Source organism: Crocuta crocuta, unplaced genomic scaffold (assembly GCF_008692635.1).
Source record: "Crocuta crocuta isolate KB4526 unplaced genomic scaffold, BGI_CrCroc_1.0 scaffold124, whole genome shotgun sequence".
In the NCBI taxonomy this organism is placed as follows: Eukaryota; Metazoa; Chordata; class Mammalia; order Carnivora; family Hyaenidae; genus Crocuta; species Crocuta crocuta.
The window spans coordinates 1,497,762-1,569,850 of record NW_027551573.1 but is presented as its reverse complement, the minus strand read 5'-3'; the positions used below and the strand labels follow the sequence as shown (position 1 = coordinate 1,569,850).

The 72,089-nt window shown below is 43.7% G+C and overlaps 2 protein-coding genes across 2 annotated transcripts in view; both read right to left on the bottom strand.

The window, feature by feature from the left end:
• The window catches only part of CFAP20 (cilia and flagella associated protein 20), an 11,999-nt gene extending 5,195 nt beyond the window's left edge, over positions 1–6,804 (bottom strand). Inside the window, exon 1 of the mRNA XM_077751411.1 lies at positions 6,475–6,804. Within this exon, the coding sequence (XP_077607537.1) occupies positions 6,475–6,558 (84 nt within the window). The 5' untranslated portion in view covers positions 6,559–6,804. The remainder of the gene's footprint in view (positions 1–6,474) is intronic.
• An 8,374-nt stretch (positions 6,805–15,178) lies between these two features.
• Positions 15,179–69,032, bottom strand: CSNK2A2 (casein kinase 2 alpha 2). Its single transcript, XM_077751281.1, has 13 exons — positions 68,810–69,032; positions 53,940–54,060; positions 52,102–52,213; positions 42,817–42,918; positions 40,234–40,284; positions 31,014–31,073; positions 26,028–26,111; positions 25,175–25,285; positions 24,817–24,918; positions 24,207–24,307; positions 23,251–23,399; positions 21,596–21,689; positions 15,179–15,627 (listed from the first exon to the last, which is right to left on the bottom strand). Exons 1-12 carry the CDS (start codon positions 69,030–69,032, stop codon positions 21,613–21,615), a joined length of 1,293 nt encoding a protein of 430 aa, XP_077607407.1. The 3' UTR covers positions 15,179–15,627; positions 21,596–21,612.
• Positions 69,033–72,089: the final 3,057 nt, after the last annotated feature.

Genomic DNA, 72,089 nt, shown 5'->3' with positions numbered 1-72,089 from the left:
CAGCTGCTGTGGAATATCAGACTGACTTGCTGGTGAAGGAGGAGTCAGATGAGAAATTATTTCCAAATAATGTGATGCAGTCACGTTGCTAAGAGCTGCCAGTATTCCAACAAGATGCAAATACTAATTTGATAACGTACAGCTAATTATTCTTTGTACCTTCATTCTTTCTTTAAAGAATACATAATACAACTATCAAACACAAGGTTAACCTGAAAGGATCAATTAATTATTTCTAAAAGGCAATGTGTTGCAATTTATCCAATACTGCTTGAAAGCATGGGCTCAAATCTTACATCCCCAAACGTCTCTCAGAGCCCAGCAAGAATACTCTGTCAGCTCCAGAAAGCTTTCACAGGGAGGAAATGTTAGGGAACTTGCTTCTGCCCATCTCAAAGTTTCTAGCCGATGACTTCACTCCAGCAAATGCGACTATTCAAGCCTTTACAGAAGAAAACAATGCCTTACAAAGCACGCAGAAGCCTACAGACTGGAAGCCAAAAGAGACTTTGTGTATTCTTCCGCCTCTACCCCAGAGGCAAGCTCATTTTTAGCTAGACTTTCAAAAACTTCCTAAAGAGAAGTCTCTCTCGCAACACATCAACCACCACACTCCCGGACTTAATTCTTACATAATTAATTAATGTAGTCCATAAACCAGGAGAACTCAGGGAAAAAAAAGCAGCTTTGTCAAAGGAATGCCCACCCGTCTCTCTGGAGTTTTAAGTATTCTCCTATCACCAACTGCCAGAGCTTTGAAATCAAATTAAGTTGATTTGTTATGAATTATGATTTTTCTCCTTTATTTAAAGTTCACAGAGCTGCAAATTGAAACTCATTGGGAAAGAGGGTGGGGGTACAATTAATCAGAGAGATGAGCACTTAAAGGAAACCTCCCCAAAGAGATAGGCTCTAAAACTAGGATCAAGGGAAAAGCGGGTGGACAATTGGGGCAAGGCCTTTCAACCACCTTGGCAGTCTGGCTGTCACTGCCTTAAATTGTAAAGGTCTTGCAGGAAGCAACCCCCTCCTCAGTCCAGCTTCTGACAAACACATATAACAAGATACACGACCTCAGAAAGCATCGACTTCCTTTCCTTAGTGCCTTCCAGTTCAGAGGTCGCTAAGCAGGCCTGGCTTTGAAATGAAGATTAAATGAACTGGTCAGCATTTATTGCTTACGGTGGAAATAGGTTTTAGCTTACTTCCCTCTCTAAATGAGAAAGTGCCAATTGTTCTTGACTTTTTACTTCTTTTTTATTCCATGACACAGTCCTGCTATCAAGGTGTAGGCTACACGTGTTTTATTCCTCCAGAAAATAAACAGAGCCCGTCTTACATTTTTGTTCATGAACTCCCTATCCCCGCCCTCCTGCCACCCTCAGAGCTATGAGCTGGAGGTCCCCTGGGAGCTGCAGAACCCAGGTTGCTGGCTATTACAAATCAGAAGGGTTCTCAGCCTCTGCACACACCAGGAAAGGAACCTTCATGCTCTTCTTACAATCACTCTCCCAGGCTTTCCATGGTCGCTGGGGCAACTAATAAAGAACACTGATTTTTTTTTTTTTTTTCAGTGTAAGCTCCAGGGAGGAGGGTCAGGCTGAGGGGAAAAAAGTACTACTGGGATAGGGAGGAAGCTAGCCAATTCTCCATATTTCTTCAAGTGTTTTAAAAATAACACATGAGTTGTATGCATTCCCTACCCCCACCTTCCATTTTTCTGGCTCCACCCACTTATCCTGGCAGACAGCTGAGCCTGCAGCCATCTGGCATCCTAGTCTTAATGACACATGTTCCAATTTACATTAAGCCATTAGAGCTGTCCATATCAGCAGGAAAGTTTCGCCTGCAGCTAGGGGCTGGGATGTAAGTCAGAAAGCAGGCGGAGGGAGACCTCTGTGGGGAGAGCTGGGCATAGCTCTGTCTCCAGGCCTAGGCCTTGCAGGCTCCAATGGGTCAAAAGCTTCCCTCCCTTTGCTGCACTTAAGAGGGACTCTCCAGATTAGCACCCGGGCAGCTCTGGGCACATACAAACAACCCGTTGGTTACAGTAAAGGCAATTATAAGTGCAGTGCTAACTGGTCTCTTCCTAGCGATGTCTTGCAAGGGCAAATACAACTAAACCCATGCCTCTGCCCAATTATAGTAAAAGCTATTACTCAGAACAATATAAACATCATTAGGCTGATCCAGGGAAAGTCTGGAAAAAACAAACAGCTGTACTACCTTCACGTCCAATGCCCTTGATTCTACTACTGGGAACACAGTAGTTTAACATGTACCAGTAAAGTTTGCTAATTAAAAACGAGGGTGTGGAAACTACTTTTCTGGAGAGAGACTATTCATTTTTAAAATTAGGAAAAGGGAATGAGAAGCTAATACTATCCAGCAACAACCACAAAAAGTTCGGCTCTAATAGTTTCAGAATAGGCGAGGATCAGCAGCAGCTGAAAGATAGGTGAGAGGTGAGGAAGACAGAAATGTGTATGAATTCACACTCATCTAGTAGACTTTTAGGATATTAAACATATTTTGAAATATGAAAATTTTATGTTTTATACAGGCATAAGCGGGAACAGAACATTCTGGTATTTCCTCTACAAACCAGAAGTAATGTCTACATTAAACATACTAATCCTTTAAAAAAAAAAAATACTAATCCTTTAATAAATGTAATTTGCGGTCCCAGAAGTTAAGGCAACATTAAGAAATCCCTAATTTATCCTAAGCCGTTGGTTTGATAAACACAGAGGCCTTTATCAGGAAGACTGTAGTCTAGCAAGGAATACAGATTCTAAGAAGCTAATTTCAAAAATAAATGTCAAGAATGAGGAGTCTGATGAAAAGGAAGTAGAGGCTCTATAAGGGGGTATAAATGAACTTAACCTGGAGGGGCACGTGGATATAAACTAACTTGACCTGAGGAAGTGCCTTTGGGTTGTAACCTGGAGACTAAGAAGTGGCGGGGTGGGTCCCAGCAGAGAGACAGGTACAGCCTAAAGGTGAGAGAACACAGCAGGAGGTCACTGCTCCGAGGGGAGCCTGGCAAGGGCCAGCCTGCAGAGCTGGCGAGGCAGGCACCCCGCCCTGCGCTGTGTGGCCTTAGAATCACGTTAAGGGTTTTGGACTGGGAAAGCCATGTTACAATGGCGAAATTCTTCTAATTTCGGAAGTCTGGCTTTACTGGATTTCCTATTCCTAGGCACCAATTGTCAACTTATTTACTCCTGAGCAAATTCCTGGGTTTTCTGCCCTATTTGATACTGTCTGCCATAACTCTGTTGCCACACCTTTTATATAAACCTTCACTTAATCTCCATAATCATGGAAGGAGGTCGCATCATTACAAAATAAGAAAACTGGGCAGGTGAGTGCTTGCCCAATGTTACACAACACAGGACATAGGACAGTGCCAGGGTGCACATCCACACTGTCCCTACCCCAGCCCTCGGGTTTCAAGGTAAAATACTTTTCTTCCCCTAAAGGAATTTGTAGTCTAGTGGGAAATACACAATAAATAGGCACCTACCATACAGTGTGAAGTAGAGGACCACAGGAATACACAGGAGACCTAACTTAAGCTCCCAATGAAATGTTTAAGTTGAGATTTGAAGGAAGAGATGGGGGGCAGGAGCTCTGAACTTCAGAGAGTGTCAGATAAATGCAGGTGTTACAGATGTTAGTAAGCACACCCACAAAAATGGAGTCTGTCAATTCACTAGTATGAATATGGCATTCACTCTTCACGTTCATTAGGAGACACAGAGCCCAAACAGAAGCCAAACCTAATTTTTCCAAGATTATTCTTTACAGAAAACAAATTATAGAAATTCTTCTCCATAAGCTCAGTAAAGTTTGTGAAATCAAAATAGTAATAAAAATAGCCTTACGTACTACCAGCAGAGTTCAAGATCATTTCTAGATCAATGTGGATGGCCCATCCCTCAGACTTTACCTTTACTACAACTTTGCCTTACTTCCTGAGAGCAGGAAAAATGTCTTCTAACTTTTTATCTCCCCAAATCTACACAATGCCTGTGATTTAACTCTTGCTCAATAAATCTTTGATAAGTATATCAATTCCCAGTGTTTCCCCAACTGGGTCGGATTCCCAACACTTCCTGAGGACTTTGTAATACAGTTAAGAAAAGGCACATGTGCAACAAAGCCTATGGATCTGACCCCAAACTTGTCTTTTTCCTCCCATTCCTTCCCTTGCTCCAAGGGAAAAGATTCACCCCGAAACCCTTTTCAGTCTAAATACAAAAAGTAGGACACCTGGGTGGCTCAGTTGGTTAAGCGTCTGACTCAATTTTGGCTCAGGTCATGATCTCAAAGTTCGTGGGTTCGAGCCCCATGTAGGGAGCCATGCTGACAGAATAGTCTGCTTGGTATTCTCGGTCTCTCCTTCTCTTTCTGCCCTTCCCACACACGCTCTCTCTCTCAAAAACAAATAACCTTAAAAAAATGCAAAAAAAGTAGAAACATAATTAACTTTTACTATTATAAGAATTTTGCTTAAAATGAGGGTTATTCTCATTTTCTTTGCCAAAATGACTGTTTAATTTACTCCAAGTAACCCTGCCAGGCGTTCTAATAATGTTTTCACACACCTTATGTCATTAGGGTACCATCCACCTCTAGCGGCGTTGTTAAGGGACACAGTGCACCATGGTTACTTTGCTTTTATATTCCATATGTAAACATGTTGACTAGTTAAAAAGCTGCATTTGAAAAATAAAACACACACAAAAAGATCAAGCCTCGAGGGTTAAAATGGACAACTCTGATAAGTTTCACCTAATGGAAATGCTGAGGCCTCCCTACCGCTGCAATTCTTTCAGCGTTACTAAGGTCTGTGACCTGCTCTAGAAACGTCTCCTAGATCAAGTCCCATATTCTACCTCAAGTGCCTTATGTTGACCTTTGTGTTATAATTCCATGTCCAACGGGCACACAGCCCATCAGTGCAGCCACAGCTGGGAAGCCATCCTCACAAAGTCCCCAGGTACATTCAGGCCAGGTTCTCTTTGCACAGCTGCGGTTTCAGAGTTTTCAATGTTTATTCCAATGTGAACAGAACCACGCAACGGAGACCCTCGATGACGTAGGGAAGAAAGCTAAGGAAATGCTCTCCTGTGCAATAGTCGGTAGGAGCCTAAGCGTGTGGTCAGATGCAGTGTCAAAGAGGAGACACCGATGCTTCACGCACGCATAGGCCCAGACAGCTCCTGACATCCAGATCTCCCGACGGTCTTATAAAAGTGACATGAGGAACACACCACTCTCAGAGCTGCTTTCAAAATGCAGAACTCCCTGGTGGTGACAGGCAGAAGGCTATCGATGTCCCTACCAGTCTCTGTGTGGCCCCTGACGCATACGTGCGGATGAGGAAGACAGTTGTTCTGAGATGAGCTCCAAGGCTCTTGGCTTCCTTCCCCATAAACTGCTTACTGACACTATTCCACCTTCCTCAAACCCCATCCAACATACCACTTCTCTGCGCTCTCCCGAGGAATCACCCGTCTTCCACAAGAGTGCCTCCCTCAACTTACCCTGAAAACGGGTACAACTCACTGGGAACTGGCATGAGAAATGAAATAACAAAGTAATAAAACGTGACCAACGCACAGCGTGCTAGACACACGTGCCCCCTACTCAACATCTCCAAAACATGGCCAGGGTCACCATCTCCTGGGGTCAAAGTATTATCCAGCGGATACCTGAATAAACATAATGGGGCTTGTACCTGGCTCTGAACTTATTAATCCAAACAAAATTTTGTCACCATTTTGCAGTTTTCCTGATGTAGAAATCAAGCACAGAAGGCACAGTACAGACCCCAAGTAGCACTGAATGTGGAGCAGGTGCCAAAGGCCACCGAACGCTGCCTTGATTGAGATTCCTGGAAGGAGAGGAGCAAATGAATGAAACCCAAACATAACTGCCTTCTGGCTGTGCCTCTATCACCATGCCTGGAACAAAAGCTCTGTGTTTTGTGCCCAGCACAGTGCCTGGCACAAAACAGGGTATCAGTAAATATTTGTGACATCAGTGAACAGCAGCTTCTTTCATCTGCATGTTCCCAAAGAAACCTCAAGTAAGTGTATGCATTTCACGCTAGGACACGGGTAGGATCAATCCCACCATATAAATGGGGAGACCGAGGCTCCTGAAGAATTAATTGACTGAGCGCGTTAAGACTGCGGAGAGGGGCCACTGTCCTTACCACACCACGGCCGCTGGACACTTAAACCCCAGCCACGCCCACCCCACATGCACCCCCATCTGCTTACACGATGCCCCTACCTTGCACCTCAGTCACGCCGGCCTGGGGACAGTCACAGCAGCGCCCGCCCCGCCTCCCCTGGGCCCCCAACTCTACAGGACTACCCGCCACCCCGTCCCCAGTCCCCGGACGAGGAGGAAGCGCGGCCCCTGCACCCAGCCCAGCGGCTGTCCCCAACTCCTGACCTTTTTGTCCCAGATCTGCAGGGGTTTGCTGCCAATGCTGTAGAGGATGGAGAGGAAGCCGCTCTGGAACGTGTTTTTGAACATCTCGCCCGCGGCCTTCTCAGCCGCGCGGGAGCCGACCTAGATATGGGCACCAAGTGGTGAAGGGAAAACAAGGGCCGAGCCTGGTCGGAGGAAGAGACGCTGAGCTCCCGACCGCCTGATCTGTAGTCACTCGCGGGTAAAGTTGGTCGCAAGACACTACGTCCGCGAGTCTCAGCTGCCAAAAGACATAAGCAACTCCAACCGGGAAACCACAGCAACTGCCGCCCGCGCTCCTCTCCCCGCCTTAAATGGAGTCCGCCGTGTAAAATGGATCCCTCCGCCCACATGACCCGCCTCCTCAGCGCGCGGGACCCAATCCCACCACAAGACTCACGGACTTCCTGTCCCTTCCGCTCTTAAGCCCCGCCTCCTTGTGGAAGGAAGATTGTTGTCAAGGGACTATTTTTCTCATCCTAGTTCCAGAGCCTCTTTTAGAAAGCGGAAGGAGACAGGATTATAGACTGTGGAGCACGCACGCGCTGTCAAGGGAACGTGGCGGGGGTGGGGTCAGGGGCGTGAATATCTGGCCCCGCCCCGTGACGGGCTGGGAGGAGTTACACGAAAGGCGCAGAAGGTGGGTTTGCTAAGCAACTGCTTACCAATGTCAAACAGACTGGCCTCAGTGTGCAGGATAAGGTTAAAGCAGCCAGCCATTACTGAGCACTGCGCCAAGCTCCTTATATGCATCATTGCTTCAATTATTAACAGGGTCACTATGAATACACTGCATATCTTGTGCGATGCAAAGCAGTGCTCTCAAGAAAATGTACCACCTTGAATGCGCTAGCAAACAAAAAAGCCTGAACATTAAGATAAAAGCAGAAATTAATAAAATTATACAAAATAAAGTTGAGTGGGTTGAGTTATAGCAATAGCTGTTTTTTAAAAAATCAATTAATATTTAGAACGTTTTTTTTTTTAAAATTTTTTTCTAAGAGAGAGAGAGAGACACAGTGTGAAGAGGGGGGGGTGAGAGAGAGGGAGTGACAGACTCTGAAACAGGCTCCAGGCCCTGAGCTGGCAGCCAACACAGAGCCCGACGCGGGGCTCGAACCCACGAACCGCGAGATCATGACCTAAGCGAAAGTCGGACGCTTAGCCGACTAAGCCACCCAAGCGCCCCTAGAACGTTTTTAAAAAGACACAAAATAAGCTATGATATTTCAAGTGTGGAAGGAATCTCAAATGTTGGAGACCAGTCACTCACTGAGTATCTACCTAAATATTATACTCTGTGCCCAGGCCTGTGCTGGGTATCGTGACTGACAGAAAAGGAGTTTGCAGTTAACATCATCAACACGGCTACAAACGGCTAACGTCAGTTGAGCATTTTTTAGGTGTCAGGTACTATACCAAGAGCTTAGCCTTTACTAAATCATTTAATCCTCACAGCAACCCTGTGAGGAATCTAGCCAGAATTTCCAGACATGGCAGGGGGTGGGGGTGGGAGGATATGTGGATCTTATTAGACTAGAAAGTAAAAGAAGTTTTTTTCTATGAAATTGTTATCTTTGGATAACTTTTGGGGACTGTGCTTTAGGCCAGTGAACAATTTATCCCTTGATTGTTACTAAAGTGTTCAGGGACCCTCCTTGTCTCCTCCAGCTCCCGACGCCCATGTGGTCCTAGACTTGTGACAATCTCTGCCGCCATCTCGGCATACATCTCTTCTGTGTCCTCTCCTCTCATGAGCACACCAGTCATGGATTTAGTGCCCACCTTGAATCCAGCATGATATCTTCTTGAGACCTTCAACTAATTGCAGCCACAAAGGCACTCTTTCCGAATAAGTGCCCATTTCTGAGGTTCTGGGTGGACATGCATTTTGAGGGGACACTATTCAACTCACGACACTACCTCCTCAGAGAGGGCATTTCTGACAACCAGCCTGAAATGGCACCTTCCACCCCAACTTCTTGTCCTCCTCTCCATTTTATTATTTCTTTCCATAGTACTTATCACCACTTCAGAGTCTATATGGTTACTTATTGCTGTCTCCTTTCTCCTGATTTTGAGCTTCCAGGAGAAGGAATTTGTATTCTAGTACCCAAAGTGCTTGCATAAAGTGGGAATGCAGCAAGCATGTGTTGAATCAGTGAATCAGAGTCATGGACCTGGGGTCCTGGTCACTGCAGGCCCAGCACAGATTCTGTCTCTCCTGGTAACAGAGACCCATCCAACCAATAGAGATCTTCTTCTCTGAACTGGGGCTCACCGAGTCCATTTGTCTGCTCACATTTCTCTCATTAACCACGCACTCTCCTCAATTAAAATGAAACACCTGGGCACCTGGGTGGCTCAGTTGCTTAACCAAGTGTCAGACTTAAGCTCAGGTCATGATCTCAAGGTTCATGAATTCGAGTCCCACATCAGGCTCTGCACTAATGGTGTGGAGCCTGTTTGGGATTCTCTCTCTCTCTCTCTCTCTCTCTCAAAAATATGGAACACCTTGAGCAAGTATGGGCTTAAGTGCCTTGGATAGCCAATCAATGAGCAAGCTGACGGAGAAAATGAAAGTGTTTGCTTCTAACTACCCATTCTCAGTAAGTATGTGCCTAATTGTGTTCAGTTCTTTCTTATGTTGGGGTTCATAGTTTATTGTGATCATGGCCTTGGCTACATCAAAGATGATTTTTTAAAAATTTATTCTGAGAGAGTGCGTGTGCATGCACGTAAGGGAGGGTCAGAGAGACGGAGGGATAGAGAGAGAGAGAGAGAGAGAGAGAGAGAATCCCAAGTAGGTTCCACACTGTCAGCGTAGAGCCCAATGTGGGCTTGAACCCAGGAACTATGAGATCATAACCTGAGTTGAACTCAGGCACTTAACTGACTGAGCCACCCAGGCACCCCTACAATACAGATGATTTGATTGAAGGTTTAGAGAACAGGAATTAGTGAGTTGCCTCCACAGTAGACTTAATTTTGGCATGCTTTTTTCAGGTGCAGACTGTCTTCTGTGCGTGTATCCCAGCACCTATACAGAGCCACCATCATGGCAGGCATGTGATGAATGAACGAGTAGATTAGAGTCGAATGATCACCTCTGACATTTACTTTCATTTCAAAGGTAATGTGGACCAAATTAACCTAAAACCACAGATGTCTCTCACAGAAAAATGCATGACACACTGTCATTCTTTAAGATTGTTTTCCCTTCATCAACCTGAATCCTTTAGTGATTTCTATAGTTAGAATGAGGTGGATGAGTCAGTTTAAAAAAGAAATAAGAAGGGAGCAGAATTTATGGAGGCAGTGAAGTGATTCCAATCTGGGTGGTGGGTGCAGAAGCTTAACTGATGCATCGGGCCATTTAAAGTTTCAGAACAGGTAACAAAACCCCGACCCTCACTGAGTGAGGTGTAATGTAGGGGTGGTCTTGAAAATCCCATTACTACTTGCAAGGGGCTTAGTTTGTTACCCAGAAATTTGGGCAAAACCACTGCATAAGTAGCAACCTGTACTTGGCCAGCTCCAGAATCTCTGACCACGAATGTATCATAGTCCTGAGATCAGACAGAATGTCACCTTGGTAGGATGTCACACAGACTCTGGCAAGTAAATCAAAACCATGACCCCAGTCTTGTCAAATGGAGGAAAACGTTTCTGATTATTGTGATATTTTGTTATTTAAGATACTTTAATGTATTAGAGAATCTGATACTTTGAATTTAATTTGTAATGCTTGAAGGAATGTGAAATTAGATCTGTGATTTTAATTTTAAAATGTCTATGAAATTTCAAGTGTGTAAACACTTAATGTTTAAGACTTTGAGTTATTAAATTTTAAGATGTATTAAATATTAAAAGATTTTATTTATTAGATCTATGATTGAGACTTAAATATGTTAGTATTTGAATGCTTTGGAAAATTTCATCTGATTTTAGGTCTTTCATATTGGAAGTGTTTGTACAAATCAAACAGATTAAATATGTGGTTGCCTTTAAATGTCTAAGACAACTAGATTAGGCATATAAGCCGTATTTACAGTTTAACCCATTAAGTTTTGAACTGATGGAGCATCAATCAAGGGTTCAGCAAAAGTGTTTATATATAAAACCAACTATTTTGTAGTTAAGTTGATGTTAAGAAAACAAGAGAAATTAGATTTTAAATGTACAGCTTTAATAACTAAGATATTATTGGGGCATCTGGATGGCTCCGGCAGTTGAGCTGCAACTTCAGCTTAGGTCATGATGTCACAGCTCATGGGTTCAAGCCCTGTGCTGGGCTCTGTGATGACAGCTCAGAGCCTGGAGCCTGCTTTGGATTCTCTGTCTCCCTCTCTCTCTGATCTTCCCCACTCGTGTTCTCCCTCTCTCTCTCTCAAAATTAACAAACATTAAAAAAATAAACTAAGATATTATTTGAAACACCAGTAACCATAAGCATCCCTTCAGTGTGTAAAGGCTCTGATAGATACCAAAACCCAGGGGACGGTATTTGCTCATGTCCGTCAAAGCCCAGAAACTCAGAACACCTGGCCTCCGAGACACACGAGGGACTTGCCACACACCACAAGGCAGAGGTTATGCCCCAGCCCTCTTTGCTGATCGAGATGGGAAGGGGCATAATGAGGTGAGGAGTTGTACCTGGAGAATCACCCCTTAGCCAGGGAGCAAAGATAAAGAGTGCCTTGAAATTGGGTGTTCAGCTGGTAGATGGTGGACCACTGCGTCTCGGCCCCAGGGGTTATACTCAGCCCTGACGACAGCAGTGAAAGAGCCAGTGGCGGGCAGACAAGGCTGCTGCTCACCTGAGAGTGAAGTTCAAATGGGACTCTGTTGGGTCCTTGCACATTATTGCTATTTTAAAAAATTTTTTAAATTCATATACATATGTAAATTCACATACATATGTGTGTGCGCGGATGTGTGTGTGTGTATGTGTGTGTGTGTGTATATATATATATATATTTGGTGTACAGTTTTGACAAAAGCACCAAGTCATATAACCATCACCACATTTAAGATACAGAAGTTTCATCAATCCCCAAATTGCCTCATGTTATCACCTCCTTATGCTTAAACCCTGGCACCCAGATTTATCTGTTCTCCATTTCCTACATTTTGCCTTTTCCAGAATGTCATATAAATGGATCCTTTTGAGACTGACTTCTTCACTTTACAATGCGTCTGAGATGCACATTTTAACAGCTTGTTTGATATTCCTCAAAGTGCTGCTCGTCCTTCCTACACCCGCCCTCCCCCCTCCCCCAACCCCTTGCATGCTTCCTTTTGAAGGCTTCCCCACAACACTTCAAACACAGCAGCCAGAGGAGCCATTTTTCATATTTAAGGGAAGCTTTTTCCTGTAATTTTTGAAAAGATCTTTAAAAACTGCTTTTGAAATTATTTGATTTTGTGATTGTGACTTCACTAATTATCATGAGCATATATATTTTTTCAAAGTTAAGTTTTTTTTCTCTAAGTTTATTTATTTGTTTTGTGAGAGACAGAGACAGTGCCAGTTGCGGAGGGGCAGAGAGAGGGAGAAAGAAAGAGACTCCCAAGGACTAGCAGTGCAGAGCCCAATGCAGGGCTCAAACCCATGGAACCATGAGATCATGACCTGAGCCGAAACCAAGAGTTGGACACTCAACCTACTGAAACACCCAGGCACCCCGATAAAAAATAAATACATTAAATTTTTTTTTCATGTTTATTCAGTTTTGAGAGACATGGAAAGACAGCGTGAGCAGGGGAGGGGCAGAGAGAGAGGGAGATACAGACTCTGAAGCAGGCTCCAGGCTCTCTGTCAACACTGAGCCTGTTGCAGAGCTCGAACTCATGAACCATGAGATCCTGACCCAAGCCAAAGTTGGCCACTTAACCAACTGAGCCACCCAGGTGCCCCCAAAAAAATATTTTTAATTTTTTTTAAATTAAAAAGTACGAGAGAACACAAGCTGGGGAGAGGGGCAGAAGGAGAGAGAGAATCCACACTGAGCGTGGAGCCTGATGCCATGGTGGGCTTGATTCCACGACCCTGGGATCATGATTTGAGCCGAAAGCAAGAGTAGGATGCTCAACTGACTGAGCCACCCAGGCGCCCCAAGAAAACTCTCTCTTAAAGCAAAGAACAATGAAGCTCATGGGATTGGAAAGACATATAATTACATTTATTAGTTTTTTATTTCATAACTTTCTTACGTTAGCACCAACACCTTTTCTTTTTTTCAGGCCTCAAACATTCCTGTTTCCCTGGAAAGCTCAGACTCTGAGCACCATGTCCCAAGTGCCTAACAGAGCCTGATAAGAATTCCATGACTAAAGGCATCACGGTTCCAACCTAAGCCAGTGAGAGAAGGGAAGGAAAGTCTGCTTTCTCTGAATCATAGCAATGCCCTTTCTAAAACAAAACATATGACACAGTGCTTCCTTTTTAAGATCTTATCTCACAAACACACATACTGTATAAAAATGTATGTGCAGATTTGCTCACTGCAGCAATACTGGTAACAATACCGGTAAAAGTCTATCACCAGGAAGGGACTGCTTCAACTGTGGTACGTCACACAATGGAACGCCATGCAGCCACAAAAAGGGGTGAGGTAGGTCTATACAGGTTAACAGTAAAAATGCCACAACTAAGTGAAAGCACAAGTTGCAAAAAAAAAAAAAAAAAGAATGTGAAGTTTGGTTACATTTCTGTAAAAAAATAAAAATCCTTATGATTTTTAAATGTTAGTAAATGCAAAGGAAAAAAATCACAAGATATACACCAAATTTAACCATGGTTACCTCCAAGGGAGGAAAGAGTGTGTGTGTGTGTGTGTGTGTGTGTATGTGTGTGTGTATGTTTGTGTATGCACATGTACGCACATGCTGGGACAAGGGTTTCAGAATTCCTTACCATGAACACATAATTACTTTGGTAATCAGAAAACTCAAACATTACTTTAAACAACCTAAACACAAGCAGGGCCCTTGAAAGATGTGAACTGATGTTCTGAATTTCCAAGCACCTTGTGGATGAGCGTTATAAGACTGGTTTTGAGTATGCAGGTCCATTGTCCCCTTCTCTCAAGGTCAAAAAAGCCTAAGCAAAAACTCCTCCTTTCCCTTCATTCTACAACTTCTCTCCCACCCAATAGTAATCATCCACAAAAAAGAAACTTTTCGGATACGCTTGAGAGGTTTCTGGAAAACAAGACTTTCCCACTGGGAAGTTAGAGAGCGCCTTGGCTGGGAAGGTAAATGGGGAGCGAACATTCGAGTTCTGCATGGCATCTAAGAATTCCCAAGTCAATCAACTGTATCTCCTCCGAAGAGACCCTTCTGGTCCGGGAAGGCTCTCAGATGCCAGCGGGTCACCACGGAGGTAACGTGCGATGTAGATAAACACGTACGCACAAAGCACCACGTCTTCAGGATCTTTGGGGACGGGCTCGTTATAATGAGGTACTGAGGTGCCGTCCCAGAGACCTGGGAGACCAAGAGAAATCCGCAGAGCCTTGAGTCAAAAGGGCGGCAGCGTGAGAGTGCCTGCTTGAGAAAACCAGGCCAGTGATGGTGCTGGAAAGTCCCAAGTCCATCCACTCGGTGTCCTGTCGGCCTTACAGTCTGCCGGTGGTGGGCCTGCGGGCCCTCCTCGCTGGTGTCCGGGGGCGGGGGGGCAGGCACTGTCTCGGGCTCCCACACCTGTGGAACTGCTCGGATACGACAGAAGCTGCTCCAGGGGCCACTGTGACGCCGTGGTGACCCCGAGGGGCCTCTTTGCTTTCCCCCCACAATTGCTCCAGAAACTGTGAGTGTCCACACCTGCGTTCCCACAGTCACCTGTGCAGGACAAGCAGCAAAGACAGAAGAAGGAATGTTGTGGGAACAAGTGGCTTGTGCGGAGAATAGTGGGCGCCCCTGAGCCACCTGGGCGTCTGGGTCTGCCCGTCGCCTCTGCTCTCTACAGGCTGTGGGAGGACGCGGGCTGCAGCCAGAGGCCAAGCTGGCCGGCCACTGGGTTATGGCTGCCTTCACCTCCCCATGGCACAGCTGTCCTCGGAGGGCAGGCCCGAGGGCGCCAGGGAAGGCTCATTTGTAAAGCAGGTTTCCTCTGTTTCACTCAACAGCTACAACCGGTGCTTGCACGGCACCGTCTCTCACAGCGGAGCGGGCACTTTTCCTTCCAGCTCACGGGAGCTTCCGAACGCCACCCGAAGCAGACCCCTTCCCTGCGGGAGGACAGCAGACTCCACCAGCCTCCAAGCTAACATGCTTTTTCAGAAGGGGCCACGGGGCAGAGGGGCAAGATGGGGAAGTGGAATAAACTACGGGGACACCAGCAAAACAAAAGCATAGAAGGGGCTAAGGCATCTTCCGGAGGTCACTGGAGATGATGTTTGTCTACCGCCTGATCACTGGGTTAGAAGGGTCAAGGCGAAACATGGCTTTCCTGGCTCACCCAGTCTACTGGTCACCTGAGGTTTGCCCCATTCCCACGATTAGTTCACATACCTGTTCAACTCCCCATCCCTGGTCAAGAGCATCCCTACCACCGGCCCTCCTCACCTCTGGGACTCCCCCTGCTTTCCTCTGGCTAGAACCTGCTCTTCCATTTCACTCGGTCCTCTGTGGCCACGGGTCTTGGTTAACGGCCCCTTCCACACTGAAAACTCTCCATACATTTCTTTTAAAACCTTTTATTCAATAATATATACTTTTAAAATTATAATATGTAACTGCCCGTCATGCCGTATATTGCCCCGCTCCCCACTGTGGAGTCTGTGGTCGGCCAGTTAACGTGGTCTGCTGGAAAAACAGGCGGCCACAGGCCGAGTCAAGGGGCGCGGGGGAGCAACAGTAACCAACAACCATTTTGCATACCCTTCACATTTCCCATGCTTTCTGGGTCAGGAGGAAGTCAACAGGAAGCCAAAGGCGTGTGAACCTTTTACATTCGGAAGTGAGGTTTGAAATACGGTGGTGGGCTGCCCTTCGGTTGGTCTGGTTCGTGCTCGCCAAACCTGCCACCATTTTGTGTCTGCTCACGGAACGTGATCGCTCTACACACGTTAAGACGTTTGATTTGGTTCTTGTTCTGCTTATGGAAAAGTGGGAGGAACCGCAACAGACCTGGGGAAAGAGATGGGAGGAGGGGAAAGACGGCATTAATCAATCTGACCCGGAGGGAGGACAGGCCTCCACTTGCCTGTGGCTTCCTTCTCTCGAAGAGCACTGGGAACAGGGTGCAAGCTTGACTGTCCCACGCCACTGTGTGGAAAACCTCGTAAGAACTAACTTTACGGTCTTGGGTTTCGAGTAATACCCTCTTCCTTCCTCTTGTGATCACCACTAGCAGAGGCGGTCTCAGGCGCGGCCTTCCAGGAGGGTGAGGGGAAAGCTCTGGACACGCGCCCGAGTCTCCTCCTGCCTCTTGGGTCCCAAATGTGGATTTAGAAGCACTGAGGCTTCTCGACCATTCTGAGCAAGCTGAGCGATAGGATCAATAGTCCAACTCTGCATCCCCATCAGCCCTGGCCCCACCTACCGAGGATGTCTCAGGACTCATAATCAGGGGGCTGTATTTACACAAGGAGAGTACCTAGTCCACTAATCAAGAGCAAGAAGGGAGCTCAAATATTTTTAACTCTCCCCTGGGAGCAGCTGTGTGGCATGGCCTGAAAACCCCATTTTCCCTTCCACGTCCAACACAATGAAGTGGGTGGTAAGATGCCGGCAGAATTCTAGAAGCAGTGTCTCAGAGATCGGCACTACAGCGACGAGACAAAGGACTGTGCCCCGGAGAAGCTGTCACAGAAACATCACTTGATGAGAACTTTCTCTGGGTAAAGGAAGGGTTCTACGTTTTTGAAAAAGGCCGCGAGGTGTGTGAGGTTCAAGAAAGGACTATTTGCCTTTAAGCACCGCAGTGACTGATTTGCAAGCGTCCACCCCCACCGAGGATCCCATCAATGAGAAGCGCACTAATCAGACACCACCACCTGATAAATGCAGACACACAATAGCGTGTGCCTGCTCTTGACGCAAGGACAGGGGATGGGGGGGTGTTCATAGATGCACAACGCTCAGCCACAAAGGTTAGAGCTGTGCACTACAGCGGGCCAATCCCGGAAGCAGGTGCCTGAGGAGGGTGATTCCGGAGCAAGTACCAAGAAACAGCACAAGCCCCACATGACACCACTCCAGTCCCATCTCTCTTGATAAAGGACAGCTCCACACGAAGGTGGTGATTAACTGCAACCCCCGTAACACGCATCGTTCCAGTTCAAGGTCTGCCCCTCCTCTCCCCCAAGAGACAGGAAATACAAGTTTAAGGGCCTCATAGCAGTGGCTTGTCTCCCGCTTGAGAAGCTGGTGGTTATCAACGTTTTTATTATGAAAACGAGATTTAACATGGCACTTGTCTTTCCTCTAAGGGCAGCAGCACATCAATCAGACATTGGTCATCCAGTGATACAAAGAGGTAGCCAAGTGTGTCTGAAGTGGTCATTTGCAAGGAATCACAACCCAGGCAGTCTTGCTCTTCTGCATACAGAAGGAAATGGTTGGCTCCACGGTTCTTGAAGATTTATCCAAGCTTTCCACCGGGGTGTCCAGATGTCTGTCCCAACCTCTTAGTCACCATTTACAGCAAGAAAAGCCAGCAAGTGCAAAACTGTTAATTTATTGATTCAATGAAAGTTTTTTTTTCCAAACAATCCCCAATACATGCAGTCCAGGATTACGTATCACATCTGTAGCACATTGTTGAGTGTCTACACAAAAGTACTCATGGCATCAGCTGTGTAACCCATCCCGTCACGTCCCCCAGCCTCCACAACACCTGCCTGTTGTCGTTTCCATGAACACACCCATAGAGCTCAAAAGTGTCATGTTATTAACGGTTTTCTCAGCCAGATGTTTTGCCGCCACCTCCCCTCCCCCACTCCCACCCTGGGGTTAATTTTTAAAAGCAGGACATTATGCCATCTTAGACTTAAGCTCGTTGAAAAACTCTGGCTTCTCGTGTGCTCCTGTGCACCCTGCTTCTGCTTTTGGAAGGGTTTCTGTTTCAATGAACTCAATTAACTCTGATCGACCCCAATTCATCTGTAGGAGGGAAGTCTGCTTTCTCCTGCGGGTGCTCATGCAGGAATGCAGGTTTCTAAACCAATTGCTCAGTCTGAACTGGCATTAAGGGAAACTGCTAAGTGGGCTTTGAACCACTTCAATGCATATATAAAAATTCTTCCAGTTGCTGCCTGTGTTCCAAAACAGTTTTGCTTCCATCCTCAATGCAGCACCTGGGAGAACCTAAGTCATTTCCCTGAGTGGGTGCGGACCGAGGCCACGGCCGCCAGCTCTCTCTGGGACTCGGCAGCTGCCTGAGGGAACCACCCTCCAGCCACGCTGGACCACTCCAGGGGGCAGTGCCCATCACAGGGCACATCCCACCCCATGAAGGTGGTGCCCCCTGACACTCTCAAGAGGTCGCGTTCCCTCCTCAAGACCTACCCCTTGACTGTTCTTCTTACTGGTTCCCTTTCCTTTGACCACCTCCTCCCTGAGCCCCTAAGGATTACAAGCTCTTCTGTCTCCTCCATCCAAGCAGTCTGAGTCCCTTCCTTCTCCGCAAGGGAATGCACTAGCTTTGAGCCCTGTGAGCGGCAATGTGCTAGAGAATGTCTGTTAGACCTGGCACAGCGGCCAGTATTTAGGCGCCTCTGAGAGCCGCCAATGGCACCACTCTAGCTGGTGAGACGACCCGAGGAGTGCTGGTCTGCAGTGTCCACTTGGCTTCTCCCACCTAGTCACCTCCCACAGGGACAGGACGAGAGCAGGCAGCTGATATGATCCAGGGGAGAGCAAACTGCAGATGAAAATATCACTTGGTGTTTCAGTTCTGCTCTCGCCATGGGACTTGTCAGCTGAAGCAAAGCCTCGCGCTTATGCTCACTTGTGGCCAATCGGCACTGACAGACCGATCGGTGTTTGGCATAGGAACTTTCTCTTCTCACCACACCAGGCCTATGTTGTCGAACACAGGCAGTACCTGAGATGATAGTGTAACACTACCCTGTTCCCCACGTTTTTTGCTTTTCTTTAGGAAATAACTAAGTCCTTATCATAGGCACTTTAACCTGTTATAAGGTAACAAAGCGAACAAGATGCCTAATAAAAAGTACTGAGATGAATTTAAGAAATAACATGCTGATCAAAAAGGATAGCGGGTGGGCAAATCTACCTTGGCTTAGTCTAAACATAAGAATAGACTTCTATTTGCGCGCGCGCGCGCACACACACACACACACTCTCTCTCTCTCTCTCTCTCTCTCTCTCTCTCTCTCTCTCTCTCTCTCTCTCTCTCTCTCTCTCTCTCTCTCTCTCTCTCTCTCTCTCTCTCTCTCTCTCTCTCTCTCTCTCTCTCTCTCTCTCTCTCTCTCTCTCTCTCTCTCTCTCTCTCTCTCTCTCTCTCTCTCTCTCTCTCTCTCTCTCTCTCTCTCTCTCTCTCTCTCTCTCTCTCTCTCTCTCTCCCCCTCTCTCTCTCTCTCTCCTGCCATCCCTGGCCCCCTGCCCTGAACTCTCCATGACCATCTCCTAACCCAGGTAAGCACTCTGAAATCTTGGGGGAGCTAGGTATGTCAGGACACAGATTGGCTCTGGAGATGGGCAAGAAGAGAAAAGGTCTGGACTGGACTCACTTCAGTTTAGGAAAGAACCACCTAAAGTCAGCCAGCCAGCCCACTAAATGTCAAGACCAGACTCAGGGGCAGGCATTTGAAACTCAGCAATGCTAAGGCAGGAAGAGAAGAGCATAGGTGGTGGAAAAGTAGAGTGGCCATGAGAAGGAAGAATGGTTCTGGTGTTGGAACTGCTGGGCAGGCAGGTTAGCGATGTTTGCACCTACTAAGTCATCATCAACAGAGAGAGGCTGGGGCACATCCCTGACTATACACCTCCAGAGGCTTTCACTGGCTCAAGGGAACTCCAGGGGAAGAACAGGTTGCTACTTCACCAAGACCCTCCACTACGCTCTCCGTGCCTGGTCCAAACAGGCAACTTAAAAAAAAAAAACAAAAGGTGGGAGGGGAAAGAATGGGTGACAAAGGGGGGGACAAGAGGTAGGGGGCAAAAAAGACACAGAGTGGTACATCTATCTCCCTGATAATCACCAGCAGTGCTGCCTCAAGGGGCACATCAGAAGGCTTCTGCTGCCTACCGCGTCAACACAGGTTGAGCCGAGAGCTCACGCCTCGGCTTGGCTTTTCAGGTAGAACAGATGCACACGTCAGTATACAGAAGGCGCAGTATCGGCATGTGAAACTTAACTGAACGCACTTCCTGCCTTTGGGGTCTTTTAAGTTTTAATCTGTGAGCTCAACTCTAGTAAGAGTTTTATTTGCATTTTAAATCCCCACCGACCAAACAATAAGAACAGAATCTACATGTAGAGATAGGACCTGCTATCAATACCAATATGATTTTATTGGAATATGGAATGTAAACAGATGTCTTCAAACACACAATCTAACCTTATAAAAATGTATGGCATTATTAAATAGTTAGTAAAGAAATCCTAAAGTATGACGTGGGTAGACACCCCCAGTTCTGGCCTAGCTGTCAAGTCCCCACAGCTGTGGCATGGCTCTGCAGCCGGGGTGAGGGGGGACTGCCTGCAAACCAGGCTGGTGACAAGTCCCCAAGATGAAATCAGCCCTATTTTTTTTTTTTTTTTTAACTTCTGAAAGCAGAATCTAGCTTCCTTTGCTAACATGAAGGCTAGCGCCACGGATCCCAAGCGTCGACACTTGCTCTACAAGCTCCAGCTTCCTCCCCAGACCCCTTGCGTGATGCTCTGCTCAGTCCCCGGGAGCAGGCTGGCCCTGCACACAACCTGGCCCTGCGCATGAGGAAGACTCAGCTTGGCCGTTCACATTCACGTGGTACCTCTCGGAGCTCAGAAACGCAGGTCACCCTGATTACAGAGGCAAACTGCTTCTCATGGGGATAAAAAAAAAAAAAAAAAAAAAAGGCCAAAAGGTGGGTGGGGGAAGTATCTTTTTCTCACCCAACAGGTCTTTCCTAAATACATTTTAACAGGATGCTTCTCTCCCTCCCCAGCCTGCCTGAAGACTGACTTTCCAGGTTTCACTATGGTTGTGACCAAAAAGTCTGTTTCAGAGAGGTGCATTAAAATAGGCACGCACACACACGGATGTATGTGCTGGGAAATGGGGAGGCTTTCCTTACAAGGCTGCAAAAGGAAAAAAAAAGGCTACACGGAAAAAAAGCAATAAGATTTTATGGTTAGGCAAATCAACAAAGGTTACAGTGAGCTCCAAGTTATGCACTTTGCATCGAACTTCTGAGGAGACAGACAGCCCTGGACACAGCGTCACAAGGTTTAAAGTGATGCCTTCTGACAGCAAAGGGGACCCTTGTGAGAGTGACTGCGGTTTGCTCCCAAATGAAGACACTTAGAAGAAAACGGCAGGGATGAGGTACATTTCCTAGAGAGCTCATGTCATAAAAAAATACATAAAACATGAATTTGTAAAAGAGCTTAAAAAAAAAAATACTGTCACTGTTTTAATATCTCCTTTACGTAAATGAGGCTGGTGCGTCAGTATAGATTGCTGACATTTTGCTAAAACTTGAGCCTGAATCTCACCAAAGGAAACCCAGACCACAGTGGAATAGATAGGAAGTCAGATATTCAGAGCTTGTTGACTGAATGGGTTAATTCAACAGTGGTCTCCTGTTAAATAAAGGTAAATGTACAACAACTCCGAGTCTCTCATCTCCCATGCATTCCAAAGGGAGCGTCCCCTCAGGTCCTGAACTATGTGCATCATCACACTATCAGAACGGCGGCTCCCTGCAGTAACTAGGACTGGGGAATTTTTGTTTTTTTTTTTTTTTTTTTTTTTTTTTTTNATTTTTTTTTTTTTTTTTTTTTTTTTTTTTTTTGACATTTAGGTCTTTACTCTTCTTTGCATTTAGAAGGAATGACTAGAACTTCTTTTTATCACATTGTAGTTTCCTTCAAGATTTGTGTTTGCTTGGTTGGTTTTATTGGCAAGCATCAATGCCGCATTACCCGTCGCCTCCCAGTCTTCACCGGGCTGCCGTGAGGCCACTGGAAAGCACAGCGTTGTCCGCACAAGGCTGGGACTGCTCCTTCACCACGGGGTCTGCAAGGAAACAGGACGCAAGTCAGCTCAATCAGGCCTGCTACATGTGGGACACACCATCATGACAGACCCCCTTCCACAGGGAGACAGAGAGACAGACTGGTGGGAAAGACAGAGTCAGAAGGGCAACAGAAATCACAGAGCTAGGGGAGCGTGGGTGGCTCAGATGGTTAAGCCTCTGACTCTCGGTTTCAGCTCAGGTCATGATCTCACAGTTTCGTTGAGTTTGAGCCCCGTGTTGGGCACTGCACTGACAGTGTGGAGCCTGCTTAGGATTCTCTCTCCCCCCTCCCGGTGTCTCTCCCTCCACTCACACTAATAAATTTCTTTAAAAAATTAAAATATGAAAACAAATGACAGAACAAAGGTTATAGAAAAATCAGACCTCGAAAAATGATCAGGGGAATTTGCTCCTATAGTGAACTCTCAGACTTCCCTCAAAAGGCAAGTTCAATCTCTGAGGCCCATGGAAAAAAGACGCCCAGAAACACTAACTTCCCACTGTTCAAAATTACTACTGATTTTCTTGTGTGTTCTTTTCCTTGAATACTGTCATATCCAACCCCCAATTTCTTCAAATCATGTGCACTAATGAGCACTTTGGAGCAGCAGGAGAATGAAAAGAGCCATTAGAAAACCTATTAATTTCAAGCAACAGTTATTTGAAACACTTTTTTTTTTTAACCGAGCTGTGTATTCAGAAAAGTAGATGAATCATGAATTACTTACTATAAAACACTGGAATTCTTAGTTTGATCTAACTCAAAAGGGTAAAAACAGCTTGCTGTGCCAGAAACTGGAAAAGAGGACATCTGAGATGCACTTGTCTGAGGTCTAGAAGACTGAAGGATAGAACCTTTGGGCGGTGGAGGGGATGAGGGAAGATAGCATACTGGCCAAGCAACAGGCTGAAGGTCTTCTCGATTCAGCGTCAACAGAGATGGGTACCGTAACCTTTAACTCCAGTCTCCTATGTGCCCTGGACTAAATCATCTCACGTTGCCACCAAGAAAGGGGAGAGGGGTGNGGGAGGACTATACGTACACAGACAGTAAGCGACCACATGCAGTGAATACATACACACACATATTTTGAACTGAGACCTAAAAATTCTTTAATGCAGGTGGGATTTTAGTGAGGTCCTTGCATACCTGCTTTCCTTTCCTCAAATTCCTTTTATTTATTTAACTCACTTCCTTCTTTGCAAATATACTAGAGTCACCTTCTCACTTTTAACTAACTACTTGGTTTTTTGAGGGGAAGAATACCTCTGGTTAGGTTTCCATACAAATATCTACACTTGAAAACAAATTTTAGATACCTGTGATCTGTAAGGGATCGGTCTGCAGTCGGCACTCAAGGGAGCTAAGGCAGTGAACAAGCAAACCTCTCTGCAGTTCAACTGCAAAGGTGTCTCAACAGTCTAGAACTAATGAGGCCAAATTCTAAGGACGATTCAATACAAGTACCTACAATTCTCTTGACTGATCTCAAAGATAAAGAGAGGAAGTATTTTTCCTTCAGTAAGTTATGCCCCTGAAAACAGTCCCTGGAGACTCACAGAAGTACGGGTGCTCCATTGCCTCTTTGGCAGTCAGTCTCTGTTGATGGTCGTATCGCAGAAGTTTGTCCAGAAGATCTAGGGCCTCGGGGCTGACGAGATGTCTGTTCTCACTATGGATAAAGTTTTCCCAGCGTTTCCGTGAATGTCTGAGAAGAAAAGGGAAGCAACAGCATTCTGAACTTAAGCATGGACCCTGATGTATTAGGGCTAAAGGCAACAACATCTTAGACTAATGCACTGATTCCAAGCTCGAGAAACCTCACTCACTGGTACCTGCCCCCCACCCCCCCAACAGGTACACTCGCAGTATACTGAAATAAAAACTGTGCTCTGTGACTGATAAATAAAATTAGCTCTAATTTCTACATCTGATTTAGTGTTTGTGGCACCTTTCTAGATCGTTTTTTATGCCTCAAGCTTTTAGTCAATTCTGGTGAGGCAGAGATGACAGTTATTTTTTGTTGTTCAGGAGAAATATTTAGAGAGGTAGCCTCAGAAACAGAGAGGTTCCAACAAACACTGTTTGAAAACTGTCAGTACATTTACTTTTCAACGCTACTGCACTGTACCTGAAAATAGGCTTTCAAATTTGCTATCTTATAGAAAATCCATTATACCGAGTAAGAAAAAATTATAACTCTCTCACTTATAGAAGAATCACAGCTATCTAAAATAAGCATATGCTGTACCAGAAAGCGGGTTTCTGTAATAGGATTTTGCCTTCAATTTTTTACTGATTGACACACTATCTCTTGGAGAAGTACGACGATCAAAAGACACATGTAAACAATGCCCAAAGAGCACTCAAAAGACAAGTTAAAAAAATACACATGGGAATAAATAAATATATTTCAGTTTTGCTATGATTAGCCAGAGGTTTCAGTGAACATTCCCACTTCTGAAATGGGGTAAGTTAAAACCCTCATTGTTCTCTCTCCCTCTCTCTTACTTACTGTCCCAGGATATCGTTGAAGTGCGGGTCTAGGTCTATGTGATACTTCTTCAGGTACCCATACAGCTCATCTGTACCCAGAACCTTGGCAATGCGAACAAGCTGAAACACAAAACAAACTGACCAAATCACTGAGCACAGGGCTCACTGCAAGCCAGCGAGGTGCTATCCCAAGGAACCAGGGGACTTCCACGTCACTACATCTCCAGGGGCCAGACACAGACTGGAGCCTGGGGCTGACAGGCGGCAGACCCAAGGACACAATGTTCACAGAAAGCATATTTCCAAACTGCCTTTAAAATGACACCTTATGACAATAGCCTAGAAGCTGACGATTATGAGGGCATCATCTAAGGACTGGAATCTAGTTTTATTAAGACAAGGAGTGTCTGCTCCACAGACTCACTTGGGAAGCTGGGTGTAATATTGCTTCATCTGTATGTTTGGGGACCAATAACCACAGACAGCATTTCATGAAACTCTTTACCCTGAAGGAAAACTTATGCGCAGACATTCAACGATACTTGGTGGCTTAAGGGTAGCATCCCTGTCAAAGGACTCGATTTTCTCGGCACCTGCTCCCACACAGGGAGGGGCTAGTGTTTGCTCACCTGGTCGTAGTTGTCCTGTCCGTGGAAGAAGGGTTCCTTTCGAAAGATCATGCTTGCTAACATACAGCCCAAACTCCACATGTCCAAGCTGTAATCATACATCTGAGGAAAGTAAGGTTGGCCTGTCAGTGAAGGGTGTTACTAACGCATTTTTCAGATCTGAATTTCTAGTCTTCAGGTTGACCTTTGCACATATTTTACAAGTCAAAGTGAAAAAAAAAATCATTGAGAAAAATCTGAAATTATCACTTCAGGATGGGGTTTTGACTGTATCCCAACTGACTCAATAAACAGCAAATGAGGAGAAGCACTAAGGCAACACACCCTGAATGCACAGGTGCGTGGCTAACAGTTTTACCTGATAGTCCACGAGCAGCTCCGGGCCCTTGAAGTACCTCGAGGCTACACGGACGTTGTACTCCTGAGCAGGGTGGTAGAACTCTGCCAGGCCCCAGTCTATCAGTCGCAGCTACAAACATGACAGAAATTGAACGTATAAAGCAGCGGAGTTCTAGACGCCTGTGCCTTAGAACAAGGCCACATCATACTGGCTAACGATTACGTGGGCCACGTGAAAAATGTCAGCAAGCACGATGGCAAAAATTACACTTTGGGCAGCTGTGGGAGAGGTCATTTCTAGAGCAGAGCACTCAGAATCTTATGTGCTTTTTCTTTTTGAAAGTATAAATTATCCTGGACTTCTCATTCTCTTTAGATGAATAAAGATTAAGCTTTTCTTTCTGCCTCCACAGCGCTTGCACGTGTAACACATTCCCCCATCATTAATAGCTTCCGTTGTAAGCTCTAACCACAACGGAAAGGTCAGGGATGTACACCCCAGTCCAGGATCGATGCATTGCTCCAGGTTTTCGTTAATCTAAGTAACTGGTTCATTTACTCACCAATCAGGGACAACCAGAACTGTACTTTTAAGGCTAGGCAGATTGGTCTGAGGGTCATTAAAAGAAGGAGAAACCATGAGCTGTAGTTTGTGAGGCCCTCCAGAAAACCATGACCAAAATAAACAAGGGACTATAGTTAGATTCAGCTGTCTACTTTCCTCGTGTACTATACTTCTGCCTGGAGACTCAGAAGTAATGGTAACACAAGGAAACAGCATGGGTCTCCAGTACCACCTCAGTACTGGCTGGCTTTCTGGTGTGCCCTAAGCCTTCCAAGGAAAGACTTGTTGCTGTTGGCCGCGATGGTACCTTTTTCTGTTGGTGATCTATCATGACATTGTGAGGTTTCACATCCCTGTGCATGATTCCCTTGCTGTGGCAGTAATCCAGAGCCTATTAGATAAGAAAGCACAGAGAAGAGTAAGCAAGCCGTCTACCAACCCCTGATGCAAGCATATTTGTATTTGTGATAGTATGACTTGAGTATCTCCCAAAGTGCAGCTTGTGGTCTGTAACGAGAATGAACGTGGTCAGAAGGCATCCCTTGCTCTCTGCCCACTATGCTGGCAGCTGGTGGAGAGGGGGTTATGTTAAAGAGGAGACAGAGACGCTCTGGACACTCCTCCTACTGGTATTTGGTAACACTTCACCAGCCACCTAGATTTAGAAATCATACATCAGTCTGTTGGTCTAGTTCAACAGGTTTAAAACCAGATCTGGGAAACCCACTAGAGTCACTTCTCAAAGGGGGTTCAAATGCCACATAAGAGTCACTGTGGATAGGAAGAAGAATATCTAAACATACTGTTCGATGTGGCTTGTATTTTAGACAAGTGTCCCATGTGGACTTTTAAGATTAACAAGTATTCTAGTATTAGTATTTTCCTTTAAAAATAATCCCCGAGGGGTGCCTAGGGGGCTCAGTCGGTTAAGTGTTGACTTCTCTTCTGTTCAGGTCATTCAGGTCATGATCACACAGTTCGTGGGTTTGAGCCCCGCATCGGGCTCTGTGCTGACAGCTCCGAGCCTGGAGCCCGCTTTGAGTTGTCTCCTCTTTCTGCCCCTCCCCTGTTTGCTCATTCGCACACACTCTCTCTCAAAAATAAACATCAAAAAATAATTTAAAAGCAATCCCTGAGCCTGTTGGCCTTTAAGAGTTATATACTGGGAGTGCCTGGGTTAATCAGGTTAAGCATCCGACTTTGACTCAGATCATGATCTGATGGTGTGTGAAGCATTTTAAAAATTTGAAAAAGAAACATTATGTTTTTACTATAAGGGAGGTATACTGCTTCCTAAAAGATCAAGGATATGCAGGCAAGATTTTTAAGTGTACAATACTTTTTTTTTTTTTAGCACCTTTATAGGGTCGTACAACCATTTACCATAATCCAGTCTTTACTGTCTTCCTAAGACTTTCCCTTTAGCTTGCCTGTGATCAAGCCACATTCCCATTTACCTCCTACCTCAGCCTTAAGCACAAACCTCTGTTTACTACAGATTTGTCTTTTCTGGACATGAAGCAAAAAATACAACATTCAGCACTCTGTCCATCTTCTTTTGCTCGGCATGTTGCTGAGATTCTTCCATTACTTTCTTCTTGTTGAGTGGTATTCCACTCGATGGGCGCACGAGTTGGACACCAGAGCTATTTCCAATTGTCAGCTATTATGAACACTCACACACAGGTCTCTGAGCAAAGGCTTTTATTCCTTTCACGTAGATTCCTGGGGGTGGAAGTGCTGAGCTGTATGGTAGTTTATATCAAACTTTTTAAGAATCTCCCGAATGTCTTTCCAAATGCCCGCTCCATTTTACATTCCCATCAATAATGTACGAAGGCTCCAGTTTCTCCACATCCTTGCCAGCGCTGGTCATTGGTTAATCTTTGTAATTACCACCATTCTGACAGGTTTGAAGGGGGATCTCATCGTGGATTTGAATTGTATTCTCTTAGTAATCCAAGTTGAACATTTTTTCAGGTGTTACTGGTCATTCTCTATTTTCTCTGGACAAATGTTGATTCAAATCTTTTGCCTATTTTTTCTTCAAGCAGTTTGTTTTTTGGGTTCAATAATGCAAAAATTTGCTTCTAAATCTCCTTTTCTAACATAGTGACTATTTTCATAAATTTCAAATTAGGCACTTTGGCTTGTCTCAAAAAGCACTGTAGCCTACTCGAGCGTTACTCCCTGAGTAACAATAATCGCAGCAATCCATCATCTTGTGGTACCTACTACGTGCTTGACACTGAGTGCTTTTGGTAGCATTTTCCATGGGACACGATTAGGGTTTCTCAATCTCAGCACCGCTGACGTGTTGGACCAGGGATTCCTGGTCGCAGGGAGCTGTCCTGTGCAGAGCAGAATGTTTATGAGACTTCTCGGGCTCTTCTGACCAGATGCCAGCAGCACTCCTCCAAACTGTGACAACCAAAAATGGTTCCACATATTGCCAAACTGACCTGGTTGTGAAGCACCGGATTAGGCATTTTTACATGGGAGAGAATGTGTAAGTCAGAAAATGATCCCTAGGATCCATATGCTGGGAACAAGCAAATCCTGCTTTCCCCAGACACAGAGGATGTTTTTTTAAATGAAGGTTAAAAACAGGCAAAACTAAACTTGGTGGTAGAAGTGAGGACATTATCTTCAGAGGAGGGGATCCTGAAGAGAAGGGGCATATGAGAGCCTTTTCACTTACGTATAATATTCTTGACCTGCCCTAACAGAACTTTCTGCAGTGACAGAAGTATTCTAGATATCTGCACAGCCCAACATGGCAACTACCAGCCACATGAGGCCACTGAATACATGAAATGTGGCTACCGTGATTAAGCAATGGAACTATGAATTTTAATTAAAATTTAAGTAGCTACCTGTGGGCAAAAGCTACTATATACTGAACAGCATAGTAGCATGTATGGTGAAGGTTTTTACTTACAGGAAATCCAAAAACCTGTACACTTAAGATTTGTTCATTTATGGAAGTTCTACTTCAATTTAATTTTTTCCTTTGTTTCGTTTCACAACAGTTGTTGCAAGATTCCACAGTGGCTTTGTGGCGATGTCTTATGAAACCAGGGCTCCTGAGGACAGACTTCCCTGGATCTGAACCAGGGGACCAGACTGTGTACCCAGCAACCATTCAATAGCCCTCCACCTCAGTTTCTTCCATTTTCAGTAGAAGCTAAATATTTCCCCTACTTCCTCCCCATTTCTTCCCCCAAAGACAAAATTTAGCAAGTGCTGATTCTGTTATTTTGCCTAGTCTTCGCCCAAAGGAATGAACTAATTAGGACCATAATACTTGGGATGTGAAGAAATATCTGAGGAAAGCCAAGGATGAACAAGTACAGTAAAAGAATTAATTCTTTAGCCAAGTTCACTAGTCAGATTCTCTGTGGAGTTACGGATATACTTTTAAATTCCTTGGGGGAGTTATTTCAGTTTTAAAATCTGGTATTATCTGACCATTAAGCATGAAAGACATTTTTCAAGCTTCATCTGGGGTTCTGTGCCTCATTAGCAGAAAGCAAGCCCTTACTGCCTAGCTACCTCCAGAAAGCAGAAGGGACATCTGACACAGGGTACCATCTGAGTCACCAGGCTGCGAAGACCGTGTCATCAGGACGTCTTTACCCGATCTAAGGACAACTGTGCTGGGTTCTAAGTCTTCACCTTTGGTGTGCACTAAGTGAAAACCACAAAATCTTAACACCTTACTTAAAAAAATAACCAAGTGACAGATCTGGATCATAGCTCTCATTGAGGGACTGCATGGGGTTCTCTGGAAAGAGCCTCCGGGAAAGGAGCTAGCCTGGAAGCTCACAAGACCACAGCACTGCAAACCGCTTCCTCACCAAGGCCTTCAGTTCTGGTCTGCAGAGGACACGGACAACTGTGTGGTACACCAAGCTCTACCCTCACGTGTTTCTGATCTTCCTGACAAAAGAAAGACCAACCTAAATCCACCACCTTGGTACCAATGACATGTGGTTTGTGCAAATGCTTGTAAGGAAACACATTCACTTCACAGAGCCAGTTCTTCAAACCTCCATTCCCTAAAGCTTAGCCTTAATTTGGGATTTTGTTCAAGCAACTGTTCACAATCCCATCAAAATTCAATCTTGACAGTTTTCTTCAATAACTTAGTCATCTCTACTCTTCCAGAGGTTCTTGAATTGAGAACTACACCCCCCCATAAAACTTTAGATAATACTATATATCTACACAGGCATTTTGGAGGGGTTTTATATGTTTTCATTGGATTCTTAGTGATCCATGACCCAAAACAACTTAGGAACCATTCATCTACCCCATTTTACAAGCCTTTTTAGAAGTCTTTACCTATGTGTTTACCTAGACAAGTTAAAAAAGATCATTTCTCCACCAACCAATAATGTTTCAAAATTTCCATCTTGGGATTGCTAAGTCTCCTAGAAAGACCAACCCTCCATCACCTCTCCTTGCATGTCAAGGTCAGTCAGGGCCAAAGGGGAGGTTGGGAAGGGGATTATGAGAGGTGGCAAGAGAAAGAAGGCTGAAAATGCCTACCAACCCATTACGCATGTCCCTCCACACTGGGACTTGTTCAATGTTCTCTCATCAAAAAGTCTACTTCGCCACCCTCTGAATCTGGGCCTGGCCCATGACCTGCTTTGGCCACTAGGTCACTTAGTAGACATTTATACCAGCAGACGCTTGAGAAGTGCTTACACATCAAAGTTTGCCCTCTCATGCTTTTAAGAAGCCAGCGACCACTGTGGGAAGCAGCAGCCTAGACTAACCCCCTGGAGGACAAGCCTTGAGCTCTGCCAGCTGCCATCCCAGATATGTGAACTAGGCCATCCTGGACCAACGTGCTTCAGCCAAGTTGACCCAGACCAAAAGACTCACCCAGCTAGCCCACAGAATTATGAGAAATAATAAAAAAAATTATTAAAATCATTAGCTTTGGGGTGATTTGTTATTCAGTGAAAAACAATAGTATTAATTAAGCAGCAAAAAGAAAATCCAAGGGCCAGCAGAAGCTACACAAGTGGTTCTGATTTCTGGTATAATGTCCCCAGTATCTCTTGACTTGGCCATCCTTCTCAGTCCCACTGAGAAAGCTTCTATGTAAAGATCCTGCAACAGAGATCTAAGTGAAGTTAAAACAACAACAACAAAACTCTAACTTCACTAAATTGTCTAAGTGTCAAGAGTCTGTCTGAGATCTCTTTGTCTTCTCAAAAACTTCTCTTTTAACGAATACACCTGAAAGAATCTACTGCTTATTATGAATGCCACTTACCTTCAGTAGCTCATACATATAAAACCGGATATCAAAGTCTGTCAGGATCTGGTATAGTTGCTGAAACAGGTTTCAGAAAACAGAAAGTTAATTTAGTCTCATCATATTTTGTCATCGCAAACATTGGTCGCCATTCCCTGTAAACTTAGTACTTAAGTCACTAAAGAATCCCAGGAATTTTTACCATCTGATCTGGAACAAATGGGGACAAAGACCAAAGACAAGGGTCTAATACCTCAGTCTCTGTTAAGGAGAAAAAAAAAAAAAAGGAATTCCAAGGAAGAGAAACATTTAAGTCAACGTGGATCTTTTAAAAACTTGTTTAATACTCCAGGACTTCAACACCCACGAATACATTATTACAGAAATGAAGTCCAAGCTGTCCAACTGTCCTCAAATTCTTACTACACTTCAAACAAAGGCCAGCCACCGCAGCAGTACAGCATGCTGCAGAGAGCCAAGTGAAGAGCAGGACTTGAAGCACTTCATTGGCCCATGTGGTAAGTGGCAACACAGTCCATCTGCTCATGAAAGAAACAGGAGGAAAGTGACTGCTATAGCCCTTGGAGATGATGAGAGACTTGGGAGAGGAGCAGGGGCATGAGATGCTGGAGGAAAAAAAGAAGAGTGACAGGTACTGAAAATGATTCCAGGCAAAAAGGACATATGGAAGAATTCTCATTACTAATAGTCCAAAGGAACACCCACTGTGAGTGTTTTCAAAATTTTAATTTCTAAGATGCAGAGTAGCATTTACAAATCCAGGTTCATTAAAGTCATCATAAACCCTCATCAGAAACTACACTATTATTTTTGGTAGTCAATTCCAAGCAGAGCTTTCCCCATCAGTCCAAAACATCACTGTCTATAAAATTAATCAGTGCAACTTTATTGAACCTATTTTGTTTCTTTATTGGAAGACTCAGGCAATGGAGGGAAATTCTCTCAGGAGCACTGACCAACGTATATAACGTGTCTGTGGAAGAGGGGAAAGTGAAACTACACATCCCTATTTATATGTATAACAATGATAGGAAGACCTTAATAAAACATGGTTTCACATGTATGCATGTGGGGGTTGGACGGCTGGGGCTCAGGGAAATAAACAAGACTTTTAATCACATACCATTTTATAGTTTTAGATACACATAAATATATCTCCTGTTCAAAAGATTAAGAAAAACCATTTGCCAAGGATCAAATATAACACCTTCCAAGAACATCAGGTCTTGTTTTTCCTGTTAATAAGTAAGAGCAATTCTCCCCCCAGCTTGGCAAGAATATCTGACTTCATCAGTCTGTGGCCCCAGCTAGCTCAGCGCAGCACAATGAATGAGGACACACGGACCAGCACACCCGCGGTGCCTGGAGTGGCTTCGCTACCGGAAGCTAACCTGGGGCTGGAAGGAAAGCATCGGGCGCGATGGCACCAACACACCACCACTTCTGCTCAGGAGCTAAACACCCAACTGTTCTGTAGTCCCTTGGCTCCGCACGGCGAGAAAACTTCACAGCCAGCGTCCCAGCACCCATATGGACGGACACAGGGTGAAGATACTATTTCTTTGGGTGTCAAATCAGCTTCTCCTCTGAGAATTAAGGAGATCCTTCCCAGAGACTGCACCAAGTTGAACCTCAAGTCAATAAATAGACCATGAAAGTGAAGTGAGCATTTTCTAACCCTCAGAGAGGGTTGGAAGATTTTATTTCCAGAAAACAAATAGAGGCTATTTTAATCATTTAGATTTTTATCTGTGGAGGGCATTCTTCCTGTAGGTATCATGTGGTATTTATACCAAACATCTGTGCAAATGGTATAAGGCATAACAACAATAAATGTCCTTGGACTGCCAACATAATATTTCTAGTTACTCCAACCAATATCAATTTTATGTAATACAAAAAACCCTAGATGAATACAGTGGTTAGGCCAAATCCATTATGGAGTCCTGAACAACAGGCTGATATTCACTCTCATTTCTCAGGAGCTCTTGATAGGAGGAGACCCAACTACATGTTACATTTTACCACCTGGGCCTAAAATTTCAGACTCAGCAGGGTCCATAGTCTGGCTTCAATCAACTTTTGCAGCTCTGTCTCCATTTCAGACCAAACAAACCTGTTTTCCTCCTCCATTCTTCCTTCTCCAGTGTCCCCACCTTCTCCCAAATCTAGAACACCCTGCCCCTCTCCCTTCGCCTGTAAGTCAAGCCTATCCCATCTAGTCTCTACAAAGCCGACAGTGGTCCCTTCCTTCTCTGAACCCCTGTGCTATTTAATGTCCTCTGGGGTGTTCAGACGACACAGACAGCAGCGGCACCCCCAGAGTTAATGCTCCCTATTCACCGAGTAGTAGTAACCTGAGGTTCCCTTACTCAGCTGTGAGCACCAAGAGTCTGCTCCCCTCTGCCCGCAACCCAAGTCCCACGCCAGCGCTCCCACATATCAGGGACACACATTGATGGGGAAAAATGGGTGCCATGGTTGGTGGCAGTCACCAACTTGGTGACTCAACATCTTTGCTTTCCCTCCCCCAAGTATGCAAGAAACCACCGTACAACCGAGTCCACAGTCTAAGTGCTCAGATAACACAACAGCGGAATAGCATATACTGTGTACACCCCACCCCATGAATGGTGGTTCTCAGCTTGTATCCAGAAGGCAGTCGATGAGCGTTTATCTTTGATGATGTTCACCAGTGGAACAGAATTAAAACGGTTTCCCAGGAAATACAAGTCTTTAGAGTCTATGACAGGTAATAAAGGTAAAGTTCACAAAAGCCACACTTTTCCTCCATTCTTCTTGTCCAGTTACGTCCAACGGCAAATTGTCAGCAGGAAGTTAGCTTGGCTTATACTTTTATAAAATAAGTGGCTTGTCAAAAACAAAGCAGGCCTATGCTTCTCAAAAGATTACAAAGGTGCTGAGGAAGACTATTATTCACCAATCCTGCATTGGTTCCAAAGCTTTAAACCCAGGCATCTTCTTAGAAATCAGTCCTACTCCAGGACTACCCAAAGGGCTAAAGGTGGAAATTTCCTGGGACTTTTCATTAACCTGTGAAAGTCTGAGGGCAATGGGAAAAAAAGGGGGGGGGGGGATTTGATCAACAGACTCTGAATCTCCTTGGGTTTAGAACAAGCACCAAGAAAGGAATGGCTACATGGGCATTGCTCTCGCTGTGTACCCATCAGTTCTTGGACTGCAGGTACAGCTCAGGTGCATCAGGACCAGGTCCCCATCCCCAGTGACTATCATTTAGGATGACTACACACTTTAACAAGGTTCCTAGTCACACGTGGGAATCAGCAACGCAGCAAACTCACACTGCACACACAGCACGGTCTGTGTCCAGTAACCCCAGTGGTCCCCATGTAGGGAGAAGAAAAAGCAGGGGGAATGGGATATAAAGTGAAAGGTGCTTAATGCAGTTGTCACCTGTTCTGGCATTAACGTGTAACCCCAAGATCCAGAATAAAACCACAGTCAGTATTTTTAGAAATTTAAGGAAGCAGAACAAATCACTGATCAAGCAAATCAAAGTTAAGACTAATGACCTGAAAATGTCTTATAAAGACGATCTTCTCTACACCAAACTCTAACAGCATTAACAAGGCCTCAAGATATCAGCTAGTCAAGGCCCATCTCCATGGAGTGACTCAGACACTCTCCACAGAGCAATATGGCTCTACTTCCTTCTCAAAGGCAGCCCGCTCAGGGTGCCTTACCATTCTTTAAAATGTCCAAACGATATATTTTGCTTAAAATGCACACTCATTTTTTTAAAGTCTATTTTTATTCTATTTTGAGAGTGAGATGGTGAGCCAGTTGGGAAGGACAGAGAGAGCAGACAGATTCCCAAGGAGGCTCTGTGCTGAGCGCAGAGCCTGATGTGGTGCTCGAAATCATGAACCATAAGATCATGACCTGGGCTGAAATAAAAAGTAAGAGGCTTAACTGACTGAGCCACCCAGGCGCCCTTTTATTCGTTTTTATATATACTCTTCCAAAGGAATAGAAAGCTGAGAAGCATGTCTCAACGGAAACTTTTTCTTATACAAATGGTACTTTAGCTTCCTGGAGAAAATGTTGAGTTTGGGAGTTTTCTGTAACTGTTCATTCCACTTTTAGAAACTGGCCTTTCCTATTCCTTTGTTTGGAAATTCTGTCTTTTTTCCTAAGTGTCACTATGTATCTTTTATTATCACTTTGACACAGATGAAGCATAACTGATGATTTCAAGGAGAAATCAACCAAACCAGTAGCTCTATCATAAAATGATATATCAAGGGGAAAATGACTAAGACCATAGAAGATCTGAACTAAATTAACAAACTTGATATAAAAAATAGCCATGTACTAAAGTCACAAAGCAATCATCAACAAATTCCAAAAAACCAACATCATGTAGGTCATGTTCCTATGGACCTAAGCGTAGGCAAATTAGGAATCAACAATAATAGAATTTTTTCTTTAAAAAACAAGGGGTTCCTCCATATTATTCACAAACACAGAGCTATGCAGGACATTCCTAGGATAATTAATTACTGGGAAACTTTAAATATGGACTCTGTGCTGTGTGTTAAATGCCATAATTACATAGATACTAAATTTCTTAACTGTACTAATACAATATATTGTCACATAGTAGGTCCTACCTAGTTCCAGCACTAGCATATTTAGGAGTGAAGTATCATGATGCCTGCAATTTAAGAGGATTTCAGCAAAAAGAGATAAAGAGGGGAGGAGAAGGAAGAAAAATAACAGCAAATGTGGCAAATATTTTTATTGTTTTTAAGTTTTTTTTTTTTCCCAGGTGGTTTTTGTTTGTTTGCTTAGAGAAAAGAGCACTCAAGCAGTGGAAAAGGCAGAGGGAGGGAGGGAGAGAATCTCAAGCAGGGTCCATGCTCAGTGCAGGATCAAACATGGGGCTCAATCCCACGACTCCTGGGATCATGACTTGAGCCATAATCAAGAGTCTGAAGCTCAACTGCCTGAACCACTCAGGCGCCCACAAATGTGGCAAATATTAACAACTGGTAAATCTGGGGGAATAATATAAGGGTATTAAGTGACCACTCCTTCCGAATTTTAGTGGGTTTAAAATCTTTCCAAGTACAGAGTTTGGGGAGAAAAACCCAAATCCACAAGTTTGGAATTTGTACTTCGAATCTGAAAATGCCACGGAAAGGAGCTCTGTAATCACGGCATGCAGTAGCTAAAGTGGTGCTTGGGGTGGCACAGACGTAACACCTGCTCGCCACAAATCAAGAAACAAACGTGTGAAAAGAGCGGTCTTCAACTCAAGAAGATAGGGTGAAAACACTAAAATCCCAAAAAAGAAAAGGAACAAAGAAGGAGGAAGAAAGAATTAAGATAGGGGCAGAAACAACGAAATAGAAAAAACAGAAACATTTGAGCAATAAAACCAGAAGCTTGTTCTGTGAAAATATTAATAAGACATCTGTAGCAACACTGATACTTTTTAAAAGAAGAGAAAAAGCAAAAACGATGCTAAAACTGTAAAGGAAAACATAATTACAAGCACACATTAAAGTCTTTAAGCCCTAGGAAAATTCTTCTAACTTTATGCAAATAACATTGGAAGCAGTCAACTTTTGTAATAAATATTATCGGGGCGCCTGGGTACCTCGGTCGTTTGAGTGTCCAACTCTTCTCGTGCTCTCTCTCTGCCCCTCCCCAACTTGTGCTCTCCCTCAAAGTAAATAAACTTAAAAAATAAATAAATAAAAAGGAAAGTGTAGTCCAAAGTCTTCCCTTCCTTCCCAAAAAGACACTTACCTAGATAATCCCTATTTCATATAAGATTTCAGAGACTAGAAAGGAAACACTACCCAACTTATTTTATGAAGTCAGTATAATCCTGAAGCCAAAATCAGAGTCTGCAATAAAAGGAAATTATAGATCGTTTATTCTCAATTGCATTAACAAAAAATACCGAAAAGAACAGGCTGCAGGTTGTACCACTGTTGTTTCACCTGGGATACTAACTAAACCAGTGACAAACTCCCCTGGTGATACTTTAAGTCCAGTTGTTAATATACTTAACAGTAAGACAAAAAAATAAAAAACAGCCTTTCTAATTAATACAGATACTGGACAAAATAAAAAGGACATTAAACTAACAGACGTCCCCCTCTGTGGTCTGTCCTACCACCCGGAAAAGACAATGACCATCTCATCATGATCCATTCTTCTGAAATACACCTACGCTACCTGCTGTTTGGCGATTTTTTAAGTGGACTAAAACGGCAGGGCTGGAACATTCCCTGGACCTCCAGTTTAACACAGCAGACCAAACNAGTCACTCACAACAACTAAGAAAATGGAAGAGACGACGACATTTTGAAGCTAGAAAAAAATATCCAACTGACTCAGCAGACCAAAGAACTGAACGTTCTGCCCAAAGCGGAGGGGGTCCGGGGCAAATGACCTCACATGAAAGAACTACAGAAAGGCTCAGGATTCAGTGACCCCAGATACCCAGGAAAGAGAGTACACAGATTCAGCTGAAAACAGGAAAACAAGTTTAAAATGAGGGAATTATGTGAAAGTCTCCTCCATGGAGTCTCCTCCATGGGAGGCTGAGATGCCCATGGCCAGGCTCACCGCCCCGACACAGGAGTTGACAAGCTGTCGTCAGTAATTTCAGTCCTCTAAAACAGGAGTAGAAAAAGTCGGTGACATTTCAGACAACTGTAACAGAAACAAAACCCAAAGATGCAGAAAAAAGGAATTTGAAAGAAAAACCGAGAAAGGGCATGCAGAAGAAAACATCATGGGGGGGAAGAAAACCCACATACTCTCAGTGAGAAAATAGAAGATATTACATAAAAGAACAGGATACTACTTTTAAAAGTTCAGAGAATAGAACAGAGCTAAGAAATAAAGTCTAACGTTCGAATGAGTTCTAGAAAGTGAGAACAAAGAAGGGAAGAAAATCAAAGAATGTTAAAAATATTGTTCTAAAACGAAAGGATTGGAAATTCTAGATTGAAAAGGCCCAGCAAGTGCACAGAACAAAAGATAAAAGTGACCCATTCGAAGGAACATCCTTGTGAAATTTCACAGACTGCTGCTGAAGAAAAAAATCCTAAAAGCTTTCCAAAGAAAAAACCAAAACCAGATCACATAAGGTGAAAGCAGAATGGTTTCAGGGATGATATAGAAAAAAGCTCTTTAAAGAGCTCAGAAAATTATTAATTACAACCAGAATTCTATGCCATGGCAAGTACATTAATTGGAAAGATAAAACAGAAATGTTTTCAGATATGCAAGCCCCAGAAACATTAATCTCCCATGATCTCTTTAAAGGAAGCTCCTAGAGAATGTGTGCCATTAAAACAACCTGTGAGAGTTCAGATGTAAAAGAAGTAAGATTTCTCCAGGGAGTTAAAAATTTCTGCTGTTAAATCAACAGAGCAGGCATCAATTTAAGAAACACAAAATGCTCAAGTGAAATTTTGTATGTATGGCTACACAATTGGTAAAAACTCATTAAGGAAGCAGAAGCATTTAACTTAGGCATTTTGCTATGAAGTTTCATTAAGATCAGCTTTCAAACTTTTGTATTTAGGGAAATGTTTGATTTCATTAGGAAATGCATACACATTCCCACTCGTATTATGTACACCCTGATAAACCTGGGTCATTCATGGCTAAAGTGTGATCGGTTTTGTGTATCAGCAGAGTACTACTCTAGCAGCTAAGCACTGCTACGCTAATGAAAAATTTAGTACTTTTTTTTTCCTTAAGTAGTCTTCACGCTCAGCAAGGAGCCCAATGTGGGGCCTGAACTCATGACCCTGAGATCCAGACCTGACCTGAGATCAAGAGTTGGATGCTTAACTGACTGAGGCACCCAGGCACCCCATATGGCCTACTTTTATGAGTTCACTATTGATTTCACATTTAAGGAGTCACATTAAAGGCTCTCTCTAAAATAAATTAAAAAAAAAAATTTAAAGAGTCACAGTAACAAGGAAATTTGTTATATATGGAAAAGCTACACTGTGTATAAAACTTGTTTTGTAAATTATAATAGCCACTTTTACTTATTTTCCATTAATTAACCTTCTTTTAGAGTGATTGCCTAAGAAAAATTAGGTAATAAAAGAGATAAACCTCTTTTATTTTCACCCACAAGCTTCACTCCTGATACTAGCATCTTTCAACTGCTGATTTGGTTTTGCACCTAACTTCCATCACAAAAAAATCACAAGCCTTTCATTCAGTGACAGAATTATAATCACCTAAAAGTCCTCCAAACACCTCTCAAAATCAACGCCACAGTTTATATTGGTTTTTTTAAAAAAATTTTTTTAAATGTTTTATTTATTTCTAAGAGACAGAGANGGGACAGTGTGAGCAGGGGAGGGTCAGAGAGAGGGAGATACAGAATCCGAAGCAGGCTCCAGGCTCTGAGCTAGCTGTCAGCACAGAGCCCGATGTGGGGCCCGAACCCACGAACCGCGAGATCATGACCTGAGCCGAAGTCAGATGCTCAACCGACTGGGCCTCCCAGGCGCCCCATATTGGTTTTCATATTATGTTCTACCATGACCAGAATGCCTGGCCCCAAAAACCTTGGCAGAAGTTAAGGCTGCAGTGTTTGAACAATAAAAAAAAAAACTCATGAAAACCCAGCTTAAAGCAATGCTTTTAGAATTACACTTCAAGTCTAAATTAATATGCATTATAAATCCAAGAAATGTAATTAACCCAAGATAAGGCTTTTCTGAAGCACACTGACTCTTAACTAGCTTTTTTGTGTCATTTGCTTTGTATACAGTGTACGTGAACATACTCTGACAGCTTGAATCCCATGTGTTGCTTCTTTTTATATAAGTCCCATATCCGCTTATGACTTCTTATCAGCAATGGAAGATTCCTATGCAAATCAAGTATCTACCCAAAACTATGTTGTCTAAAACTGGAGTATTACAGATGAGGCATTAGCTTAGACTAGCAGCTAGTCTCAGAGAAAGCAAGGCAAAGGGTGATGAGTAATTTTACCAAACGCAAGAACTCCACCTACTTTCTGCATCCTGTACTCCTGCTATAAGGAATCCAATTTGTTAATTCCCACTCTCACCATAACTTTTCCTGAACCCCTTGTGTTCTGGAGTGTCAACAGTACCTATCACCACCTCCCCAACCCCCATTAACCTCATGCCAGAGAGAAAAAGCATATACGCACCTTAAAATCTGTATTATTGATATATTCAAACACCAAAGCCGGCGTCTTTGACTGCGAGAGAGAAGAGTAATGCCTAATAAGTATCCAAACAATAAACGTACTTTGCTTCTGTCATACCCCTCCGTCCCCAAATCCCACTTAAATGAAAAAGGGATTTACTCATCAGGGAGAGCCTTTTAAGAAAGTATCCTCTTGAGACTGTGTGTCTGGAATTTGCTTCAAAATAAGCGGGGATGGTGGGTGGTGGGAAAGTGGGTGGCAGCCAGATGAAGCGAAGCTGGCCACAAGCTGAGGCACTGCTAAAGTTGAGTGATGTGTGCAGGGCGGTCCGTTCTATTATTCACTTTACTTTTGTAAATAGTTGACATTTTTCATAAGTTTTTTTGTTTGTTTGGTTTTCTGTATCTTCTGACCAACCTGTCAGTGGGCCTGGCACATCATGTGAAGATGTATACTCTGCAGTGTTCCAGTCAGCCAACCAAAGGAGTGACATGTTTTCAACTTGCTTTAGCAAGCCAGATGCATTTTACAGAATTATCATACATCTTGGGAATCTATAGGCCTTTTCAGGATCCAAAAGGAAAATATCTATGATTATCAGCAAGCTATAATGTGAAATTACTGCCTAGAGAGTATCTCACTTTACAAAGTGTATAGGTTCCCAAAAAATTCATGCATAACCAAGTATTTCTAAAGCACTATAATCTTTAATGCAATGAGTACATAATATCCAACATTTCCTTGTGTAAATACAGACTTCTCAAACGTCAGGTTTACTTAAGGTAAAATTAATGCTCACTGGCAGTAATAAGCTTTCAAACTGAGAGAAAAGCAGAGACTTCAAGGGGTTACAGCAAGAAAGTCACCTTGGAAATCTCTATGGTTGGGAAGTTTTACTCAAAGAAGCAGGTGAAAGTTACCTAGGAGACAGGCCACAGTGCACGCACACAAGTCTTTGTCAGAACAAGCAGCCCTGGCAGCTGTAGGCAAAGATTCCTCACTAGCCCAAGGGTGACAGGGTTTCATCCAGACCACTAGACCTCTTTATTCCCATTCCAAGTTTGGGAAGGAGGGCTCCTGTTGATTCTCATCCACTTTGATTTGTGTTACAGATTATATAAAACACACACATGCCTTAAGCAACAAATTACCAAAACAGTAACACAAATATCACTAACTTCAGTTAACTTAAAAAAAAAAAAAAGCAACATGAAGACGCCCCTGGTACAATAGTAATACATACTGGCTCACAATGCAGGCCGTTTTCAAAGATTATGGATTTCAGAGTTAGTCACTATAAAATCAATCTGAGCTGATCAGGCTGGGATATACTTTTAATGCCAATTAGATTCTAACAGACAGCCATTCTTCTCAGTCTTTTGAGGGTCCAAGAGGAAAATTTTCCTTATTGTTCAGTTTAATAATACTGGGTAATCTTGAACAAATTACTGAACCCCTGTAGCCTTTGGTTTTCTTACCTGTGCAAATAACCTTGTGGCCAATAATGGCCCCTGCTCCTGCCTGTTATGAGAACTGAATGGCTTGGTACACAATGGTGTCTGCACACAGCAAGCACTCAATGCATGTTAGCACAGCAGTGTTTTGTTTTGTTTTGTTAAGTTTATTTTTGAAAGAGAGAGAAAAAGAGAGAACAGGGGAGGGGCAGAAACAGGCTGTGCGCAAACAGCAGAGCGCCCGACATGGGGCTTGAACTCACAAACTGTGAGATCATGACCCGACCTGAGCCAAAGGCAGAGGCTTAACCAACTGAGCCACCAGGCGCCCCAGTACATTGTTTCTTTATAACGTCTTTAGCAGACAAAAGTAAAACCTACCTCTCAAACAAAAAGCTATCCTGGCAGGACAAGAAAACAGGTGGGCAGAACAGGTGAAGAACAGAAATGGGGCAGGAAGCAGAACCTAAAAACTCTAGCTAATCATTAACAGTTAGGGTAAGGTACTACCCAAGAAGGGAAAACAAAATTAAACAGCAGTACATCTAAAATGGCTACAAAGTAAGCACATTTAACAGCAATAGTTTAGTTGTATCAGGATGTACAATGTGAGCCCAAGCGGCAGATGCTGAACTAAAGCTTAGTATGTATGAGAAGCAGCAAGGTGCCTTCCTCAAAGGGGCTGCAGGGCTGTGATGTGTCCAGTTCTCTGGGCCAGTGTTTGCACGGGACATTTGGGATTTCCTTCTCTAAACCCAGATTTTCAAATGTCACCTGACTTAGGTGAAGTACAAACAATGCTAACTGGTGGTAATAAGCTTTCAAAATCGGAAGAGAAGTAGGTACTTAAAGAAGATATTCAGTGAACATTTGTGGGCAGAATCGGGAGGAAGTAATAAACCTGGGCCAAGTTTCTATATACTTTTAGGTTTCCTAAAAAGTGGTGGTGGCTACTTTATCATTGGGCCATTATGATTTTTTTCTCGTCTTCAAAATTATTCAGTAGTAAAGAAAAACACAATCATTCCCACTATGTAATGACGTTTCTCATTATTTTGATGGTCTGTTACACACACACACACACACACACACACTCTTTCTCTTTCTCCCCCCACCATCAGGCACCTACCACAGGGTCCTTCACAGTGTCAATCAGCTTAATGATATTTGTTCCACCACGAAGGTTCTCCAGAATCTTAACCTCTCGTTTTATCTTCTTTTTCTTCACTGGCTTAAATATATAAGAATAATTGGAAGTAAGACTCCTTTTGAAGTTAATAAATAAAATTTTAAAACAATGTCAGCTAATCAAGTGGATGCAGCAATACCTTGTACACCATGGTGTTATGTAAACGAGTGCGTCTCAATCAGAAAAGAAAAGAATATCAAGATAAAATGGGGCCTGCCCTTAAGAACACTTAAGACTGAGTTAAATACAGACTCATATGGCATATGTGTCAGATCTTTAAGCAGTTACATTTAGGGCACTTACAAATTTTGAACACCCATGTCATACTTTAAAAATAAAACACTTTCTAGATAACTGCCAAATGGAACACATTACAGCTCTGAACAGCTGTATATCATGCGCTCACAAATGGAAACACTGAAACAAAATGGTGAGACACCTGCTCTACCAATGAGTTACGTGTAATGTCGTCTTCCAGGAGTGAAGACCAGTCCACTGACATCAAATTACAAACTTGTTTCCCAGCTGCTGGCTCCCATTTCCTGTTGCCACTCCCACTTCCTCAACATCTAAAATCTGAAATCAGCACAGAGCCGGTAAAACTGCCCAACAGATCCCATTCCTAAAAAAGAGATGATGGATCAGCAAAGGAGAAAGCTGATCTCTGATACAGTACTGATTGGAAACTTCTGCTATGTGCTAACCTTTCAATCTGCTGGACAGAAAAATTAAAGATCTCAATTAGAAACACGAGCATTACATGTGTTACTTCTTGTCTTAAAGAATTTGAAGAATGAAAGCAGTTCTGGAAAAACTGACACATCACAATGAATTGTTTTATATAGTACTTAGAACACTAACTGGCACGTAGTAAGCACTCAATAAGTGGGAGCTTTACTATTTTCACATTTTTAGTTAGCAATAAATCACAAAAGGCCTACATCGTGGACTTGGCCTGGCTGAGCCATCTGTCCAAGGTCCCACAGCAAACCGTGAAGAGCAGGGGCAGGACTCAGATCTGACAGTGACTCTGTAGGTCTCACTCCTGGCCACTGTGCTCTCATCTCTCAAGTGTGGCTATGGGAGAAAGGGAACAAAGGAAAGGAACATTCTATCACAGAGACACTACTATAATAGAAAGGCAGAGACCAACGGGTTTGCGATGAAATAAGATTTCAGACTCCTGCACGTACGGGGGTGGGAGGGGGAGATATATCCATATGCCAGAGAAACCGTCATCTTTTGTTGGTCACTAAGCTACAGCTGTGAACACATAACAAAACAGAGGGAGATTATGAAACCCAGAGCACCTGCATCACCTCTAACAGGGTGCCTGATGGAGAGACTGTAATCTAGCAGCATTCCTCCAAGCCAGCTGCGACAATCATGTCCGCTCCACTTTTCAGGGTTCCCAGGGGAGGACATCCGGCCACTGTCTCTCTCCCACTTCCACTAAGGGTCTTATTCATTCCCATTTCCATTGGGGAGCTCAATAATTTGGGAAAACTAAACACTCAAACGTGAAGTACAACCCGATCAAAGAATAGCCAAAGAAGGACATACTACAAAATAAGTAAGCTTCAAGAATGTCGACATCACGAAACAGACTGAACTGTTCCAGATTTAAAAGGTATGACAACTGAACGTAACGTATGACCTGGGATTTTCTTTTGCTATAAAGAACATTATATGGACAACTGGCAAATGAGAAGAGAGGCTATAAATTGGCTAACAGCACTGTATCAATGTTCATTTCTGCTTTTTGATCACAGCACTGTGGGGTTATATAAGAATAAACGATCACTGAAATTTACTCTGAAGCACATAATCACGTATGTATATACGTACACATGCACATATACATACGTGAGAGAGAGAAGCAAAAGCAAATGTTAACATTTAAGAAATCCGAGTGACATGGAAATTCTTGCAACTTTTAAGTCCAAGTTAAGAAGAAAAAGAAAACCTATTGTATTTATAAATTCAGCCAATGCTACCGATATATTCAATGTAAGAAAATTCTAGAGTTGTCATCCACTCCTGGAAAGCAGTTACAGGTCTGTGAATGGTAATAGAGGAAAAAATACACCACAGCCAGAAATCTGTATACACCAAAACCCTTCCTCTTCCCTAACAGTGAAGTCATACAGGAGTAACGCATTAAATAAGTTCCTTTATGACAAGGCGCCACATAAAGCCTTGCTTTGCTCTCCTGTTACTGAGCAGCAGGTCAAGCAGGCACACTGCTCCTGGACAATGCAGCTGAGACTAAGGGATCTTTTCGTTATGTCCTAAGGTAACTTACGGAGCAAGTGAAGCATTTTTTAAAAAACTATTTTATTTGAGAGAGAGAGAACAAGCAAGTGAGAGAGCACGAGGAGGGTCAGAGAGAGAGAAAGAGAGAATCCCAAGCAGGCTCCATGCTCAGCACAGAGCCTGACGAGGGGCCCACAACCCTGGGATCATGACCTGAGCCAAAATCAAGACTCAGACATACAACCGAGCCATGTAGGTGCCCAGAAGCCTTTTTTGCTGCCCAACTGTCACCTGTCCAACAACTTCCTCACCTAGAGACTGGGGACAGCAGGGCAATGGACTCACACAGCACCTGCAGTCTTGACAAAAGACCAAGAGATTATAAAACAGGAAAGTGACCAACAGCTCAGGACACTCCCCTCCAAAGCACGGGCATCTATTCTCTACAGGAGCCAGGCTACAGGTAACTCCCTTCAGCCTCAAGCTGACTCTTCTAAACCTGGGAGGCGGTCCAGAAGCTAAAAAACCAACAAGCTCCCGGGGAATGAAAGTGATCATTTTAATTCTATGAACAGAATTAGAGAGAAAAAGAATTTATAAAGGAAGACCCTTGGCATCCTATGGAAAACAGATCATGAATTTTGTAGAAATTAGAATGCTGTGACCATGAAGCCCAGTGTTTGTACTCATCCACCCACAGTTATACAAAGCGGAGAAAATACATACGCTTCCCTAACAGTCTCATCATTTCATCCTGCTAGACAAAAGTCTCTCCCACTTACAGTTCATTTATTCCAATTCAGAGAATGTCTGTTTAAAAGATTTGAAATGAATCAGTTTAGCTGTTTCCTGATCCCCAAACTATTTTTTTTTAAACTCAAAGTCTTGTAGATAAAAATGGCAAAAAGTTAAAAAAAAAAAGAAGTTAATGTATTAAATCAAGTTTCAATAATAAATGAATTTTGGCATACACCTAGGAAGAACGTGTAAAAGGAAAAAAAACTCAGAAATTTTCTGTGCGTGAGTTCAGAAAAGGAATGAAAAGGAAGGAAAGGAAAAAACAGAGAAAGAAAAGATGGAAGAGAGGAAGAAACATTCCCGAAGGTTTCTGCCCATATGATAGAGTCTCAGCTATCCAGGAGAACCTTGTTCAATGTAATACAAGAGTAAGATACTTCCCTCTCCCTACTGACCAACCAGAGCAACTTAAAACAAAAGACGAATTTAGTGATGTGCTGCTTAGAAAGTCAAAAGTTAATAAAGTCAATAATCTGTCCTATTTACTAAAGCTGATTTTTAAAAAGCCAGATCTGAGCATGATTTCAACTATTAGCACCTGACTGTGATTCAATTTGCAAACTAACCTATACAAAGGGCCTAAGAATTACGACCTCAATAAATCCCAACAAATGTTAACAGGCAAAGTCCCATTTTAATTTCTTTCTAAGCACAACTGAATTAATAAATTCAAGACAGGTGAGAAGATAACGCAGAACTTTGAAATCTGGAATTACTTTTATTCCAGTGCCACAGCGACAGCTTAGATATTAATTTCATCACCTGCAATAAACAATTACAATGAACAACGGTTGGCAGGATGCAGGATAGGGTAAGGAAGAAAGTGCGGCCCGGATGACAGCATTTATTTTACTACCTTGGGAGCATCTCTAAAATCTACTACAACTGACCCAAATATAAACAGCATCTGAGCAATGTTATTTCTTCACAGCAACTCTTCCCTTCATCTTTCAAATCCCATCTTTCCAATTATAATATCAACTCCTCAAGACTGTTCATTCTCAGAATTTCTGGTTTTGTCAATTTAAAAAATAAGGCATACAGCAGGCCTTTTGAATCTCATCAAGAGACTGGTACAGTCCTTTCTACTTCTGGTCCCTCCCTTTGAAATCATTCATGTGGCCCAAGTGAAATATTATTAGAACTATACTTTATTGCTAAGTGCCAGGCACTGTTGTAAGCACACTGAATCCACTTTTAGTAGTATCCTGAGATGAGTTCTATTGGAGCAATTTTGCATGAGGACACCGAGGCAGAGTTGAAATAACTGCTCAGGTCACAGAGCATCTGAGTGTTGGGAATGAATATCTGAACACAGGCAGTCTAATTCCAGGACCACTTTCAGGAAAGAACCACTTTGGAGATGACTAAACCACTGCTGTCTACTTACCCACCTATGCATATCTCATTTAAGTCTCCCAAGAACACTGTAATTTACACAAGAAATGTATATCCATTTTATAGACAAGAAAACAGAGTCAAGTGGGTAGACATGAAGAAGCTGGTTCTAGAGCCCAAGTCTTCTACCCTCCATTTACAGCACTTCTTAACACTATTCCACGCTGATCATGAGATGGCAGATCCTAAAATCAGGCTCTAGAAACTACCCAGAGCCATGCTCTACACATGCAAATGGGTACTCTATAACAAGATATTCTTTTTACACACGGCTCACTCTCCAATAAACCCTAATATATTAGAGGAATAAAGCTGCTGGCCCTCAAACCGGGCAAGTCATCATGATAAGACATGGAACTGTATGGGTTAAAAAGGTGTAAAAACACTGGTTATTGTGGCTTCAAGCCAGGAGAGCAAAGTAACATTTCAGTTATGCATCAAACACCCAGCTGCAGGCACAAACCAGAGAATCCCTAGGTGGGTCCCTAAAGCTCTCCGGGCTCTTCCACACTCCATCCAGCAATCCGTCAAAGCCCAGCATTTCCTTCCAGAAGAATAACTCCCCAAAATCATTACAAGGAAATTCATTTGACTTTTAGTGAGTGTCCATCCATCCTTCCAGGACAGTGCAGCACGTCGAGAAGCCAAGGAACCAGCAACTGTCCTAACTGCCCCCGACATCTACAAGACTCCGTGACAGGGACAGAGGACCCTGGCGCTTCCACCCCAACCGTGACCCTGAGCAAATGTCTTTCTGGGTCTCCGTTTATCTCCGAAAAGGGTTTGGGTTCTAAGGTTTCTCTGCTCCGGTATTTCGTGATTCTGTTTCACTGCAAATTCAATCCCTGACTCTACAACCGCATTAGGAACAGCACTGATTAGTTCACATCATTTTAAAAATGTACATTATTTCTGATGTTAGTAACACTTAAATAATACTGTTTTAATGACTTCTATACCATGACATTGGTGGGACTCAAAATCACAAGAACTTTGGATACACTAATATCAATGTCCTGCTTCAGGAAGACGAGGTCTTGGTACATTTGCCTAACAAAGTACGCAGAGGGTGAAACCTACCACTGGAGAAAGCAGAAATAAGAGAGAAAGCCCGGCACCAGCATGGAGCAGACAGCGCTTCCATATAACCTACACAGTGGCCCGCTGGCTACGAAACAACGAACACCACGTGTCAGGGACAGCCCCCCCCCCCACTACCTCCTCACAGCACACAGGTTTCACAGTGTCCACAAATATGCTAAGCGCACTTCCAAAGTAAACTTGTGTTACCATCATTCTTGGTTTCAATCTTAAGGATTAACCTCTGGGGAAAAATGGATTTGCCCAACTCTTTATAAATAAGATCATCAAGAGACTACCAACTTACTCTCCTATGTGAGAATTTCCAAATGAGTACAGCATGAGTTCAGGACACCGTACGTGTTTATTTAAAAACTGTATTGCTCTTAACTTCTATTTAGGAAATAGTAGTTCTATTTTGAAGGATCCCAAGAAGGGCTGAAATCTATACCCAGGTGGTACTCACGAAATGCTACAAGCTGTCCAAAAGGGCCAAACGCAGGGGTGCCTGGGTGGCTCAGTTGGTTAAGCATCCGACTTCGGCTCAGGTCATGATCTTATGGTTTGTGGGTTTGAGCCCTGCATCGGGCTCTGTGCTGCAAGCCAGCTCACAGCCTGGAGGCTGTTTCGGATTCTGTCTCTCCCTCTCTCTGACCCTCCCCTGCTCACGCTGTCTCTCTCTGTCTCTCAGAAATAAATAAAACATTAAAAAAAGGGCCAAATGCTTTTATTTCTGTGTATACCTTCCTAAGAGGTACTACAAACAGACTGAAAAATGGACTTTTCAGAATCAGAAGATGAAACTGCAGGCACTGAATTGGCTTTCTACCCTTCTATGTTAACTCTTCCCATCCACCCTCCTCTCTTCCCCTCAAAACAATTTCTGTCAAAAAAGATATAACCTCCCTGTGGATTGGAGCGTTTTAAGATTTCAACCTCAGAATTTCACTTCAAGAGAGAAAGTAAATTTTACTCACCAACTTCCAAATTCCTCAAACCTCTTAAGAGCTCCAATATGTGTTGATCAAAAAACTACTAAAAAAATCTACCAATGCAAATTAAATGGCAGAATTCCTCTGTGGTCATTCATCTGATCATTCTCATGTTGGAAATAACTGATTAAAAATGAAGACAGCCCCTCTCCTCAGGGAAAGAACCCTCTATCTCAGTCACTGTGCGTACATTAACATATAAGTCCCTTCCTGCAGCTGAAATAAGAGTAGGCCTTTTATGAAGAGCAAGTTTTTTCTAGATTCCTCCAAATTATGAACAGCTGGTACTCTGTTCAGGACCTAATTTCCTACGACCAAACAGTGTAACAGCAGGTGATTAGCCATAACTTATCTGAACAGGGGTGCACAACTTTGGCTAAAGACCTTGTTCGTTTTAAAACACAGTATTTTTATGGGGCGCCTGGGTGGCTCAGTTGGTTAAGCGTCTGACTTCGGCTCAGGTCATGATCTCACAGTTAGTGGGGTTAAGCCCCACGTCAGGCTCTGTGCTGACAGCTAGCTCAGAACCTGGAGCCTGTTTTGGATTCTGTATCTCCCTCTCTCTAACCCTCCCCTGCTCACGCTGTCTCTATCTCTCTCTCAAAAATAAATAAAACATTTAAAAAAATTAAAAAATAAATCACAGTACTTTTAATCTACTTTAATTCAGCCAGTGAAAACAAGGAAACCACAGTACCATCAGTAGTTTCTGACCCCATCCTTCAGATAGAACAAAATCTGGACAGAAACGCCACAGGGCTTTGAAAAAACTTAAAGAAGTGGGTGTTGTTTGCACCAGTGGAAAAGAGGTGGTTCAGGCTGTACCCTGGAGAGAACGTGTATGGAAAAGCTACAAGAAACACTTCATTAACCAGAGCATCAAAGGAGTCTCCCAAGTCTTATTCCCGAACACTGGAACTTCTTCTGTGCTCAACATCAAGATCTCACAAACCAACGCTAAAATGGGGAGAAAAAGAAACAGGAGTTCTGGCTAAGGGTCATTTCAACACCGTGGAAGCAGATTAAGTTTTCTTGTGCCCAGGTTTCTTGTCTGTAAAAATCACCTTCACTTTACATACTGGGTTCCCTGAACATATCCTGAGAATCTTTACGGGAAAAACTCTCCAGCAACTGACGCTATGAAGTACTGAAGGAGGAAGACTCACGAGTAGTGTGACTCTCTCTCGCATGAACACGCTGCCACTTTTATATTTACCTAAAGGCCGTTCCTTCGAAAGACACCACAGGAAGTTACACACTTATCCTAAAAATACTGCTGCACAAAAGTTTAGTCATTTTTCTGAAACTGTTATGCAGTCAGTTCATTCTTCCAAATGCACAGCAGAGGAATATGGATAGTCCTAATTTTAACTTATGCCTTGCTTACTTCCTGAAAAGACTTTAAGCAGCTTTTATTAAAAACATTTATGCTTATGCATAAAGGAAAAAAGCGTATGGCCTCCCCAGGCGACTTCTCTGAAGGGAACATTTCTTTAAATATTTATGCTTGTAAAGGAAGGAAAAAAAAAAGACCATGTGACTTTTCAGGTCCAATTCATATTTGGGGAAGAGGAGAGTCAAACTCCACATCTTCAGTATCAATTCCTCACTTCTCACCCGCAGTGTTTCTGACGGCACAGATAACTCTCCCTGTTTCTCTCTACTGCAGCTCTGCTTCTCTGTCATTAGGCTCGGATGGTACTGAGAAACAGAGCTGATCACTCTTCTGAAAAGTGATTTTCAGACCGTGTAAGCCTGACCCCTCATGCTCAACAGGGACACAGCTGCCCTAACTCTGGGCGTAAGACACAACAGCTTCCCAATCCCATGTCCTTATTCACGGCTCCAAAATGGCCACATTGCACATCTTGAATATGCAAAACTGCTTGTATTAATCATTCTTTAGTCTTTTCAACATTTCACTACATGACATGCACACACATTAAATGATCTGGCAAAGATGAGGACCCTTTACAGAATCTAAGAATTACCTTTTTTTTAGTGTACTCTATAAAACATTATTAAATCTAAGCAGTTACCTGAAAAAGAATTTAGCCAACTCTTCATCCTCATGAAAATCATGTCTTCACTTGAGAAGACGACAAAAGGTGTGTCTTTATCCAACTTAGGCTACTAAACCAGACACTGTTTTGTTGAAATTATAACTTTAGAGTGTACCCTTTTACTGCTCCCAACTTCACCTTTACTATTTGAAAAACAACAATGAACCTTCTGGGCACTACTAGCTCACTGTATCTACCCTACCTGACAAACTTTACTGCCAAAAGAGACAAGCTTCAAACTCATCTTTGGAGCGGCTCTAATTTTTCCCAACTTTCTTTCTGGAATAACCTGAGCAACAAGGGTAACAAACTCATTTCGATCAATGGGATCTTCATGAAAAAGCTTTTCTTTCTTCTGAATACCTATTTCTTTTGTAACAAGTGGAGCCCCTTTGGAATTTTCACTTTGGGAGCCCAAAACGACATTTCAGAACAAGGATGATCCTGAACATCTTCCTTAGATTTGAAACAGGTCCACATACTTCAAAGTCCACAGGAAAATGGGTGGGAGAGCGAGTAGCGAAGGGACAGGAGACAGAATAGGTTTAAAGAGCTTGCATTGCTCATTCTAGAATGTGGCTGGAGTTTACATCCTGACTGGTGAACAAAAATTTTAATGCCACTCATAAGACACTCACCTTGAGAATTTTTACAACCACTCTCTCATTGTTGGTGATGTTAATGGCCTCAAATACTTCACTATACTTTCCCCGACCAAGTTTTCGAACCAGTTGGTAATCATCTTGATTACTGTGAAAGGCAAGAGTGACACATCAATGCCAAGACTTGGGATTAACCAAGCCCATGCCCACTCTACACCCCCATCCAGCCGTTTCCATTAATCAAGCCTTGGAAGCATCCACACATCAGGATACAACTCATTCCCTAAATGAAAGCCACAACATAAACTTGGCTCCTCTCGCTGCGCACAGCTCCTAATCTAATTGGTCCGTCACAACTTGGGGAGCAGAGGTAAGAAGGCACGGCTCTGGGCCAAACTAGAAGGGGGAGCAAAGCATCCCTCCTGGAGGCTCAGAGCGTGCCCCTCTGTCCGGGGCTCCAGAGCAACTGCCTTACACTTCACACCCCAAAGGCAGACAGCGCCTGCTTTGGGAATGTGGATGTCTTTAAAAGGTTTCCTCCCACCCAGCCTCCTCTCAAAGAACTAAAAAGGCAGAGAATTTTAATAGCTCCAGGGGACAGCTGCTGACTGCCCACCCCAAATAAAAACCCAAAAGTGTAAGGAGGAAGGGCTACTCCCTCATTTCCACCAGGCTCCCGTCCCTGGACCCGACACTTCTCAGTAAGAAAGCATTCCTAGGGGTATGGGGGAGAGTGGGGTGCGCAAGGGGAGAATGGGGNCTCCCAAAGCTGTACGCCCTAGGTGCGGCGTGCCGCGCTGGCCGCCGGGCTTCCCCCACCCGCTGACCGCCGCCTTTGAGGCTTGACCCCGTGTGCCCTTTCAGCACTGTCCTGGAGACCCCCTACCTCTGGCTCTCCCCCTTCTAGTCATCCAGAGTGTACCCACCCCGTTCTGACCCTCCTTGTTAACCAAACCGTCCCCATCAAGTCCCTCCCCGATGACTCATTCTTATCAATGAGAACATCCCCCACCTCAAGATTTCTCCCTCCTGGAGACACCCCCTCTTTCTCCAGGCGACACCTGCTCTGTCACCCATATATTCCTCAGCTTCAAGATTTCCCCTTTTCTCTACACCCTGAGCCTTCCTCACAAAACCCTTTCTCCCAAATTCCCTTCCAGAGCCTTCCCTAAGAACCGTCTGAGTGCTCGCTTCTGTCACTTGGTTAGGCTGGAATGGGCCAGTTTCCTGGCCGTGAAGTTCCTATTTTCCCGTTTGAAATTAATAAGCAGTTTGTGGGGAAATACTTTAAGACAATGTAAATGTCCTGTTTTTGTCTGGGAGGACAGAGAGCAGACAAATGCCTGAAGGGACAGGCCAGGGGTTGGGCCTGTATTGAGGGTGAGGTGGCCAACCAAAATTTGTCCTAGTTTATTATGTTGCCTTTTAGCTCTTCACAGGCTTCTCTCTCTGATCTTCTGGCCCTTTCTTTGGTCTTGCTTTCCCATTCTACGCTCTGTATCAATAGCACTTCCAACTGGGCCCAGGTTGCTCTGACTCCAATCCGTTCTTAGATTCTGTTTTCTAGGTAAGACCCTGCTTCTCCTTCTTGACTGTAGAGTCCGATCTATCCAGGTTGAATCCCAGCTGTGCTGTTTACAAACTGTGTGAGCTTGGATCAGTAACTTAACCTCTCTGTGCTGTAGATTTTACGACATGAAACCAATAATGGCCTTCTTCACAGGGCTGTGGGGAGGCTTAGATAAGGCAAACCATATAAAAACGCTTAGAACAGTTACTGGGTGCTCAGTATCATTATTAGCAGGCCCAGAGCCTTTCTGCTATCACTTTTCCCTCCCTGAGACCACCGCATACCAGTTTTTGGTTCCTCTCACTCTCCAAGCTTGGCCAGGGCTACCTCTACCCCCTCCACCCCTACCTTCCCATGCCTGCCTTCTTTCTCCTCCTCAGGTCTCACCTTTAAGTTCACTTTATTGACTTGGATGTGGATTATATCTAGAATAAACATGGGACGGGGTGAGCTAAAGTCCTGCTACTCTGCCATTTTCCCAAGCTCTCTTTAAGTTCAGTTTTTTAACAAATCATTAGTTTTTCATGGATTTTTAAATTTAAATCTGTACTTTTTTTTTTTTTTTTAAGTAAGCTCAATGCCCAATTTGGCTTGAACTCACGAACCCTAGATCAAGAGTCACATGCTCTAGGAACTGAGCCAGCCAGCCAGGCGCCCCTTTGAGTTCACTTTAAGTGGGAGAGTTGATACTTCTCTATCTCAGCACCCCATCCTTCCGAAAACTGCATATTTTGTCATTTTGTAATTCTGTCCCCTCCACTGGAAAAACAGCATGAGAGCAAAGACTAAGTCTTGATGCTCACCACTGGCTCACCCACCATTTGCCACGTTTAGAGGCTTTCAACAGGTACAGTGTTACCCCACAGACCAGTTACTAATTACAAAGTGGGCGTCATTGCTTTAGCTACCAGTCACATTTAACATCATCAATAAGGGGACCAAAGGACCCTGTGATGTGAGGCACCAAGTAGGGACATGGCATCTGCCCAAAATGCTTAACTTGAATCTAATTACGAGGACACAGTCAGACAAATCCAAACTGGGGAGCATTTTGCAAAAACAGCTAAGCCTGGATCTCTTCAAAAATATCAGTGTCACAAGAGAAGGCAATTCAAAACAAAACTCTGGAGTAGTTCTTGATTAAAGGAGCCTGAGGGATATAGCTAAATGAAGTATGTAATTCTGGGTTTGATCCTGAATGAAAAAGAGAGGAAGGAAAGGAGGGAAGGAGGGGAGGGGAGGAGGGAAGGAGAGAGAACACAGCAAAAAGGACCCTAAGGAATGGGTCTTCTGGGACAATTTGAATATAGGATGTACGTTACATAATTGTATTGCATCAGTGTTAAATTTTGTGAGTGTGAGGATTATATTGTGGTTATACAAGAGAGTCTCTTGATCTTAGGAGTTACATGCCAAGTGTCTAAGGATGAAGTATCATAACATCTGCAACTTATTCTCAAATGGTTCTCCAGGAAAACCTGGGTCCCAAGAGCACAAGCATACATGACAAGGGGAGAAATTAGGCAGAAATGTTGACAGTTGTAGTTGTAGAATATGGCTGATGACTACATGAGCTTGCAAATTTTCAGTAGATTTGAAAATTTTCAAAACAAAAACTGGAAGAAGACACATAAAGCATTTATGGAGTAAGGGGACTTTGGAATTTGGGTTCAAAACCTGCAAACCTCTATAAATGTCTTTCACACAAGAAGACACGAGTATTCTCAAGCTCTTAACACAGCATTTGGATTTTTTCCTGACAAGTCCCTGTGAATTAGTCTAGGCCAGAGGTTTTTAATCCTGAGCCCTTAGAGGGGTGCCTGGGTACCTCAGTCGGTTAAGCATCTGACTTCAGCTCAGGTCATGATCTCACTGTTGGTGAGTTCAAGCCCCGTGTTGGGCTCTGTGCTAGAAGTTCAGAGCCTGGGGCCTGCTTTGGATTCTGGGTCTCCCTCTCTCCTGCCCTTCCCCTGCTCACTCTCTATCTCTGTCTCTCTCTCTCTCTCTCTCTCAAAAATAAATAAATAAATAAACATTAAAAAAATAATAAATGGGAAAAAAAATCCTGAGCCCTTGGATGAGCTTCCAGGACCCTCTGACATGCTAGGCAAAATGTGCGGGTCACTGTGTGTTTGTGTGTGTGTTTGTGCATTCTTTCCTTAGCATCCGTCAGATTCTCAAAGGAGGCTGTGACCCAAAAATGGTTCCAAACCACTGGTCTGACTACTAGGTCCAACCCCAGGGGGGCCCCATTCCTCACCCCCACCCCCTCCTACACCTGCCCCACACACCCTCCCTGCACCTTCCTCTCATGCTTCATCACCTAACCCACACCCATCTCCCGTAACCTGTTCTCACACCTGCCAGGATGCCGAGGGTTCACCCACACATCACTCTGGTGCAACACACTCCCGCTTTTGGCTGACGCTTCACTAACTCAGCCCTGAAACATGTAGCCCGTACTCCCACGGCCACACAGTATTTTTTTTTATGATTTTTTTCGGTGGGTAGCTTGGGCTCCCCATGGCATTGATGGAGACTCACCGCCTCTCCTTCCTGCCAGACCACCATACAGTGTCCTTGGTGTGAATTAAGATTGGCAGTTGGGGTTGGTACCAATGCAGTCCTCACTGATTGAGTCGCCCTTGGATATGGAGAGGGATAGGTGGGTGGCTCTACAGGGCTATAGGTTACAGTGAGCCAGAATCAACTTCCCCTAATTACCCTGTGGGTGTGGGTTTGGGGTTGAGTACGATTCAGGGTTATGCAAGGGGAAATGAAAGAGAGCATGCTGGGTCAAATAGCCCAACAATTTCATACCAACTCTTACGCTCCCAAATTCTACATACACACCACACACCACAAAAATTTAAAGAACACCTATCTGTTTCTAAAACATTTGAGAGATTTATAGGCTTTATTATTTTTTAAATTTTTTTAATTTATTTCTGAGAGAGAGAGAGAGAGGCAGTGTGACCAGGGGAGGGAGACACAGAATCCGAAACAGTCTCCAGGCTCTGAGCTGGCTGTCAGCACAGAGCCCGACGCGGGGCTCGAACCCACGAACCGCGAGGTCATGACCTGAGCCCAAGTCGGATGCCCAACCGACTGAGCCACCCAGGCGCCCCAAGGCTTTATTAGTTTTTAATTTTTATTTATTTTGAGAGAGAATTCGAACAGGGGAGGGTCAGAGAGAGAGAGAGAGAGAGAGAGAGAGAGAGAGAGAGAGAGTCCCAACCAGGCTCCATGCTCAGTGTGGAGCTGGATGCAGGGCTTGATTGCACAAACCATGAGATCATGACCTGAGCAGAAATCAAGAGCTGGATGCTTAACTGATTGAGTCACCCGGATGCCCCTACATAGGCTTTTATCTTATTATAAGGCTGATTCTATGGACTTAGCCTGAGGAAATAATGCAAATTATGAGCAAAGAATTATTAATAGTGGTGACAATTTGTGTGTTCAATATCACTGAATCCTGCAAAAACTCTGAGGCTAAAACCCATTGAATTTATACTTCAAAAAATTATTGTTTACTTTTGAGAGAGAGAGAGATAGAGTATGAGCTGGGGAGGGACGGAGTGAGAGGGAGACACAGAATCTGAAGCAGGCTCCAGACTCTGAGCTGTCTGCATTGTTGGACGCTTAACCAGCTGAGCCACCCAGGCACTCCGAATTTATAATTTAAATGGGTGAGTCATATGGTAAGTGAATTGTATCTCAAGAAAACTGTTAAAAAATCCTGAGAGTGGAGTTGTAACAATCCTGTTTTTGCAGTTGAGGAAACTAAGACTCTAAAGATGTGGATAATTGAGGCAAAGTCTGGATTTGAACTAAGGCCTTTCTGACCACCAAGTCCATTTCTGTAATCCCTTTCAATTTCTATATACCCCCTCTCCAAAGACCCAAAGATGTTCATTGTGAAAATTGTCTTTAATCATGAAAAATAAAACAACCCAAATATCCCAAATTACAGGACCAGCTAAATAAATTGTAGTGTATCCCTACAATATAACATTAGGCATCATTAAAAATTATGATTATCCTGAACTTCTAGTGAAGAGAAAGTTTTTATTGTGTGAGGTTTTTAAATAAGTGGTTTTTTAAAATTACACAAATAATTGCGGTACACAGAATAACACCACCTTCCACACCTCGTTCCCCAAAGATATCTCCCTCCTAATCTCTGTAGCCTGTGAATATGTGAATATGTTACCTTACTTGGGAAAAGAGACTTTGTAGATGTGACTAAATGCAGGATTTTGAGATGGAGAGATTATCTTGGATTACATCCAGGTGGGTTTACCGTTGTAAGAGTCCTTATAAGAAGAAGAGGGAGGTAGGAGAGTCTGAGGTACATGTGAGGAAGGAAGTGGAGGTCAGAATAGTGTGATTGCTTGAAAGAAGAAACGAGGCCATGGGCCAAGGATTGTGGGCAGCCTCAAGAAGCTGGGAAAAGGCAAAGAAACGAAATCTAACTGAGAGCCTCCAGAAGGAATCCAGCTGGCCCTGTCAACACCATGATTTTAGTCCATTGAGACCCTTGTTGGGCTTCTGAGCTCTTTAACTACAAGATTATAAATCTGTGTTGTTTTATGCCACTAAGTCTGTGGTGATTTGTCATAGCGGCAATAGGAAACTCATTGAGTAGTATAGAGTTACTAAACATTTCCTGAAAAGCGCAGAGGTCAGCGGGGCGAGGAGTGACAGTTGCCCTTCTTTGCCTTCCGCGTCCCCCCAGTTCAGTATGTATCATGCCAGGCCCTTTGCATTCAGGACATATAATACAACCCATGTTCTTTTGTATGGTTTTGCTTAGTTTCAAAGCAGGAAACCAGAAGGTATGTATGTATTTAGCAGGTAAGTTCACAGGCATGTAATGAATGCATAGGAAAAGAACCAGAAAGAAATACATTAAGTGCCTTTGAATCTTTTATTTATTTATTTATTTTGAAAGACAGAGTGTGCCCATGCATGCAAGTGGAGCTAGTGGCAGAGAGAGAGGGAGAGAGAGAACCCCAAGCGGGCTCCATGCTCTTCACAGAGCTCAGCATGGGGTTCGATTTGACAACTGTGAGATCATGACCCCAGTAGAAATCAAGAGTTGGTCACTTAACCAACGGAGCCACCCAGGTGCCCTGCCTTTGAGGTTTTTATATTCAGAAAAAAATAACCAATGTTTACAGGCTGTTGACTATCCCAGCCCTTCCCCCAACAATTTGTGGGTTAATGGGGACTTTTCACCAGTTAGGAAGGGGTAGAGAGTATGGCAGTAGGGTCTTCAATTCTCCCTGTAACCAAGGAGTCCACAGGGAACACTGGGAATTCATGTCTGGGAGTCTTTAAGGTGCTAGACAGGTGAATAAAATATGTTAATTAGGCCCCTACTGACTGCACTTCACATTTATATGCCACTTGCTTGGGGCTATCACTTTTTGAATTTTTTCCTAATTATTCTTAAAGTGTGACCTACTCCACCCTTCACCTAGAAAGTGCCTCTGAGGGGGCAAGAAGGGCTGGGGAACAGTCTTCCCAGGCTAGAAATGATAGAAATAGAAATTTTTGGCCGGTGCTCCAGTGAGATCCCCTTTTATTCAGCATTGCCTGACTGGGAAAGGGGGCACACTTTTAGCCGCCATCCCACCTATTCCTGGAAGCTCAGTGAACTTCAATTCGCCTAATACTCTCAGGGATGGATGGGTAAACTCTTTGGGGCTAAAATGTGAATAACAGCTTTCTAGAAGGGATTTGCATTTTAAAAAGGGCCAGACTAAGAGGTTTTGCACAGTGGATCCTTAATCCTGGAGTTGCAGGAGATGGAGGAGGGGGCATTTTGGAGGGTAGATGGTACTTCTCTGGGGACCACGCCCACTCTGCGAGGTTGTGGTGGGGACTTGGAGGGAAGTGGGCTCACCGCTATAGTAGCAGGTAGAACACCCATGGTGAGGCCATTGTATTTTGCAAACATTCATCTCTTCCTGCCTAACTGCTCTTCCAAATTGTCCAGAATCACCATCATCTTTCATGCCCCCTCCATCACCGAGCCAGATGGCTTTCTGTCTAGGCGGCAGCTCACTTCTAGCCTCCCATCTGGGTGTCCATAGCCTTTACCTTGATTTAAGCCTGTGTCATCTCCTCCTTGGGCTTTCTTCAGGTCCTTTGCTGGAGTGATTTCTGGGCCATCAGATTCCCTGCGTGAAAGCTCAGGATCTTAACCTGGGTTGGTGGCTCTGGACTGAATATGTTCATAAACGTGGATGGAAATAATTACATCTTTATTCACAAACCTCTAAATGAAATTAGCATTTCCTTCCATTATGGATGTAGTAAATGCTCAAAAACAAAAATAAAAACAAAGCACATGAGCTGTACCTGAGAGTTTGCCACCCCTAGAAATCACAGATATTTGCTTCTCACTTTGCAGTTGGTGTTATTTTAAAGTAGGAATATTTACTCTTCAGAAGGACCAGCTGCTCTAATTGTTGGAGGCAAAGAATATGAAGGAACCTCCAGATTTTGGGCTTTTCCCCTTATGTTCCAACCCCCATCATTCCTCAGCTTGGGATATCTATTTAGAAGGTTCTGAGCCCCGGGCTGCCTGGGTGGTTCAGTCAGCTAAGTGTCCAACTCTTAGTTTCAGCTCAGGTCGTGATTTCATGGTTTGTGGGATTGCACCCCAAATTGGCCAGGTGCTAGGCATGGAGCCTACTTAGGATTCTCTCTCTCTCTCTCTCTCTCTGTCTCTACTTCTGCCCCTTTCCCTCGCTCATGTGCATGTGCTCTCTCTCCAAACAAATAAACTTTTAAAAAAATAGAAAAAAATATTCTAAGCCTGAGTGCAGCCAGTGGGAACCTAATTAACATATTTTATTCACCTGTCTAGCACCTTAAAGACTCCCAGACATAAGAATCCAGCTTTTCCTGTGGACTCCTTGGTTACAGGGAGAATTGAAGATCCTACTGCATATTCTCTACCCCTTCTCAACTGGTGAAAAGCCCTCATTAACCCACAAGTTGTTGGGGGAAGGGCTGGGATAGTCAACAGCCTGTACATATTGGGTGGTTTTTTTTCTGATTATAAAAGACTCAAAGGCACTTAATGTGTTTCCTTACAGTTCTTTTCCTATGCATTTGTCACATGCCTGAGAACTTACCTGCTAAATATATACATACACTCTGGTATCCTACTTTCTATTTCCCCCAGTAGGTACTAGCCACTAAACCAAGGAATAAAAAAACAGAAAACAACAACAACAAAAACAACAACAATGAAACTAAAAGATGTTGCACCTGCAAGCTTTATGTTTTGTTTTAGGAAATGCATCATTTCCTGGTGCTTGCAGAAGTCTTCCTGTCTGACTGGAAGACAACCTGGGAAGTCCAGGTCCTTATGAATGTGTGAGCCTGGCAGCGAATTGACCCAGGAGGGCATAGAGGATGACGGAAGTCCTGGTGGGTGAACTGCCAGCCCCAGAAAAGCACAGTCCAAGCCCACGAAGAAAATCCAAACTCCACATCCCTAAGGTGGGGATCAATCGCTTCGCTGAGAAAGTGGAGGAGGGAATACGGGTGACAGTGGCAGATATGGTTGGGATAAGGTGGTCCTGGCTGCAAGCACCCTAGACATCTGTGGCAGTGGTGAAACCATTGTGGAGGCAAGCAGGGACTCGCCCTAATTAGAGCAAGAATTGTATTATTCTGCCAACACTAATTCATAGACCCCACTCTGATTTTGCCATTTCCCCACTAATGTCCTTTAGAGCCCAAACATCCCCTCCAGAAACACAGAGCCACATTTAGTTGTTATGTTTCTTCTAAATATAGGGCTGCCTGGGTGGCTCAGTCAGTTGAGTGTCTGACTTCAGCTCAGGTCATGATCTTACAGTGAGTTCAAGCCCCGCATTGGGCTCTGTGCTGACAGTTCAGAGCCCTGATCCTGCTTCAGATTCTGTGTCTCCCTTTCTCTCTTCCTTCCCTGCTCATGCTCTGTCTCTCAAAAATAAACATTAAAAAATATTTAAAAATCTAGATATACTGACATATAACGTGTTAGTTTCAGGTGTATGACGCAGTGATTCAATACATGTCTACACCAGGGCTCCTGGGTGGGCTAGTCTTGATTTTGGCTCCTGTCATGATCTTGCGGTCATGAGACAGAGCCCCATGTCAGCACGGAGCTTGCTTGGGATTCTCTTTCTCTCTTCCTCTGCCCCTGCTCCTGCTAAAAAATTTTATGATAAAAGCAAACAAACAAACAAATAAATAAATAAAATACACATATATACCACAAAAACAATCACTTGCATTAAGGCTAGTTGACATCCGATGCCACACATAGCTGCAGAGTCTTGTCTCGTTTGTCTCTTTCAGTTTAGAGCAGTTCTTCCATTTCTTTTCAAAGATTCTTGTCAGTTATATTGTAATCTGTTCCTTAATTTGGGGTTACCTGATTTTTTAAATGATTTGATTTAGGTTATATAACCTTGGCAGAAATCACAGAAATAATTTATGTCACAGAAAAAATATAGAGGGGTGCCTGCGTGGCTCAGTTGGTTAAGCATCTGACTCTTGGCTTTGACTTAGGTCATGATCTCACAGTTTGTGAGATCGAGCCCCAAGTCAGGTTCTCTGCTGACACCATGGAGGAGTTGAGCGCTCTCTCTCTCTCTCTCTCCTCTCAAAATAAATAAACATTAATGTATATGTGTGTGTATATATGTATATACATATATATTCACAGAAGTAGTATCTATCACAGAAAAATACATATATAATCACAGCAATAATTCCGTGTACTTCTCTCTGCACCCTATCAGGTGATGGACAATCTCTTTGTCCCATTCCTTGAGGTATCAACATCAATCACTTGACTACCAAGGTAGCATCTGCCAGAATTCTGCACTGTTAAGTGACTCTTTTTACCTTTTTAAAGAAATATGTACTTTATGAGAAGGTATTTTGAAAACTGTGTAATTATCCTGGTTATCATCAAACTTTTTATTTATTTATGTTGGTAGGGATTCCTCGTGGATTCCTATTTTATTCAGTGAGTTATAATCAGTTATTGTCATTAGTTATTTTGGCATTCAAACTGTCCTTTATTTGGCTCGTGGGACACCCTTCAAGCTAGTTCCTGTATCCTTTTGATGTGTTACACTAGCCTTTGAGCTCTTCCTTATTTTTTGGCATAAAGAATGTTTCCAGGCTCTTCTTATACTTTTCCTGCCCCAGGCCTGGAATCAACCATTTCTCCAAGGGGTTCTGATTTCTTTTAGTGGAGAATAATACTTAGAAGTCAAGATCTGGGCATAAGGTGCACTCACTGTTATTAGACTGTTGCTTCCAGAACTTCTCCAGTGGACTGAGCTAGAAAATATGTGTACGTACGTACACACACACACACACACACACACACACACACCATTTCCATCTGTATTTATTTCTATATATATCTGTGTCTATTGAAAACCATGAGTTCACTCCATATCTCTGATTCCAATCTATCGCCATAGAATTCATTCTAGCCTTCTCCCTTTCTATATTTGTAACCCTCTTTTCTGACAGCAATCTGGTGCATGCAGAGTTCTTTTAGATGGAGGAGGGCGTGCTAAGAAGGGTCTGTCTGAGGAGGTGACATTTTAGCTGAGACTCAAGGAAACGAGGGCACAAGCCAGGCAGATTCTGAGAGAACAGTATTCTAGGCAGAACACTGAAGTCATTGCAGTGGCCCTGACCAGATGTCTGAGGAGCAGCCGGATCCTGTGGCTGAGCCAGCAGGCAGGTGACGTCAGCCAGGTAAGAGAGGGTAGGCAGTCCAGGCAGCACCTTGTGGACCATTGCGAGGACTTTGGTTTTTATGGTGACAGAGATAGGAAGCCATTGGAGCATTTCAAATACAGGAGGGACGTTGTCTTGTAAAGGATTGTTCTGACTGCAAACATGGAAGCAGAGAGACCCTCAGGAGATCTGCAGTAAAACAGAGGAGGTGGGTGGCTGGGAAGGTGGTGAGAAATGGTCAGATCGGGGAATTATTTTCTAGGAGGGGCCAACAGGATCTGAGAGATGTGGCATGTGGAGTGTGAGAGATGGGTGGCAGTACATGGGGCTCTGTGAGTTTTCATTAAATCACTAAAACAGGAAAACCATGCACAATGCACTTGGCACAACATGTGGCATGCAATGAACTAATCACAATCCCTGTTTGTTATTGATGAACGAAGGTGAACGGCTTTCCCAGCAGACTCCCCCCACCAACTACTGTCCTGGAATGACACCTCACGTTCAGAGCCACCTCTTTTCCACCACAGCTCCCTCCCGCCCCTCCCCTGTCTGGGGAGGCTAAACTCCCACTTCCTCCAAGCCCTGTCTCGTCAAGGTGTGGAGTGGCATCTGATAAGCTAATTCACAACTAGCTACTGACTTCTTGCAAGATGCCTACCCCTTCCGGAGGTATTCACATTTTCAAAAGGTGGCAACATATTTACTTAGTTTGGGGATGTGTGGGTATCCCTGATAGTGTGACTGACAGTGGTGAAGGAGGTCATTAGATTCTGGGTAGCACACAAATGACCCCTTGCAGAGTTGGGGACATTCTTGAAGGGGCCTCGCCCAGGGCCAGCCTGCATTTCTCCTTTCCTTTGCCTCACACAACAATGCTGGGCATTTACCGTCTCCTTTTTACCAGGAGGATGATGCGGCCCATGTTTGGCTGGAAGATCATGCATTTTAGATGCTCTCTCCTGAGTGGGTAGGGTTTAGTATAGACGTCCTGCCCCTTTGGGAGCCCCCATCCGTGGGATGCTTCAGCAGGGCAGTCTTCACTCATCCATCAGACTTACCCACTAGTATCAGCTTAGAACCTTGAGGCCACTGTGCTCAGTTCCTTGATCGCGTGCAAAATTGTTTTTTGTGCAAGACTGGTTTAAAATGCAAGATCACAGGGGTGCCTGGGTGGCTCAGTGACTTAAGTGTCTGACTCTTGATTTCTGCCTAGGTCAGAATCTCACAGTTCATGGGACTGAGCCCAGTGTCTGGCTCTGCACTGACAGTGAGGAGCCTGCTTGGGGTTCTCTCTCTTTCCCTCTCTCTCTGCCCTTCCCCTGCTCCTGTGTGCTCTCTCTCCCTCCTTCTCCCTCTTTCTCAAGTTAAATTAAAAAACTTAAAAAAAAAAAAGCAAGACCACAAAAGCACAATGATACCCCTTCACACCCACTACGACAGCTATAATCAAAAAGGCAGATAATAACAAGTGTCGACAGAGACGTGGAGAAACTGGAACCCTCCTACACTGTGGGTAGGAATGTAAAATGACAAAGTCACTTTGGAGAATAGCTTGGCGGCTCCTAAAATGGTTAGGTATAAGTTACCATATGACTAAGAAATTCCATTCCTGGGTATATACACAATAGAAATGAAAACATATGTCCTCGCAAAAACTTATCACTATGGTTTACAGCAGTATTTTTCACAATAGACAAAAATGGAAACAACTCGTATGTTCATCGACTGATTATAATGTAGTCTATCTATCCAATGGCATATTATTTAGCAATAAAAAGGCATGGGGTACTGAGGCATGCTATAGCATGGACGGACCTTGAAATATTGTGCTAACCACATGTTGTATGATTCCACTTGTAGAAAATGTAGTCCAGGAAAGACTGATACATAGAGACAGGAGATAGATGACCGGTTGCTAGGTACTGGGAAGAAATGGGGAGTGATTGCTAACAGTTCTAGGATTTCTTTGTGGAGTGAAGAAAATGTTCCAAAACTGATTGAACAACTCTGCGAATATACCAAAAATCATTGGATTGTACACTTCAAATAAGTGTGTGGTAGATAAGTTGTATCTGGCCAGGTACAATGACTAATTGGAAATATCCAGGTCCCTGGGGACTGATCTCTCCTTTTTAGAATTTAGGTTACAGGGGAGGAAGATGAGGGGACCACAGAAACATGGCCACTTTGCCTCAGGGAAATCTTGCATAGAATTTGTCTGGAGAACCAGAGAAAAGAAGGGGGATATTGAGGAAAATTATCCCAGGGCGCTTGACTGGCTCAGTCGGAAGAGTGTGCAACTCTTGATCCCGGGGTTGTGAGTTCAAGCCCCCTGTTGGGTGTAGAGGTTGCCTAAAAATAAAACCTTAAAAAGAAAACAGGAGAAAAGAAAAATGATCCCAAAGTTGGAAATGAGGCAAAAGGAGAAGTCCACGCCCTTGTATTACAGACTGGAACGCTGTCTAACAGACCACCCCGGGATTATTTTGTTACCTAATCCCGCTGATTGATCCAAACCTCTGTTTGCTTTGGGGATGTACCTCTGCTTGATTTGAACTTTCCTTTTGCCCGGGGCCCTGATTCTATAAGGTTTGGTTGAATTTTGTTTGGTAGAGATGCAAATGATTTTTGTCAATAAGAAAAGATAACTTAGGGGCGCCTGGGTGGCTCAGTCGGTTAAGCATCTGACTTCTGCTCAGGTCAGATCTCATGGTTGGTGGGTTCGAGCCCCACATCAGGCTCTGTGCTGACAGCTCAGACCCTGGAGCCTGTTTCGGATTCTGTGTCTCCCCCTCTCTCTGCCCTTCCCCCACTCATGCTCTGTCTCTGTCTCAAAAATCAATAAACTATAAAAAATTGGAAAAAAAAGAAAAGATAACTTAACAGGTTACAGTTTTCTTACCCTGTAGGATATGAGTCAGTTTTGCCTCTAACCTAGCATGCTGATTTTAGTATGCTTTCCCTGATGGACTGTAGAACCTCTTTTCCTCCTTTGGACTGGTTTTTACCATTCTGCTGATTCCCTCATTAACAAGTTAAATGTATCTGGGGTACGTGCTTGTTTGCAGGAGTGCTGTGTTTTTAACAATCTTTAAGTTATACTTTTGACAGGGAACAGAGGTCATTTGTTGTATTTCAACAATGGTATAGGCAAATGATCTTTTTATCTGCAATCAGAACCCTCTGGATGCACAAATAAGGAGCAATTACAAAGGACTCCAGTACTTAAAGCAAGAAGATATATTACAATGTATCATATTTTTTAAAGGGGGTTTTGCTTAAAAATATTTGCACACACATAGGTATATAGACATATATACGATCTACACAGAGGGAGAGAGAGAGAAAAAGACTGAAAGGCTGTCAAAATAATCACTAAAATTATGTTATCAGTGATTATGGAAGGGCTCCAGAGGGAATATTTTAATTCCCTTCCCTGTGCTTTTCTGTATTTTCCAATTTTTAACAATAAATATGTATTACATTTGGGAGTTTCTCAAAATTCTATTTAAAAACATTTTTTTAATGTTTATTTACTTTTGAGAGAGAGAGACAGAGTGTGAGCAAGGGAGGGGCAGAGACAGACGGAGACACAGAATCTGAAGCAGGCTCCAGGCTCTGAGCTGTCAGCACAGAGCCCGATGTGGGCCTTGAGCCCACGAACCGTGATATCATGACCTGAGCTGAAGTCGGACGCTTAACTGACTGAGCCACCTAAGTACCCCTCAAAATTCTTTATAAGGATAGCAGCAAATACACTTGATGGAGGGGGGGTGAGAAATCTGGGAGTAAGAAAAATTAACCCAGGGCGGCTGGGTGGCTCAGTCGGTTAAGCATTTGACTCTTGATCTCAGTTCAGCTCGTGATCTCGCGGTTTGTGAGGTTGAGCCCTGAGTCAGGCTTCATGCTGNACCTTCCTCTGTGTGCTCTCTCTCTTTCAAAATAAATAAATAAATAAATAAATAAACTTAAAAAAAAAAAAAGGAATGAAAAGGAGAGTTAACCCTACCTGGACACTCAGGGAATGGCATGCTGGGACCATACATCTCTCCTAGAAAAACCTAGGTAATGATTTGTAAGGGAAGCAAAGGGCAAAGATCCAACTCACCGGGTTACAGGCTGCCAAGAGCACTTTAGATCAGTTTATAGCAGTGGTTTTCAACTTGGAGTGATCTTGCCCTGGGAGACATTAGGCAAAGTCTGGAGACATTTTGGATTGTCACCACGTGGGGAGGTGGTGCTATTGGTATCTAGTGGGTAGAGGCCAGGATGTCACTAAGCATCCTATAATGCACAGGACAGCCCACAACAGAGAATTATCTAGTCCAAAATGTCAGTAATGCCCAAATTGAGAAATCCTGGTTTTTAGCAATAAAGCCAAGGGGAAAAAGACAGAATCTGAAGTATGCATGCCGTAATGATCATTATGTACATATATGTGGAGTCAAGGATCTGGTTAAAGCTCTGTACACCTCATCCTGACCAGCCAAACCCTGTCTCTGACCTTGGGGTACTCCCTTGGGGAGTCATCCTGTCCCTCTGGGATAAAGAGTGAGGGATAGGTACTTCCCCCCCCCCGCCTTTTCTCTCCTCTGGGATAGAATTCCTATTCCTCCCATGGAATGTTACCAGCTATTTTAAAGAATGAGGCAGATCTATATATATTGACATTGAAAAATGTCCAGAATATATTAACTGAGAAAAGCTAATTCCCCAACAATTATAGTACTATCCATTTTTGTAAAAGTAAACTATACAAAGATGTACTAACACTTGCTTATGTGCATAATGAGGCATTATTGCAGTGATTTCTATTAGGGGAATATATGGAAACATGGCACTTTTAGTTAATAGATTGAGGGGTACTTGAGTGGCTCGGTGGGTTGAGGTGGGTTGAGGCTCCAATTCTTTTTTGTTTTTTAATTTTTTAATNGCTTAACCGACTAAGCCACCCAGGCGCCCTGCAAGCCTCCAATTCTTGATCTCACCTCAGTTATTGATCTCAGGGTTGTGGGTTCAGAGCCCATGTTGGGCACCATGCTGAGTGTGAAGCCTACTCAAAAAAATAATAGGGGCACCTGCGTGGCCCAGTCAGTGAAGCGTTCAACTCTTGATCTTGGCTCAGGTCATAATCTCATGGTTTGTGAGTTGGTGCCCCACGTTGGGCTCTGTGCTGTCAGCACAGAGCCTGAACAGGACTCTGTCTCTCCCTCTCCTGGCCCCTCCTCTGCTTGCTCTGTCTCTCAAAATAAATAAACTTAAAAAAATGATTGAGGATATAGATTTTCCTTTGCCCTCTTCCCAAAGTCCTACCAAAATCAGAGTAAATGAATCAAAAAGCATTAGCTCAGAAAAGAACCAAAAAGAACAGGAGAGAAGGCAATAGCNGGCTACCACTCGCCCTCGGGCTGGGTGCACTGCCCAGCCTGCACGTCTGCGCGTGGGGGCCTCCCAAGACACAGGGCCACAACCCAAAACTGCCAGAATAGAGAGTGACATGCGGGAGGTGGGGAGCGGCCGCCAACAGAAGCCGGGCTAGAACCCTGCGGGAGAAGCGGTGAGGCCGCTGCGGCAAGGGCAGGGGCAGGCCGTGCTTTCGAGAGGGCCACAGCGGCATCTCCCGTGCACCTGTGTTCCACTGTGTGCCTGTGACGCCCCTCCTCCTGAGAGACGGGGCCTATGTCCCCTCCCCTTGGCAGAGGCAGGCTTGCGACTTGCTTGTAACAACAGAATGCAGGGGCAGTGACACTGTGGAAGGTGTGAAGCTGGGACTCCTGGCCCGAAACCTAAGCCATGTGACTGTGCTGAGACCACCATGCTGTGAGGAAGCCCATAGGGAAGTGGCCCGGTGACGAGAGAGACAGAGAGAGAGATGGAGAGAGACAAGGCAGTAGATGCCTGGCCCTTGCTATTCCAGCTTCGATCACCTCCTGGCTGCAACCTCATGAGAGATTCCAAGCCAGAAATGCCCATTCTGAGCCTTTCCAAAATCCTTCAGCCACAGAAACCACTAGAGATGAAGAAGAAGAAGAAGAAGAAGAAGAAGAAGAAGAAGAAGAAGAAGAAGAAGAAGAAGAAGAAGAAGAAGATTGTTGTTTTGATTAGTTTGGGGTAATGTCTGACTTATCTCAAGGCCCCTTTCAGATCTAGGGCAGCCAATAAATTACCCCTTCCCAACCCTGGCAGAAGTTTGTTCTACAGAACAATGGGATGTGGGCCTCTGGATCTAAGGACACTAGGCATAGCAGAAGGCAGGAGAGACACTACCTAAAACCAGGGATGTTATGTGAAAAGTCTGTACTGACCAGGAAGAACTCTGCTCCTCTGTCCCCCTGGCTCTAAGGATTCTGCCAGTTGGGCATGTGTCCTCATCACAGTGGGAAACTGGAGATCTGTGGAGAAACCCCAGGAAAGTAAATAGTAGGTATTATGGGGCAAGGCAGGAGATATCATTTTTATTTTATTTTATTTTATTTTATTTTACTTTATTTTATTTTATTTTATTTTATTTTATATGTATGCATTTATTTATTTAAATGCTGATTTATTTTTGAGAGAGAGAGCACACATGTGCAAGTGAGGGAGGGGCAAAGAAAGAGGGAGACCAAGGATCCAAAGTGGGCTCCACACTGACAGCAGAGAGCCTGATGTGGGGCTTGAACTCATGAACCGTGAGATCATGACTTGGGCTGAAGTTAGATGCTCAAACGGCTGAGCCACCTAGGTGCCCCAGAAATGAAACTTTTTAAACAGATGTTAGAACTCACTATAATTAATACCCATAGAGAGATAATGAGGTATCACATCCATGAAACACAAATAAGATTCTATTTAAAAAGGAAAAAAAAGGAGTGTTTTGGTTTAGATTTTCCCAGATTCCCATTTCTGAGATAATGATTCCAGTGCAAGTGATTTTTGGCAGGTGATCCTGGAAAATATGGGTCAAGGAGTTGGGAAGTGAGGCAGGGAAGGGAAAGAAGCCAACAAAAGGTGTGTTACCCTAGCCAGTTATTACTGTGGGCACCTGGAGCTTGACGTTTCTGGAAAACCCCAGGAGCCAGTAATAGAACATGCCTCAGAGGTATCCCAGCCAGTGCACTAGGGTCCACTAACTGCCTCCAGTGGGGAGTGACCTCCTAACTTCCAGCTTGTCCAGCACTCAGGCTGAGGATGCTGGTTGGAAGAAAATAGCTCTTCAGCAGAGCTGCATAGATATGTGTAGTAAGCAGCTGGGGGCAGCACTCAAGGGCAAATGCCAAGGACCTATGCCAACAGTGTTTGCTGCAAGAAGCATTCAGAAAACTAGAAAGAGCTATTGTAAATTAAAAATGTAAGAGCAGAAATAAAACATTCAATGGAAAGTTGACAAGGAAAAAGTTGAAGATAACCTGATTTAATCGATCTGGGGTGGAGGCTGGGCTTCAGGATTATTTAAAGCTCCCTGAGTGATTTAAAAGCTCCCCGGGGGCAGTTAAAGTTAAGAACCACTGCTTGGCAAGAAAAAATATAAAATCACAGTGATGTAAACAAAGAGTACTGATTTTAAAAAGTTTTGTTTAAATATTTATTTACTTTGGAGAGAGGGAGAGAGACAGAGACAGAGACAGAGACAGAGACAGAGTGTGAGAGGGGGAGGGGCAGACAGAGAGGGAGACCCAGAAGCTGAAGCAGGCTTCGGGCTCTGAGCTGTCAGAACAGAGCCCGACACAGCTTGAACCCATGAACCTTGAGATCATGACCTGAGCCAAAGTTGGATGCCCAACCAACTGAGCCACCCAGATGCCCCACGAATACTGACTTAACTAGAAAATTGTCATGTAATTATATAGGAAGAAAGGAGAGAGGGGAGGGAAGTGCATGGGTCTGGTGTATATAAAACTGCCTCAATAGGAAGTCAGTAGATCATGTCTCAGGTTGATAAATCAAGAAATAGCACAGGGCGCTTGGGTGGCTTAGTCCATTAAGTGTCTGACTCTTGGTTTCGGCTCAGGTCATGATCTCATGGTTGTGAGATGGATCCCCTCATAAGGTTCTGTGCTGGGCATGGAGCTTGCCTAAGATTATCTCTCCCCTTCTCTGTGCCCCTCACCCCTAAAAAACAAAAAGAAAGAGCATATGAACATCTTATTCAGAAATATAGAGGTAAATGCTAGAAGAAACAACTGAAAGAATAGTAATTTTTTGAGAAGCAGGACTCGGGTGTGTGTGTGTGTCTGTGTGTCTGTGTGTGTTGCATTACTGACATTTGCTAGAAACCTTGTAATATTATTTGATTTTTAATACCACAAACATGCATGCATTTGACCAAAATTTTAAAATTTTCAAAAAATTAAAAAAAAAAAAGATTGTTTTTATAAAGAGACAGAAGAAAAACTAGAGAGCAACCTAACCATCCATCAATAGGGAAAAGCTAAATACTTTGTAATGTGTTCATTTAATGGACCACAATGCTATGCTTAGAATGAGGTGGCTGTATACATCCTAACATAAATGAATTTTCAAGACTTAGTATGACCGTAGTAGGCAAACAATGGATGTGATATGCCAGCATTTACATAAACCACATGCTCACAAACTAGAGCTATTGATTCCCCATGGAAATAGAAACATGTGCAATTAAAAACACACAGAGCAAGGTGGGGGAGAATATACTCAGAAGAGACAATAGGCATAA

Excerpts from the sequence above, each read along its gene's own strand:
- CSNK2A2 (XM_077751281.1), bottom strand. The coding sequence starts at position 69,032 with ATGCCGCTGTGGCCCTCTCGAAAGCACGGCCTGCCCCTGCCCTTGCCG. Across the intron at positions 31,074-40,233 it reads TCAATAATACAGATTTTAAG|CAACTATACCAGATCCTGAC; the intron begins GTGCGTATATGC and ends AACCTGTTTCAG. Across the intron at positions 23,400-24,206 it reads TTCAACGATATCCTGGGACA|ACATTCACGGAAACGCTGGG; the intron begins GTAAGTAAGAGA and ends TTTTCTTCTCAG.